The 71,453-nt window shown below is 44.2% G+C and overlaps 2 protein-coding genes across 4 annotated transcripts; both read left to right on the top strand.

Annotated features, from left to right (window-relative positions):
- The first annotated feature begins 7,453 nt into the window (after nt 1-7,453).
- On the top strand, nt 7,454-33,075 carry LOC309382150 (lysophospholipid acyltransferase 7-like). 3 transcript variants are annotated; one of them, XM_081933664.1, is made up of 9 exons: nt 7,461-7,576; nt 8,459-8,536; nt 12,323-12,403; nt 13,466-13,595; nt 22,021-22,147; nt 22,245-22,401; nt 25,015-25,375; nt 28,924-29,106; nt 30,325-33,075. In XM_081933664.1, exons 2-9 carry the CDS (start codon nt 8,530-8,532, stop codon nt 30,659-30,661), a joined length of 1,383 nt encoding a protein of 460 aa, XP_081789790.1. In that variant the 5' UTR covers nt 7,461-7,576; nt 8,459-8,529; the 3' UTR covers nt 30,662-33,075. The 3 variants fall into 3 exon arrangements, with proteins under 3 accessions (XP_081789789.1, XP_081789790.1, XP_081789791.1); XM_081933663.1 differs by lacking the exon at nt 8,459-8,536 and having other exon boundaries at nt 7,454-7,576; XM_081933665.1 differs by lacking the exon at nt 8,459-8,536 and having other exon boundaries at nt 7,522-7,587.
- Nucleotides 33,076-38,194: 5,119 nt separating this feature from the next.
- TMC4 (transmembrane channel like 4) lies at nt 38,195-70,298 on the top strand. The gene is made up of 16 exons (XM_081932853.1): nt 38,195-38,312; nt 41,636-41,855; nt 42,696-42,844; nt 42,937-43,098; nt 44,910-44,995; nt 45,344-45,489; nt 52,392-52,539; nt 54,931-55,104; nt 56,177-56,340; nt 62,685-62,811; nt 63,455-63,552; nt 64,290-64,476; nt 65,998-66,128; nt 66,735-66,890; nt 67,028-67,106; nt 68,726-70,298. Exons 1-16 carry the CDS (start codon nt 38,261-38,263, stop codon nt 68,777-68,779), a joined length of 2,133 nt encoding a protein of 710 aa, XP_081788979.1. The 5' UTR covers nt 38,195-38,260; the 3' UTR covers nt 68,780-70,298.
- The last annotated feature ends 1,155 nt before the right edge of the window (nt 70,299-71,453 follow it).

Here is a 71,453-nt window from a genome sequence, read left to right as displayed (position 1 = left end):
GTTTCCAAAACGTAAACAAATATATTAACTACCAGAAAAATGATTGCTCAGGTAATATGTTTATGTCTTAAGGAAAACTATACATGAACCTGCTTGTGTTTGCATTATTTTTGGTCCAAAGTAGTATTTTATTGGAAGGTACTTGGAAAATTTAAAAAAAAAATTGTAAAGAAACACACAAAAACACTGATCTTTTGCACAGTTACATCTTGCTGGTCCTAAATAAAGCAGCAGAAAATGTACATTGAATTTGAGAGGAATAGTCTCCTGTCCCTTACTACAAGGAGCTGGATTTCAAGTGTTCTCTTCTTCCCAAAGAGCTAACCATCCTCTGTACGGTGAAACAATCTTAAAATGTTTATACCATTTCTAGTTTCTTTCAACTATCACACTGGCTCATTCAGTAAATTGAACCTATACCGTTATGAATTGCAATTTTTGCCTTGCTCAAACCAAATCCACCCCACTCAGATCTTGTGTCGTCCTCAGCTCAGCCATCCTTTTCCTGAAAGCCATCAGAACTACTCCTTCACCAAGCTGAATTCACCTCAGGTTCTCCATCTTGCTGGTTATAGAGCAGTGATGGCTAACCTTTTTGTCATCGCATGCCAATAGCATACGTGTGTGTGCCAACACCCATAATACAATGTGCACATGTCACACACCCCGTGCGCCCCATCCCCCCTGTACATGCATGCATGCCCCCGTGTGCCCCCCCCACGAATGTGCACGTGACCCCCTGTGCCCCATCCCACAAGCATGCGCAGCAGAGACCCAAAAATCAGCTGGCCAGCGGGAGGCACACACACATGCAAGGTGGAGCTCAGTTCAGGTGACGGCTCGAGTGCCCACAGAGGGTTCCGTATGCCATCTGTGGCACATGTGCCATAGGTTCACCATCATGGTTATAGGGTGATCTCATCAGTGTCAGACCTGGAAGCCATCTTTTACTTTTGGATTTCAGGCCTGCCACACTTTCTACTGTGGGAAAAAAGGAGGAGGGATTATTCAGAGTATGGGTGATGTGTAGCTATAATAACATTCTTTCTTAGAAAATCAAGGTTGCTTTGTCCCTGCACCTGGACGCACGTGGATGGGAGGAATCTTTCTTCGTGGCAATAAAGGATTGGACCATGTGACAGACTAGTGGGTGTTGGGGGCAGGGTCTTTAATTTTCAACTGGATGGGAAAACCTGGAAGCTTTCAGATTTGGGTTTTCCCAGATGTGCCAATATGACATCTCTAATAAAATGGTACTTTGAGGAACCTAAAGCCTCTGAGTTTTCTTTCGTTGGGGGTGTTACTTAGAACCCTAATATTCAGGATATTTTGAAGGACGCTTAATGCTTTTCTTATCAAAGCTTCTGGGTTGCTTAACACATAATCTCCACACCCCAATAATATATAAATCTGCACTCAGGGGTGTGAATGGCACAGAAAACAGAAATAAAGCTCATATAATTGTAAGAGGAAATTGATTGATACATAACAATGTTTTCCAAAAAGCCCTACTTCAAACGCTTGTTCATGCTTTCATTACTGAAGCTGTTTATACTTTTCAAAACAAACATAGTAAAGTGAAATGTTTATATTTGTATGGTTTTACAATTTTACACATTTCCCTGGGTACAGCATTGAAGTATAGTTCCTAAAACAATTGTCCTACTTCCTTGTACCTCCTGCTCACTATCGGAGTGTATGAATTCAATGGAATGATACAGCGGGATTATCTGCAGCCATGGAAGAAATTTGAAAAGGCAATTTTTCTGCTTTAATTTGTGTGTGGCCGATGACAAAAAATCTCCAGCATTTTCTCTTTTCCGGCAAGATTCCTCCAGTACCAACTCTGATCTTGAATTATGCTCTTTGCAGAAAGAATCCTAGGAACTGATTGTTCTCTGGTTTTGATTAATTGTGAAATGCTCTTTTGCATGCAGGAGTGTAGAGCAATTTTTTAGTAACCTAGGGAAACTTGTTTCATTTGAATATCTGAATACTTTTATGTGGAAATGTCCTAGAATGTGGCTGTTAGCTAGTCCAAATTACAGTCACAGGAAGCCTTCGACTTACGGCCAAGGGGCAGGGCAGCTTGTTCTCCTTTCCCAATGCCATCTCCAGAGGAAGGAGAGTAGATCAGTCCATACCTTAGCCTCTCTACAGGTGTGGCTCTTGTGGAAGTGGGTGCCATTTCAGAGTGGCCAAAATTCATAGCAGCCACTCCCAAATTGGCACCAACTTTTGGGATTTAATCCCCACATTGCCTCCATTGTGTAGGAAGGCTGCGTAGTGCAGTGGCTATTCCAGAAGATCTATAGTAAAACGTACGTGACTGATAGGGAGGAGGATGTGAGACCCATTGGGATGGAAGCAGGCCCAAGGCCTTCGAGCGATCCCAAAGGGGCAGGAAGTGGGGCAAGGGATACCTTGGGATGGGGGAGAGTTTGGGAGAACTGGGCAGCCAAGTGTGAGTTGTGGATGTACCACAGTGTGGGCTTGGGCCTGTGGTAGGGATTTTAGGGATGGAATTCCTTAAGTGAAGTAATCACATGGATGCCTTGTTTAATGGCCGTCGCAATTCGTGACCATAAAGGGCAGGCTCCACTGTATTTGCAAGTTGGCTACCTGGTACGAGAAGGCTCCATTACAGTTGTAAGTCGAGGACTTCTTGGAAATGTAGAGATGGATAACAATTTAGATCAGTGATTCTTAACCGGTGGTCCATGGACCCCTGAGTGGCCATGATGTTACAGAAGATCCTGCTATGATTTAAACCCTGAGTTAGGTTTTGGTGATCTGTGGCCATAGTCATGACCATTAAAGATATTTAAAGGGGGCTGGTGGTGAAGAAAAAGAACCACTGCTTTAGATGACAGGCATCACAAGCCACATGGGGAGATGATGGGAACTGAGTGGGCTAGATGCTGAAGCAGCATGGGTGAGGTCAAGATACAAACATGGCTGAAGTCAGGATATTTCCGGATCTTAAATAATGCCTAAATGAGGGTTACACCACTCAGTTGCTGCTTCCTTCTTCAGTTCTTGCTACCCTCCCCATCTATATTTGTGAAATGAGGCCAGAGTGTTTTCTACTCTGCACTGGATAATACTAATTCTGATGATAATTCTTCATGACTGCCAACAACCACATGACACCAAGAGAACCTGCACAGGCATTTGTATTGCCACATGTTGCCTGACAAAATGTAGAGGAGACAAAAGATTTGTGTTGCTTGGACCAGAAATGCAGGCTGAGCATCCCACCCCACCCAATCAGGAGCTATCTAGGTAACACCCATCCTGTTGTCAAAATAATTAATCTCCACATATTGAGCTGCAAAAGTGACCAGAATTTTATCCCCTCAAACACTTACTTTGCATTCCCTGTAAGATAAAATGTAAAAATACCACACAGATGTATTTATCACATTTAGGCAGCAAGAAATATACAAGCATGTCCATCTGATGATTTATTGGTGGCAGCTTAAGGACTGATCGTACCATGAAGAAGACACTGAAGTCCTAATTGATGGCAACTCTGGGATAGTTCTCAGTAGGAGAAGAAACCTGTTTGTGCTATCCAACTTGCTTTTTACCTTGTATGCAATTATTGCTATCCAGTAGGTATACCAGTGGGCATCTCCATACAGTGCAGTATTTCTAGAAGGTTCAATTGGTTGTTGTTTTAATTCAGGGAATTGGGAACAGGAACATTTTACCCATCCGCAGACTATAAAAAAGCTTGAGTGGCCTTGCGCCTTTGAGAAAGAGTGTTCTGATTATGACAAGTTTTAAACTCCTTAGTAAAACTGCATAAAAGTTGTGGGTGCTTTCATCATTGGAGGTTTTTAAGGAAAACTCGACAGTCACTTGCCTGAAATGGCATAGGATCGCCTGCTGGAACAGGGGGCTGGACTAGAAGACCTCCAAGGTCCCTTCCAGTTTATTTTGATTGATTGACTGATTTTGTCAAAAGTTACTGTATATAGAAGCTAGTTGGTCAGGGCTGTGAAAATACAGGATACCTCTATATTGGCAACTCCAAATGCTACCTAAGCATTGTTCTTCTGTTGAAAGTTAAATATAGCAACCGATTTATTTACCTTTTGGCAAAGGGAGAGGCCATCCATCTCTGTTTACCGGCTGCACATTCTAACAGCAGGAAGTCCTCGTTTAACGACTGTTCACAGTTACATCAGTGAAGACAAAGTAACTTTGTGACTGTAAAGATCTTTAAAGGTTTTAAGATTTTAAGCACAGTAGTGGATTCATTTAGTGACCACTTCGCTTAATAATCGTTGCCAGTCTTAAAGGTGATGAATAAATAAGACTACCCTTACATGACAAGCATTATTTAACCATAGTGGGTAAGGGCCTGAACAATTCACCCCAGGGATTTTAATCTGAATCCACTACATGGACATACTGCTTCAACATGAATGTGTATTTGCACAATGGCTTAAATAGTTTACAAAAAATATTTTAAAATGGTGAATAATAAATCAGCAAATCTGAAGAAGGGACAGAGTACTAAAATTGTGCTTACAAGAAAGTCAACGTGATTTAACTCATACACAACATGATGTTTTTGTTTTTAATCAGTATGTATAGGACAGTGGTCGGTTCTAGACTCCGTTCCAACCGGTACAGTTGGAATTGGCCCCGCGTCATCCACATGGATGCGTACAGAGCGCAGATGCGTCTTACTGCTTCCGCGACGCTCCAGCTGCTCAGCGGAGCGCAGGCACTGTACACCCCATGCACAGAAGCGCGGAAGCCTTAAAAGACAAGTAAGGAGCTCAGGCGGATAGGTGGGCCCTCCGGGGCACTGTATCAGAACGGTATCCGGTGCTCCGGGCAGGCTCTGGTATGCCCGTACCGGGGCGTACTGCCTGCAACCCACCACTGGTACAGGAACATTTTATCTGGAATACTGCATATGTGTTTCAATGTCAGTATGTCACCAAGGTTATTTTTTCTTCAAAAGGCAAGTGGACTATTTTCTCCTTTAGGAGGAGGAAGAAAATGTTTCACTTCTCATCCAAGAAGCGGTTCTGATGACTGTGGGGATTGGTTCTGATGACTGGTCGGGATTGAAGGATAGGAACTGACAATCGAGACTGGATGGTGAGGGGATGGAAGGATAGATTCTGACAGGAAGGTGGGAAGCGGTTGGAAGGATTGCATTTCTTTCAATCATCTGGTCATTAGCATGCTCTCTGAGAGCTGTGGAAGCTACTTGGGGGTTTATCTGTGCCCTCAGGGTCACCTAAATCAGGTTGCAATTGGTTGTGGAATCTTCCTGGAACTGGCATTGTAGACTAGAGATCGGTAGTGTCTTATTTCTCCCCTTCTTTAAGGGAGGGGTGTTCAGTTCTAATTAATCTACTTAATACATTGTCTGTCCTTCTGTTCAATCACAATATATACATTTGTTCCAGTCTTGTCATCTTGTCTTATACCAATCATAAAATCTATTCCATACCTCAAAATATTCTGATTCCCCTTTATTTTCAAGAGTGAGCCTATCTGCTTCTGCACAGGCCAACACTTTTCTGATTATATCAAGCTCTGATGGTGTATTTTCTTTTTTCCAATGCTGTGCATAGGTTATGCGCGCTGCAGTCAGTATATGTATAATTAGATAGAGTGTATCTTTCTTAAACCCCTCTGGTATTATGCCTAGGAGAAAAGTTTCTGGTTTAAACATAATTTGTTCTCCCACCATTTGTTCTAACCATGATTGAATCATTTTCCAATATTTTTTTGCCTCATTGCACGTCCACCACATATGATAGAAAGTGCCTGGTGTTTTTTTACACTTCCAACAATTTGGGGCCAGATTTTTGAACATTTTGGAAAGCCGTGCTGGAGGGAGATGCCATCTGTAGAACATCTTATAAAGATTTTCTTTATACGCTGTAGCCAATGTTAGTTTCTGATTAAGTATCCAAAGTTTTTCCCACTTAGCCAATTCCACATTATAACCGAAATTTTTCGCCCAGGCGACCCAAAATATGGACTTTCTAACATAGATAGAAAGTTCATATTTATATAGACATAGATAGAAAGTCCATACAAACAAGCACTATGGCACAAATTAAGAAATATATTTTAAAAAATAAACATGTTAGTGTAAGGTTCCTGCAGTTTCCCTGAGCCACTGAAATGCCAAAAAGAGTGAGACTCGAGACAAGGCTTGTAAAAACATCAGCTTTTATTTATGGCAATAGCAAAAGCTGGGTGACAAAACTATATCCAAAACATACAAACAAATGCACATAAGGAATAACGACACCCTGGAAGAGTGGCTCACAGTATTATATACATTTTAGGTAGATAAAAACAAACTTTATCCAATCAGAGAGAAAAATTCGTTACCAAGGTGATCTTTAAAGCGTTCTTTTGTTCAAGCTCCTGTCTCTGTCTACCTTATCTACGGAGTATTCCTATAGCCTTGTGTAGTGGATGGCAGCCCACCCTTTGCCAAGTTGTTTTTCGGCAGAATGCTTTAAGGATTTATGAGCCAAGAAAACTCCCTAGTTTGGTTCCTTTATCTATAGGGCCTGATATTCCCATGTAACAATTTCTTCTATGTTTTCAAGAATGTCCCTAGCTTTGAAGCCAAGAATAGAAGCGAGACGCAGCAGTGAGAGAACATTTGCAATAATGCCATCCAGTATTAAGGTTATAATTTGCTGGGCTAGTAAACATCTAATTTCTGACAGTATACAATAATATAAGCAGAAGCCAATAACAAAGCTTAATTCTTAATAAATGATTTCTAGCAGTATATCATATCAGAAGCAAGCAGCAAATATTGGTTTAATCAGTAATTACATAAGCAATTCATAATAAAAGCAAATAGCCAATATTGATTCATATTGATTCATATACTCCTTCATTTGTATGGGTCAGATGAGATAAGAAGAAGCCGCTCCTCCAAAAAAACATCCAATTTTGCCTGGTACTGTATCAAATCATTAATTACTTCTTATTTATAGGATTATCTGGTTTATGCACCAAATTACTACATTTCCCAAAATCCTATTGGCGGCGTTTTTTAAAAAAAGGGGCCGATACGGTGGCCTTCGACGGACAGGTTCGAACGCGCTGTCTCGCTTCGTCGGGGTTGGCTTGAAAGTTAACCGGTGCAGAAGAGCGGTAACCCCGAGATAATTACTGAAAATAGCATTAATATTACAGCCGCAGCGTCCCAAGATGATGGATATAATTTGTGCCTTTAAGGATTTTTTTTTAAAAGAAAGACATTCAGTGGCCTTTCTGAGTACACAGTCTGTATGCATGCCTACACGTGTCTCTAAGCTTGCAAAAGATGACATCTAGCCCGTTCCCATTCTTTGCTTTTCCCGACTGAGTTCACGACCAGAATAGGAAAAATAGATGACACGCCCTGTGGTTGCAGTCCCTCCTTTCTCTCCTCCCATATGCTAAATAAAAGCCGCCTTGTGGGTAACGTTTAGCAGTGTTCACGCTCGCGATCCGGCAACCACCCATATAATCCACACTGCAAAGATGGGCAATGCGTGGTCAAACGTTTGGCGCCATTTGACAGAAGGTGAGCAAGATGTGGGTGTTAAAACCGAGGGGCTGGCCTTATTTGCTGACATTTTGGGTGGTGACCCTGATTGCTACTCATTCCAACCGATTGGCATAAACTAAAGGAAAATGTTACATATTTATAGCAGCAATAACATTAAGCTGGGGTCCCACACAATGGGGCAAGAACGAGAAGCAACAATTTAAGTAATTTGGATTGTGAATGTTGAGTCTAGTGCTATTTGAGGCTAGATACAGAATCTTACAAAGTAGAGCTTAGAGCTTCCCAATCTCTTTATTACTGAGTTTATAAATGCAGAAACTTTTGGAATACAGTATGTTGAATTACTTCTTAAGCTTTTTGCCACTTGAATTTAGTTTCCCCTATTTGTGACAAACTGCCAATGCACTTTCCTTCTGTCTTTTGGTTGTTTATATCTAACATTCCTTCTGTTACCCTCCCTATCTCTCCCAGGAAGAGTAATAACGCATAGAATGCTAACAAGATAATACATGTCTAAGAGCTGGGATAAATAAAATAAAAACATTTAGGGAGTTGACACCGAATAATTTTCCCTCCACCCCTACCACCTTTAACTGGGCTTTGCATAGAGGTGGGGGGGGCTGAGACTGAAAGGGAATGTTGGGTGAAGGAAGATGTCTGCTTCCAAAGTTTGTTTGAAAATTATTTATGCAACTCGTTGAAAAAATGAATAGATTAATTGCACTTTATGTTTGGTTTCCATCATCTCCATCGCATAACATTAGCTACTATCATTTTCATTTTTTATTTGTACTTACATTCTTGTTTGTCCCTTGGGCATTGATGAAAATATCAGTTTCACTTTTGCTTGTGCTTCCTGTTTCACTCCCATTTTTTTATTTTGCTATTTATTTGAAGCCTACAGGGCTCTGGCAAATCTCCAGAACTGGCTTCAGCTGAAGTTGGCAATCCTAGTGGTTTAATAAAGCATGAAAGGTGGGCATTGAAAGGAGCTGACTTGTCGATGACTTGGCATAGCTTCTAATACTATATACATGTAGTCCTAGACTTACAGCCACAATTGAGCCCAAAATCTATGTTGTTAAGTGAGACATTGGGAAAGTGAGTTTCGCCCCATTTACCTTTCTTGCCACCATTAATTGAATCACTGCAATTGTTAAATTAGTAACATGGTTGTTAAGTGAATCTGGCTTCTCCATTGACTGCTCATCAGATGTTTGCAAAAAAGCTGATCACCTTGGGACACGGCAACCGTCATAAATATGAACCAGCCAAGCATCTGAATCACGTAATCATGGGGATGCTGCGATGGTCATCAGTGTGACAAAATGGTCATAAGTCATTTTTTTTCAGTGCTGTTGTAATTTTGAATGGTCATTAAATGAACTGTTGTAAGTTGAGGACAACCTGTATTGCTTAATTTTATTCAGGGGGGGGGGTGAGGTTGGTAATGCAAATTCACTTACAGGTAGTCCTCAAGTTATAACCGTTTGTTCAAGATTACAATGGCACTGGGGAAAAAATGACTTGCAACTGACCTTGTTCTTACAGGAGCATTTCCACAATCATGTGATCAGAATTCCAGAGCTTGGCAATTGGCATGTGTTTGCGATGGGTGCAGCATTCCAGGATTATGTGATTGCCATCTGTGATCTCAGCTAGCTTCCAACAAACCAAGTCTATGGGGGAAGCCGGATTCACTTAATGACTGCATGATTCACTCAAGCATCAATGTGATTCACTTAGCAACCATGGCATAAAATTGAATATGAACTGCAAAATGTCTATATATGGGCTCATGGTTTACTTGCTGAAATTTGATGCTTGGTTAAAGGGGGTTATGTGCTGATTAGGGGCTTCAAGTTGTTTAGTACTGCTTACAGGAATTAGAAAGTGAAAGTGACTCTGCAAGAACATTTGGAAATAAAAATAGCCATGGTGAAACAGTAAAAGCATTTAGATGCCAGGTGTTTTTTGAAACCTGGCATGAGGAAAGTAGGGTGTATGTGAAGTATCTTCTGTTCAATCTGGGTTAGTTTGAAATGAATTCCTTTGGTCCGATCATTCTGTACAGGTAGTCCTCAACTTACAACAGTTCATTTACAATGGCACTAAAAAAAGTGACTTATGACCATTTCCCACACTTACAACCATTTCAGCATCTCCATGGTCATGGGATCAAAATTCAGACTCTTGGCAACTGACTCATATCCATGACAGCTGCAGTGTCCTGTGTTCATATAATCCCCTTTTGTAACCATTTGACAAGCAAAATCAATGGGAAAGCCAAATTCACTTAACAACTGTGCTGCTAACTTAACAACTGCAGTGATTCACTTAACAATTGTGGCAAGAAAAGTTATAAAATGGAGCAAAACTCATTTGAGAACTGTCTCACTTAGCAACATAAATTTTGGGCTCAGTTGTGGTCGTATGTTGAAGGCTACCTGTAATTCTCCAGCTGTTCATGAAAAAAAAAATCACCTGGGATAGTTTGAATATAGCTTGAAAGTTGCTGAGGTTGAGATACACTGGATTAATAAATAAATCAGTAATTACAGGGAGTCCGTGGCTTATGATCAGTCACTTAGCAACCGTTCAAAGTTACCATGGACACACACACACCCTCAAAAAAAACAAGGTACCTACTTATGATCCAGTTCAGAAGTTCAAATGGCCAAGATGTCTCCCTCGGTCACATGACAGCCATTTGCAGCATTCCGCAATCATTTCCCAAAAGAAAAATGGTTGACCCTTCCTGACAATGCTACCCACCTCTTCAGAATGCTTTCTATGATTCCAGCTGCAAAAGGCAGTGAGGCCATGAAATAAACGTTTTGTTCATAGACAAACCTGGAGTGTAGCCAGGGTGGGACGGCATATTTCCATAAGCTGCAGGAGGAGGCCTCAATCTTATCTGCTCTCTGTTTAAAAATCTGTTTAACATGTAAGCCTGGTAACCTTCACAAGCTCTGCGTTTGGCAGTTAGCTTTGAATTAGCTGCATTCTTTTCCTTTTTACTTGTCCGCCTTTCTTCCTGACCTTCACTCCTCATAACATTTCTAAAGCAATAATTCTGGGAATTGAAGCCCACTTATCATAAAGTTGTCAAGGTTGGAAAACCCTGCTCCACAATGTTCTCTCTAATGGATGTATATAGAGTATGTCTAGTTTAATGAAAAGAAGGACTAGGGATGACATGGTACCAGTGTTCCAATGAAGAGGGAGTGAAGCTATTCTCCAAGACACCTGAGGGTAGGACAAGAAGCCATGGGTGGAAACTAATCAAGAAGAGAAGCAACTTAGAATTGAGGAGAAATTTCCTGACAGTTAGAACAATTAATCAGTGGAAAGATTTGCCTCCAGAAGTTGTAAATTCTCCAACACTGGAACTTTTAAAGAAGATATCAGACAACCATTTGTCTGAAATGGTAGAGGGTTTCCTATCTGAGCCCAGAGTTGGACTAGAACAATGATGGCTAACTTTTTGTCCTCGCGTGCCAAAAGTGCATACCCATAATGCAATGCTCATGCGACACTCTTCCCCCTCCATGCATGCGCTCCCTACCCACCTGTGCATGTGCGCTGACCCAAACCCCTGTGACCCATTTTGGGCCTAGCAGGTCTCCCTGCAGCCTCCTGGGACCAAAAACAGGCCACGGAGGGGCGCACCACACTCCCCCTGTGTTCCCCCCCCCCACGCATGCAAGCAAGACCCCCACATGTGTGGCAGAGACCCAAATATCAGCTGGCCAGTGGGAAGCCCGCATGCATGTGCGGTGGCGCTGAGCTGGGGCGACTGCTAATGTGCCCGCAGAGAGGACCCCGCGTGCAACCTGTGGCATGCGTGTCATAGGTTCACCATCACAGGACTAGAAGATCCCCAAGGTCCCTTCCAACTGTGTTCTTCTGTTCTCCAACTCAAAGTTTAAAGTTTGGGACGTTGAAGATAATCTCAGAAGTAGATGAAGGCATCTCCTTTCTTAGAATTGTCAAGAAAATCATGGATGGAAGCATGTAGCCACCTGGAACCAAATTTAGAGTGATGGAGACATCACTAGTCTTCCTCAACTAGTTAACTCACTTTAAGAAATATCAAAATCCGTAACTCATAATTACATCTTGTGTCGCAAATTAACCACACACTGTTTCAATTTTGTTTTTGTTTTTGGGGGGGGGGGGGGCAGCATGGCTGTTTGACTCCATTGTGCATAATTGCATAAAAATAATAGCCCCTTATCCTTGCCATCAAGATCCAAATCATTGGATGCAAGACCTCCCTGATCTCCTTGCTTTCCACATCTGTATCATGTCTGTGGTCCAGAACTGCTGGATCAATTCCAGAGATAGTATTCAGCAGGTTCTGACAAGTTCTGGTGAACCAGTAGCGGCAATTTTGAGTAGTTCAGAGAACCGGTAAATACCACCTCTGACTGGCCCTGCCCCCATCTATTCTCTGCCTCCTGATTCCCAGCTGATCAGGAGGAAATGGTGATTTTGCAGTAACCTTCCCCTGGAGTGGGGAGGGAATGGAGATTTTACAGTATCCTTCCCTTGCCATGCCCACCGAGCCATGCCACGCCCACCACCAAGCCCACAGAACTAGTAGTAAAAAAAATTGAATCCCACCACTGATGACTTCCTATTTTCCACTTCACCAAAATCATCTTTAAGGCTGATGCTATGGCTTATGGTGACCTGTCTACGGTAGGACTCTCACAATTTTTGCTGTAACTAGCTTCACTCTGAATCTTTTGGCAGATACAATTTCATCTGTCGGGGTTGTTTACACAGCATTCCTGTTTGTCCCAATTCCCATTGGCTTCTTCTTCAAGAAAAGGGGTAAGTGCTAAGACTGCTGTGGTCTTCATTGGAAACTCTCCTGGGTTTGGGGCCAAAAGGACTTGCCACTAGCTTGATGATTTTCAAGGGCTGATTGGAGAGAGCCTGAAAGAGGAGTTCTCCCAAGACACAGAAGCTTAAAAGATGGGGATTTGAGATGCATCTGGTTTTGGGATGAAAAAAGAAGAATTCCAGATAAAGACTGAAATAAGTCAGAAAAATAAGAAGAATTCCAGATAAAGACTAGACTGTGGCCAGATTCATTCATATTCAGCAAAGACTTGTTTTAGCCATGGCTCGCTAATTAAACCACTGTGGGGATGTTCACACATTATGCAAAGCTTTCTTATGTCAAAGTTTTTGAGTAAGTCACCTAAAGCTAAATCATAAAGCGTGATTCACAGGCTATAATGTCTGCATTTCGTATCATTTTAGACAGAATCATTATCATTTGATATAACATGCAAGACCACCCTATTGGCCTTAATCTTGAAGTTAGTGGTAGATAGTCAGAAGTTGGTGATATTTTTTTCCATCCCAGATAATCAGATTGTTTTAAAAGGAGATACTGAAGAATGAGGATGGCCACAATCTCTCTCTATGAATTCTGCAGTCTCTAATTTTTAAAGATTATGGCTTTAATTTGGTTACCGTGGTGTCCTTGGTGCTCTTTGAGCTTGGTGGCTTTCTTGCAGACATTTCATTACCAGCGCTGATGATGTTACCTATTTTGGTAATGAATTTTCTGCAAGAAAACCACCTATCTCAGAAAGATTGTTGGTTTCTACAGTTCAACCCTGAGCTACAAACCTTTTCCTCTATCAGTACTTAGCTAGTGATTTAACACATTTCCCCTGAAAATGAATTATTGAACCATAAAGTAATCAAACTATCTGAGTTTCCCAACAAGCTAAGGCACTCAGATAAAAGGTGTTAAAATAAACTTGTTGCACAAATCTGGCTGTTAACAAGTTTCAAATTTCCACACCCACAGTCTTAAATTCTCAGACTGGTGTCCGGATATTTGGTGATGGGCATTTCTTTTCCTTTCTTTTTCTGTAGGATTGACGTTCAAGAAATATGGAGCAGCTGCTGTGGGCCTTGGACTTACAATGGCTGCTTGTGGCATCCACACCATTCATTCCTTTGTCACCATCATGGGGACATGGATTATCATCAAAATCTCACCAAAGTAAATGGATCAAAAAATCCCATCTGGTTAGGCAAATGTTGCAGGGAGCTGTATGTTTTTGGTATTTTGTATCTGAAAGTCTGAGAGGTTTTGAAGGTTTTTGGAAGTCTGAAGACAAGAGTAGTGTGCAGGGCAGCTGTAGAAAAATGAACTGAATCTCCAAAGCAAAATGAGATTTGACTTCCCAGTGCTCCTGGTTCTAAACCCTAAATTAAATTAGTAGAGGGCCTGAGACACATATAGGCAGGGATTATGGAGGAGGAAACATTAGCTCTTTAGGTCTGGCGAGTTCTTTAGATATGGGCCTATGTTGCAGGATGACTTGATGTAATGGGATGTGTGGATGACCTTGGGAGATGAAGAGAAGAAATGGTGCCTAGGAAACAATCAAAGAAGAGAGGCAGAACCCCCAGGGGCTTAGTGGTCAGGGGGAAAAAAGCTTAGGAAGCTCTCTCTTTTTTTTAATATGATTTTTTAAATGGTTTTTCTTTAACATATATGATTGCTTAATGAACAGTACATTGTCTAGGTCAATTTACTTTATACAGAATACTAATCACAATAACACTGTTTAGGTATACATGATAGTAATCCTTCAACTTTTCCCGTGGAGTTGAGGGAGGGGTCACATGAGGGTTTAACACAGCCTGATTGGTTCATTCGACTGAGAGAAAACTTCTTAACTTTCTGTCTCTCCTATTGGTCCCCAGCTTCCTCTCAGTCTTTTGGTCCAAGCACTGTGTAGTTTGGTTCTCTAGATAGGAAATTTACTTAAAAATTGCTAATTCGACTAGCTAGTGTTCCTTTGGAATTTTAATTTGATCAATTGGCTAATCTAAAATTTAAATTGGTGGCTGCGCCCAAACGGACGTTTTTTTCCTGTCCTAAGTGGTTAGGGAGAGCCCCGTGGGGCAATCTATTATCTCCCTTTCTGTGGGCCGGGTGCCCTGATCATATTCTCGGGTCAGCGGGCGTGCCGGGCGACCACTGCAGCCTCAGGAGCTTACAACACGCCTCAGTCGCCGAGGCTGAAGATCAAGCCGGTGAGAGATTTGCGGCACTGCCCAAAGAAGTGCACGAAATCAGGCCGCCCGGCTTTGCTCTGTTAGCCGGCTGCTCCATACCACGCCAGCCTCCCTACAATTGCCATGCAACTTTAAAACTACTGCGGTCCTTGGGGGCACAAGGGCAAGCCGCGACGATCTAAAGCACGAACTGCGGCCGCCCGAAGACTGTAAAACGGGCTAGAGGCTCCGGTGGCCATTTTGAGAGCCGCCACGTGTGCCAGGCCTACGCGGCCGCAGGAACATGACTGGACATTGAGTGAGCCTGAGGATTTGGAGCTCCAAAGCCCCCACGGCTGCTCCGAGCGCCGTGCCAGAGCCCAGCTGACTAGTCCAGGCCGGCTGGCACAACGACCTCAGAACTCTGCAGGCCCAGGACCAAGTGAGTTCAACAGGGGCCTATTCGGCAGACACGTGAGTGGGGCGATGGCGGCGCGCTCTGAATCAGCCCAGGCTGCTTCTATCCTGGCTCCGGAAAACAGGGAGGGCCACTCTGACCAGCCCAAGGCCAGGTCCTCTTCTTCAAAACCAATGGCTGCGCAGAGACCCTCTAGGGCCACTGAGAAGGACGAGTTGAGGCGTCAAAAGGCTTTGAAGAAGACCATTGCCAGGGCTGAGAGACAGGCCCAATCAACCAGGCCCAGATCCAGATCCAGGGCTCCCATTGAGCCCAATCCAGGTCATTCTCCCCTGCCTCGCAGGGGTTTCAGTCCCTCTTCTCCTTTGGTATCCCCTCCCAGGTCATACCGGAGTCCCAGGCGGGCAGGGTCCCCTTCCCTGCCAGATTCTCCTGATCCAGTTGAGGCAGAAGCAGCGGACCCCTTGGAAGGTTCTTCCAGGTATTTCCACATAACCAGGGGCCTGGCCCCTCAAGGCCCAGACCAGTACCAGGAAGACGTGGAGGACCTAGATCACCTCCCAGAAAGCATTAAAAGGCTTATTTCGGCAGCCATTTCCCGGCGCATTGCCCAAAGGGATAGGGCTCCTCACTACAGCAGGACCCATGCCTACCATAGGTCTCGGCCCAGGGCTCCTCCCCCTCCCTGGTTAGCGAGGGCTCCACCCGGGGAGAGGACAACCGAAATGATATGGGATTCTCGGAGCATGAGGACTCCGCCCCTCCGGATTCCCCCTCTTCCTCGAGCCTGCTTCCTCAAGCTATGTTCAAACCTTTGCTGCATAAGGCTAGGAAGACCACCAAAATTGGGACCGGGGACCCCACAGTCCCGCCTTCCAGGGATCCCGATATGGCTATGTTGTCTAACACGGCTACAAACAAGGAGGAGATTCCTGCTCCACCCTTGTTCTTAGAGATGGTGAAGAACCAATGGGCCCGTCCTTCCAACTTCTCCTCCCCGGGCAGCAACGATCGTCGCGCCTATAATGTAGATCAGGCATTCGCCCAAGCCCTTCTGTTTCCTATTATTGATATACCGATAGTGGCCCTTGTCTCCTCCTCCCCCGTGGTATCTGGGGACGCGGCAGACAAGTTGAAGCCGGAAGACAAGCAGGCGGAATTGACCCTACGCAAAAACTTCAACGCTTCCGTATGGGCGGTCAGGGCAGCAGCCGCAGCATCGTACGTTAACCGTACCACGGTAATGTGGCTCTGCCAGCTCAAGGATCGAATTCCGATCCAGGACGACCGCCTCCATCAGGACAACATGAAAATTCTGGCAGCTTCCCAGTATTCGCCCGACGCAGCCCTGGACACGGTTAAGTTCGCTTCCAGTGCCCTAGCCACATCTGTCACCTCCCACCGCCTCCTGTGGCTTCGCAGTTGGCAGATGGATAATAAAGCAAAGTGGAATTTAGTTGCGGGGCCCTATAGGGGCCCCAACCTTTTTGGGGTGGCCCTGGATCCCATCTTGGTGGAAAATAAAGATAAAAAGAAAGTGATGCCATCACTACCAAGAAGCCCAACTCCTGCCCCCATCCATATTGCAGGACTCCCTTTAGGGCCTCTGACCACGAACAGCAACAACAGTATCAGTCTTTCAGGCAGGACAGGCACTTTCCACAGTCATCAAGACCGTAGCAGATTCCAATCCCAATCCAAACAGCCCTTTCATGGGGGGAGCGGCTGCCCCTTCCGCAGAGGGAAGTGACTCGAACCCGAGTCCTCCCATTGGCAGCTGTCTGGCGCTTTATGCGGATCAGTGGGATGGGATCACCACAGAAGCCTGGGTCAGGGCCACTGTTCAGTACGGCTTGAAACTAGAGTTCCTCGCCACCACCCCTCCAGATTCTTTAGAACCTTCCCCCCCTCCAGGAATCCGGAACGCTGCCGTCTGATGGATCTCGCCGTAGGTCATCTTCTCAAGATACGGGCGGTGGAAGCAGTTCCGGTCTCGGAACGCAGGCGGGGTCTCTACTCCAACCTTTTCCTGGTTCCGAAGAGCTCGTGGGGTTGGAGGCTATTCTGGACCTCAAGCGTCTGAACCAGTTCCTGGTTTACAGACATTTCAAAATGTCTTCCCTCAAATTCATCCTCCAGGGCATCCGGCGGGGGGATTATCTGGCTTACCTCCACATTCCCATCCTTCAATCCCATCGCAAATACCTTCGGTTCTCCCACGGGGAAAATCATTATCAATACCGAGCCCTTCCCTTCGGCTTAGCCTCAGCTCCCCGCACATTTACAAAAGTCCTGGCGGCATTGGCGGCTCACCTGCGCTTGGTGCCAGTGAGACTCCAATGCTACCTGGACGACGTCTTAGTTCAAGCAGATTCCCTTCCCAGGGCGAAATCAGATCTTCGTCTCACCATCCGCTGTCTCCAGTCCCTGGGGTTCTCTATCAACTTCCCCAAGAGCCATCTATCCATATCCACGCAGATTCTTCATCTAGGGACAGTCATAAATTCAGCGACAGGGATAGTGCAGCTTTCCCCAGACCGTATGATTAGCCTCCACCAACTGGTAGCCACGGTCAGCATAAGACGGTCAGTCGTACGGGCGTCCTTTTGGTGGTGGCACGGATGCCCTCAGGAGCAGATGGCCTCTGGGCCACCTTTATGCTTCCCCCCCTTCCCCTCATCCCAGGGACCATCAAAAGATAGTGGCAGAGGGGGCCCTCGTCATCATGCTCGCCCCGTACTGGCCCAGGAGACCATGGTTTGTGGACCTAGTCCAACTATCAGTGTCCGAGCCATGGAGAATCCCTTGGAAGGAAATCGCCTTGTGCCAGGGGGTCCTGATCCACCCGGAGCCCCAGTGGTTCCACTTGACCGCCTGGCACTTGAGCAGCGCCTACTGAGGAAGACGAGACTCTCCTCCGAGGTCATAGCGACTATTGAGACATCCAGACGGCCCTCCACCACCAGGATCTATAACTCTACCTGGGCGGTGTTTGTCAAATGGTGCACTCCTCTCAGCATCAACTCCTCCAGGGCCACAGTACCAAATGTGTTAGAGTTCCTGCAGAAGGGTTTGGAGGACGGCCTGTCCCATAACACTCTGCGTCGCCAAGTGGCCACTCTGGCCATGGTTCTAGGAGGGGAGGGATCCCTCTCAGCATCAACTCCTCCAGGGCCACAGTACCAAATGTGTTAGAGTTCCTGCAGAAGGGTTTGGAGGACGGCCTGTCCCATAACACTCTGCGTCGCCAAGTGGCCACTCTGGCCATGGTTCTAGGAGGGGAGGGATCCCACACTCACTCCCACTCCCCCCTCATAAAGCATTTTCTCAAAGGGGCGGCGAGTATCAGGCTTCCATCAGTCCATAGGTTTCCAACCTGGGACCTCCCTCTGATCCTCAGGGCCCTAACGGGAGCTCTGTTCGAACCTCTCCAAACAGTTCATATACGTCTGCTCACCTTTAAGGTGGCTTTTCTGGTAGCCGTAACTTCGGCCAGACGTATATCGGAGCTGGGCACTCTCTTGTCCCGGGACAATCTCTGTCTGTTTCGTCAGGACAGGGTGGTCCTTTGCCTCGACCCGGCCTTTCTCCCAAAGGTGAACACACCTTTCCATACAGCCCAAGAAATTATTTTACCCAATTTTTGTCCTAATCCGTCACACAAGCGGGAACGTCTCTGGCACAGGTTGGACGTCCGCCGCGCGCTCCACATCTACCTCAGGCGGATGGAGGAGACTCGTAAGACAGAGGCACTTTTTGTGTCTTTCCAACCGAGGTCTCTAGGGACTAAGGTTTCCTCCTCTACTATTGGTAGGTGGCTGCGACAGGCCATGGTGATGGCTTATGAGGCAGCTGGTCAGGTTCCTCCTAAGGGTATTATGGCCCACTCCACTCATAGTGCCGCCACAACTGCGGCTTGGGCTACCAGGGTGCCATTTGAGAACATCTGTCGGGCGGCCACCTGGGCTTCCCCGACTCCTTTCATATGTCATTACCGTCTAGATGTCTACGTTTCGGCTGAAGCGTCATTTGGTCGGAGGGTCCTACAGCGAGTGGCGGTTGTCCCTCTCCCTGGGCCCCAGTCTTCCCCTCCGGGACATAGCTTAGGTATGTCCCTCCCATGACCACTCCCTCGACTCCACGGGAAAAAGAACATTGGTCTTACCTGAACGTGTCTTTTCCGTGGAGTAGAGGGAGGGGTCACATCCCGCCCTAGTTAGTTAGAAAGGGGCCGGGAGGGGGAAGGCTGGGTGGTTCCCGTGTCTTCTTGTGTTTGGTTTTCAAATGCGGACTTTCGCCATCTAGGAAACTGGGAACCAATAGGAGAGACAGAAGGTTAAGAAGTTTTCTCTCAGTCTAATGGGCCAATCAGGCTGTGTTAAACCCTTGCGTGACCCCTCCCTCTACTCCATGGAAAAGACATGTTCAGGTAAGACCAATGTTCTTTCTAAGATACCATGATGGCGAACCTATGACACATATGCCCCAAATGGCACACAGACCCATGTCGCCTGACATGTGTGGCGTCACCTGTTCCTCTTCCAGGTTTCTGGCATGCATGCGACGATCAGCTGGCCTTTGTGCAGTCTGCAGTGCTGGAAACTGGAAGAGCTGGTCTTCCGTTTTCTGGTGTCAACTTGCATGCTGGATAGCTGATTGTCGTGTGCACGTGCGCACCAGTAACCAGAAGACTAGCTGAAACTAGAAGTTCATTTTCCAGTGCATACATGCTCCCTGGGCAGCTCCTCTGCCGGGTTGCATTCCCAACGAGCGAGCGAGCGCACTCCCTAATCATCATCACTGCCCTAATACAACATTCCCATATTAAGAAATATTATGTATCTAGCCATCATCTCTTAACCTTTACTATTTAGGTGTGCAACATTTACACATACCCTGGATGGCAAACCCATAGCACGCGGAGCCATTTGTCAGGGCACGCAAGGTGTTGCTCTCTCAGCTGGCCAGCCTGCGAGCGCGCTGGACAACTGAGTTCAGCCTTTTTAAAGCCAGTTTTCGCACTCCTCAGGCTCCAGAGGCTTTATAGGAGCCTGGGGAGGGCGAAAAGAGCCGCCCCGCCCTCACCGGAGGCTTCTGGAGTGCAAAAAACTGGCCTTATGGGCACAGCGGAAGTTCAGAAACTTCCAGTTTGCTCGTAGGGTCGGTTTTAGTCCTCTGTGTGGGGGGTGGGGAGGCTCTTTTCGCCCTCCCCAGGCACCTATAAAGCCTCTGGAGCCTGGGGAGGACAAAAAAAGCATGCAAAAAGTGGCGGGAGCGGCTCTCATGGGCACTTGGGGTTCGCGCATTGCATTAAGGGTGCGGCACGCCCGCACGTGACCCCACTGCATTCCCCCCACTTATGGCACATGAGCCAAAAAAGGTTCGCTATCGCTGACATATACATAGTAATTATAATAACTTATGTGACAGTAAGCATAACATTTTCCTAATTTCTAACTCTATTTTCTAATCTTTAGTAAGACAAATCCCATATTAAGAAGTATTTTGTATCTATCCATCATCTCTTGCCCTTTTTAGTATTTTAACTCTTACTGGTTTTTTTATCAATCTCCCATGCTCTTCCCTCTAAATTTCCCCATGTCTCTTTAATTCACAGAATCAAGTGTTGCATTTCAAGGGCAATTCCTCTTGTTAATAATCCACACTACTTTGAAAAATTTCAAAAGGCTCACCAGTTATTCCCAAGCCGCCCAAAAACAAGTAGATAGAAAAGGAAAAACAAAAAATAGCCTTCCAGATGTTGTTTGCCTTTCACCTTGTTTCTCTTTTTATCAAACCTGACTTTCCTTTCTTTTTTATCAACTCTGACTTTTTTCCCCTCAAGGTCCTTTCCAACCATAAATTAATATAATATTTTCTCTGGTCAATAGATGGCATCCCAACTCTAAGTTTCAATACTAAAATGAGGCAAAAGCTCTAACAGCTGGTTCAAAGTTCAACCAAAAAGAAAAAAAAACATTTTCTTTAGATAGTTTCCAGCAGTCAAACAATATTTTCAACAAATTAAAATCACTTTTCACAGTACCAGAAATTCCAGTTAAGTCTTTCTATACTTTAAAACTTTATATTCTTTCATTAAAATTTCATTTCTCTTTTGGGTCTATACTTTTATCTCCGTATGTTAATTCACTGCTTAATGTGCTTTGGAGTCTTTCAAAAATTATTTTATTTAGGGTGGATCTCTAATAAAGAAATTGAAAATCATCTCACCCAGTTCCAATCCTCTGTTCACACACCACTCCAGCTCATTTCTTCTTCGGTTGCCCCAGCTTTGTTCTGGCCATAATGGCCATCTCTTTTGTCCGTCAATTGGGAGGGCGCCTTGGAACAAACAGGAGAGCCACCGCTCTCCCACGATCAACAAGGAATCCCTTCTTTCTCCATCATTCCTCCAGGGTGACTTTGGCCCCTTAGGGCCTCCTATTGGAGAAGAATTGGCTGGGATCCACGGAGCCCCATTGTCTCCGACTGTCTTGCCACAACACAAAACCAGAAATCTTCAGGAAGCACTCATCTTAATGGACCAAGCAGTTAAAAGTGGTGATGTTACACTTTCACACTTGCAAGATACTCTTAATATAGCCTTGCAATAAAGTAGAATTAATATCTAGTTGTGTTTCCTGTCTGGTTTATCTGGAAGGTCTGACATGACGAATTTGTGATGATGCAATAGGCACATTGATTAAAGGATCTTGGCTGGAGGAGAGGGGCAAAATCATGCTCAGTGTCCTATGGACAGTAACAAGCTTAGCGTCTAATTAAACACCTTGCTCACATCTATAAAATTATAAGACAGCATTAAGTAGCAGAGGAGAGGGAATTATTGGGTATTCCTAAAGTTGTTTTTGTATGGCACACATGCTCACATTTGCAAACCGGTAGGGAAGGTAAGTGAATCCACCGCTGAACAGAGGCATTTATATGTTTGAAATTATAATGTGGATGATTTCTTAACCATTACATGTTCTCTCTTCTAAAATAGGTATTCCCACTCTCTGACATTAGGATGGACGTTTTTGTACCTGTTATTTTTCCACAAATTTACCTCCTTCAAGTTTCCTCAGACAACACATTTGACCAAATCTGTGCAACTTTTGCTTACCCTCAAGGTAGCTGGCACTAAACTGTGGTTGGTTATGGGTAGGGAGAGTTCTTGGATTAAGAGGAAGTAAGCCCTTCCTCCGGTGTTTTAATTGATGTCTCCAGATGGTGAGCATAGCCAATGAGGTGCAAGAATTCATTCAGGTGAAGGAACAGGAAGTGACATCAGGTGTCAAATCTCCGACGATTGGCGTAATTTCTGAAATACCTGGACTGCCGGAGATACTGTGCTACAGTTACTGCTATGTGGGACTTATGACAGGTAAGTGAATTACCTAATAGAAAGTGAACTATGTCTACAGGTACAAATTCCTGTGATGCATTTTGCTTTTGACAGCCTTTTGAGTGGTGGGTTTATGAACATTTTAAAATGTTGGTACTTTTTCACTACATATATACTGTATAAGCATCAATATATGAGGGGCTATCAAAAGAACAATTATTTAGTGGAACAACTTGCCTTCAGAAGTTGTAGATGCACATTCCCTGGAGATTGTTAGGAAGAGATTGGACAGGCATTTGTCCAGAATGGTCTAGTCCCGTGATGGCTAGCCTATGGCACGCAGGCCATAGGTGGAATGCAGAACCCTCCCTGTAGGCACGCAAACGGTCGCCCATCTCAGCTTCAACGTGCATGCGCATGCACCTCCCGCCCGCCAGCTGATTTTCAGGTCTCTGCCACGCATGCGCAGGGGGCATGTGCGACATGCATGCACATGCACAGGGTGCGGGGGGGTTGTGCACACATGGGCGTGTGGGAGCACTGTGGGGCAGCCCCCCACGGTCCATTTTTGCTCCCAGGAGGCTTCATGGAATCCTACAAGGCCCGAAATGGGGCACAGGGGATCACGCGCACATGTGCGGAGCGGCAGGGGGAGCACGGAGGAGTCACATGCACAGGGGGCAGGGGACATGGGGGGGTGTCGCACACATATTGCATTATGGGTGTGGGTGCGTGGGTGGGCCCGCGTGCTATCACAAGCTTTTGGCATGCAACAACAAAAAGGTTAGCCATCTCTAGTCTAGGCCTAAGGTCTTCTGCTTAAGCAGGGGGTTGGATTAGGCCGCCAAGGTCCCTTCCAACTCTATTATTCTATTTTTCTGTTATCAATAAGAGAAGATCCTGGGCTGAAGAGTTATTCTTTGTAACAAGACTTCACTTTAAAGGAAAAGGTAGCAATCAGAGCAAATTAAAAAGAATAATGCTCACTCCAGTTTGCCCTCTTGTCTGCTTTTTATGTCAGCTGCCTGATGATTTTGGTGTTGTGCCTGTGTAAGCGTGGGCTCTATTACAGTCCTTCTCAACTTATGACCATAATTTAAACCATTATGATCATCATTGGGGTCATAAGTTGAGGCATAACAAGATCCAAATTTTTGACATTTTTTGGAGCAGTTGTTAGGTGGATGCCACACCATTAAGCAACGGCTGCATACACCCAAACCCAGTTACATGATTCACTTGGCAACTTGCTTGCCTTTTCAACTGGATGTTGCAAACTGCAGAAAAGGTCAGTTAGTTGCCAAGTGCCCAATCAGAATCATGTAGCTTAATGTTCGTATGTAATCATTATAACTTCGAAAATGGGTTGTAAGTAGCTTTGAAAAGTCAGTTATAACTTCAAATGGTAGTTAAATGACAGTAAATCAAGCACTACCTGTATTTTTACAGAAGGTAGTTGGACATTACCTTGCTTATCACAGAAAAAAAAGACTATGCTTTCTACTAGTCCAGCAGCCCCCAACATTTTGGGCACCAGGGACCAGTTCCGTGGAGAAAGGTTTTTCCTCAGACCAGAGGGGGCGTGGTTTCATATGCTCCCTACATAACGGGGATGGGGCTTCACATTTTGAGCGACCAGGTTTCTGGCATGTCGTGGTCTGGCGCCTATCCATGTACCGGGAGTTGGAGACCCTTGTATTAGTCTGTAAGTCTTTTGTTAATTTTACACCTTTGTAGCTTTTTTTTTTTTTTTGGCTTTGTGAAAATTGCATAGAAAAAAGTTAGGATAGCAGAGATTATGTTTCTGTTGCCAAATCCTTTGGAAAAACAGAGTTGTGCAATTAGAATATCCTGCCATTCTTACCCAATCATACACAACCTTAACAGAGTCTTTCCAAAATAAAATATGTTGGATGCTGGATTTCCCTTAATGCCAACCAAGATACTGGCTCTGAATTAAGGGAATTGATGTTGTGGGAAAAGCTACAATATTCCGGATTAGCTGAACAACCGTGCTTCGCTAGGAAACTATGTGATTGGGCTTAATAAATCAACGCTTACAGCTTGAAAATTAATGAGTAGTTATGATCTGCCTCTCCTCTCCCCTTCTCTCCTTCAGGCTTGCCCCACAGAGGCCTCTCCTCTCCTATTCCTCTTGTCTCCCTCAGACTGGCCCCATTGATGAGTCACACGCTGGCCACACCCAAGTAGCAGTTGGAATCGAGTTATTTTCAGGTTGGGAGGGGGAGTAGAATGTCTAATTCTTTAGCATCAGAACGTGTTAATAATAATAATATAAGAAATACTAATGATCTGATGGTCATTTCGAACAATCCTTTCTTAGCGAGCACCTAGAAGCCAAGAGGAACATACGTGCCAAATTTCAAGTTTGTAGGCTTTACAGTTCTGGAGATTTCGTGATGTCACGTGAGTGGCGCTTCGCTTTTATATATATAGATTATTAAAATGTGCATATTATTTTACACCAGGGGTGGACAATTATGGCAACTTGATGACCTGTGGACTTCGTCTCCCAGAATTCCTGAGCTGGCAAATCGTAATTTATTTATTGCCCACCCCTTTCTTAGAGAGATATCTCTCATTGGTCTTGTTTTGTTTTCTTGCTTTCTCTTCTGTGTTCTTAAAATCCAGGGTTATTTTATCGCTATCGTACATATCATGACTGGTTGAATCAGCCCAATCCTTCTGAAATTCCTACATGGAGGCCACTGCTTTACAGATTGATGATGATGCCTGTCTTTGCAACTACATTTTTGGCTGTCTCCTACATCTGCCCCCCTGAATATGTGGAAAATGCTGCCTTCTATGAAAAAGGGATCTGTTTCCGTCTTTTCTACATGATGCCAGTTTCCTTTGTGTTCCGCATGCGTAACTACGTGACCTGGTATGGCGCAGAGAGCGCCTGCATCACTGCTGGCCTTGGAGCATATCCAACTTGTGCCAATTCACAATCAGGCAGAGGACCGACTGTGGAATACAAATCTCTAATCCAGTGAGTTCTCTTCCTTGTCTAAAAAAAAAATCCTTTTCTGCTACAGGTAGTCCTCCTTGCAAACCATTCATTTACTGACTCTTCAAAGTTATTACAGGCCTGGAAAAAAAGTGACTCATGACCATTTTTCACACTTATGACCATTGCACCACAACCAAGGTCATGTGATCGAAATTTGGGCACTTAGCAACTGGCACATGTTTGTGACCATTGCCCTATCCCAGAGTCACATGTCATTTTGTAATCTTCCCAGCCAGCTTTCCAACAAGCAAAGTTAATGGGAGAAGCTAGATTCACTTAATGACCATGTGATTCATGTAACAACTGCAGTGATTTGCTTAGCAACTGTGGCAAACGTGGTAAAATGGGTCGAAATTCACTTATCAACTGGCTTGTTTGGTAATAGGAGGTTTTGGGTTCAGTTGTGGTCGTCAATGTTCCCTCTAAGGTACGCGGCTGCGCGGCCACGCACGTGGCAAGAAAACACCGCACAGCAGTTTTCAACTGCCGCGCAGTGATTTCTACTGCCACAGGCTCCGGAAACTGGGGAAGTCCTTTGCAGGCAGCTACAACGGGCTGCCCGCAAAGGACTTCCCCGGACTTGCTTTGAGGAGCACGGGGCGACTGAGGGTAGTTTTGAAGCCCCAAAGCCCCCGCCGCCACCAGAAGAACTGCTGCCACCTCCTCCTCCTCTAACAGCACTGCCGGATTTGGCGCCCAGTGCTGCGGCTGACTTGAAGCCGACAAAGCTCCAGCCGGCATCCCCCGTGTGGCAGCAGCGGCTCCCCTCCGCTCGGAGCACCTGAGCTCAGCGCCGCGTTACCCCTGCCCCCTTCTCCTCCGCCATGCTTTTGAGGAGTCATGAGGCTGCAGGAGCCAGTAGGAAGGCGGGGGGGGGGAGCAGGGGGAAAAAAAGCCTCATGGCTCCTCAAAAGCACGGAGGAGGAGGGGGCAGGGATAACGCGGCGCTGAGCTCAAGTGCAAATCTGGTGGTGCTGTTGGAGGAGGAGGAGGTAGCAGCTCGTCGGCATCTTCAGCAGCAGCCCTGCCCCCAGTGAAAAAAGCCGAAGATGGAGCAGATCCACGCAGATGACGTCGCTGCAACATGACTGGTGGAGGAATTCTGGGAGTTGAAGTCCACAAGTCTTAAAGCTGTCAGGTTTGAAGACCTCTGCGTTTTTTTTCTAAAGGGTTAGGGGTGGAAGGGTCTTGTAACTTGACAGCTTTAAGACTTCCATGCTTCAAATGCCAGAGTTCCTGAGCCAACAGGACTGGAGGAGGAATTCTGGGAATTGAAGTCCACAAGTCTTAAAAGCTGTCAAGTTTGAACACCCCTGGGGGTTTTTTTTCTAAAGGGTTAGGGGTGCAAAGGTCTTGTAACTTGACAGCTTTAAGACTTGCACACTTCAAATGCCAGAGTTTCTGAGCCAACGTGACTGGAGGAGGAATTCTGGGAGTTGAAGTCCACAAGTCTTAAAGCTGTCAGGTTTGAAGACCCCTGGGGTTTTTTTCCCTAAAGGTCTTGTAACTTGACAGCTTTAAGACTTGCACACTTCAAATGCCAGAGTTTCTGAGCCAACATGATTGGAGGAGGAATTCTGGGAGTTGAAGTCCACAAGTCTTAAAGCTGTCAGGTTTGAAGACCCCTGGAGGTTTTTTCCCTAAAGGATTAGGGGTGCAAGGATCTTGTAACTTGACAGCTTTAAGACTTGCATGCTTCAGTGGCAGAGTTCCTGAGCCAACATGACTGGAGGAGGAATTCTGGGAGTTGAAGTCCACAAGTCTTAAAGCTGTCAAGTTTGAACAGCCCTGGAGTTTTTTTTCTAAAGGGTTAGGGGTGCAAGGGTCTTGTAACTTGACAGCTTTAAGACTTGTGTGCTTCAAATGCCAGAGTTTCTGAGCCAACATTTTGGTTGCTAAGCAGGAGCGTTGTTAAGTGATACTGATATTATATAACACTTTGAATTAAGCGGGTACCTTGAAGAAACGTAACTTTGAGTTTCAAATAATACTGATTTCGTTGTTGTCTTAGGTGACATCTGTGAAAAAAATTCAGGTGCTCAGGCATGAAAATGTGCCGCTCAAACACTATACTTTTCTGCTCACATTGAAAAAAAATTAGAGGGGACATTGGTGGTCGTAGGTCGAGAACTAACCGTACAGACAGTCCTTGACTTACTTACAACCATTCGTTAGCGACTATTTAAAGTTACAATAGCACTGAAAACGATGACTTATAACTGGTCCTTGCACTTAGGATCATTACAGCATCCCCACAGTCACGTGATCAAAATTTGGCAATCAGCTGATGATTGCAGTGTTTCAGGATCATGTGATCGCCATTTGCAACTTCTCAGGGAGCTTCTCACAAGCAAAGTCAAGGGGAAAGTTGATTTGTTAACAACAGTGTGATTCACTTAACAGTTGCAGTGATTCGGTTAACAACTGTGGCAAAAAAGGTTGCAAAATCGGATGGGACTCATTTAAACACCTGCCTTACTTAGCAACAGAAATTCGGCCAATCGTGGTTGCAGGTGGAGGACTGTGCGAATAGAGTAGACTAAAGATACGTTCTGACAACTGTGGCACAAAAGAATGAACGTTATTTTGCTGTCTGCCATCTGCTGATTTCTGTTCTGCCTGATACTAAAACCAGTGAATGGTGGGGCCCTAATGTATTTTCCTTAACTAGTCCTGGTGGATTTTGTGCAGGCAGGAAAAACATCTACCCATCACTCTTCTTAATTTGGGCTGGGGCTGGATATGAGTTTTGACAGGTGGTTACATCCAGGGGATTTGTCACTGGTCAGAACTTGATCTGCCTTGGGGGCAATGTTGAAAGAAGACAGAAAATACCACATGAATATGTGGATCAGATAAACGCAGCCTGAGCTCTCGGATGGGTCTGAGACTGAGTCATGAGGGGATGTCATTATGCTTTAGATGCCTAAGACATTGTCACAGAGCTCTTGGGGGTGGGGATGTGTGAATGAACCCTAAATTTAGAAAACATTATTTATATTCGTGGTTTAGGCACCAGGTTACAAGCCAGGAGACTGCGAATTCTCACCTTAGGCATGAAATCTGGCTGGGGGTCTTTGGGCCAGTTACTAGGAGATGGTGAATTCTACTGCCATTTAGGCTTGGACACCAACTGGGGGGCTGGGGGCCAGTCCCTCTCTCAGCCCAATTCACCTCACAGTATTGTTATATGGTGAAAATAGGAGGGAGGGAGGAATATTAGATATATTTGCCAGCTTGAGTAATTTATAAAAAATAATAAAGGCAGGATATAAATGAACAAATTCCTATTTTATGAAAACGTTGATCCCTTCTTGGTTCAGAGGACTATAAAACCACATTTTATATAGAGGTCTGCATCCTTTTCCCAACCAGGTGGTGAACTATTTAAATCAAATGACTATTTTTTTAAATTTATGTACTAACTCAGAGAGTCTTTCTGGTCCTGCGTAGAATGCATGCCGCCAGTCAGTTTCAGAGTGAAAAACCTACATAAAGGATTTTCTTTCTCTTTTTTTAACAAGCAGATCAGCTGATGGGGAAGCACCCAGTGTTGCCTATGATTATCAGACAATCAAAAACATTGATCCATATGGTACAGAATTTTGTACCAAGGTGAAGGAAGGCATTCTCTGTTGGAACATGACTGTCCAATGGTGGTTATACCAATACACCTACAAAAATGTGCCTTTTCTCCCCCGTTTCATAAGGTGAGTCACGTGAAATTGGATTAAAATAAAAGAACACTTTGGACAAATGAGAGCTGGAAGTGAGGTATGATGTAAAGTGGGTTGATATGGTACTGTTTTATGGAGAATATGGAAAAAATAATTCTAGACTGGTATTTTTCAGATTTGACACCTTTAACATGTGTGGACTTCAACTTCCAGAATTCCCCATCCAGCAAAGCTGGCTGGGGAATTGCAGGAGTTGAAGTCCATCTATCTTAAAAGTTGTCAAGTTTGAGAAACAATGTTCTAGACAGTGATTTGTTGTTTTGAAGTCAAGCAAAGAAGGCTCTTCAATGATGCAGATCTGAAGGGGAAAAGGGATGCAGGATTGTAGGACTAATTGGGTCTGATATGAATGTGCAAATGAGAATTGTGGGAAGCAGCAATAAAAAATGTAGCACAAAAAGATGAGGATTGGTTTCAGTTGTGAAACCAATTATGAATTAAGGGGATCAAAATGAGGTAGTTGACAAATATTATAAAGTAGAGGGCACTGGTTAATATGGACTATGCATGGAAAAAGTGGGTAATTAGATAAATTTTGGAAGGGACATAAGCAGCAACTCGTAACTGAAAAAAGGGTAACTGAAAAATGGGTAAATCAGAAAACCAAATTGAGCCTAAGAGAACTCAAAGAGTGCTTTGGGCTTGAATGAAAGTTGCATAAATAATCATTTCCCAACATTGTGTCTTCTACTTAGGTGTTAGGTATGAAAGACCAGAGCTACATGTTAAGTTTCAGTTACGCTGATTTATTCAGTTACGCTGATTTATTGTTCATGCAATCATGCAATCACCCAGCAATCTGATCAACTAACAAATAGCACTATTTTGATGCTAGATAAGGGTTAACGAAATTCAAGCTGAGTTCGACTTAGTCCATCTGTGGGAATGTAGAGACTCTTGTCTATTTCCTCTTTTGACACCTCCCACAGGCTCTGCCACTCCTTCTCCTATATTAATGTTCAATTTCCATATCTTTAAAGTCAAACTGAAGAGTTTTGGAGCGTTAACTGGAGGCTTCTAGGTGATGAAGTCCAACAGATTAGTAGGTTGGGAAAGACGGAGCTAGATTTAACAACAGCCATGACAGTGTTAGAAATGATCATGGGACATGGGAAAGATTCTGGGATAAATTGATGCTTGAATTGGCATGAGAAAAAGATTGTAGGACTGACAAGACCTTTTTCTTCTTAGGTCTTCCTGGACTATGGCTATCTCGGCCTACTGGCATGGATTCCGCCCTGGCTACCACCTCAGTTTCCATACCATCCCATTATGCCTAGCAGCTGAGAAGGCCATGGAGGATGGGTTACTGAGGCATCTCTCCCACTCTGGCCGTGCCTGTGCTGACTGGGCACACTGGTTCCTGAAGATGAGGGCTTATGACTATGTGTGTGTGGGTTTCCTCTTGCGTAGCTTTGAGGGTACTAACCGCTATTGGAGATCAGTGTATTATTGTGTTCATGTGGGGGCTTTCAGTTTCCTTGTATTTGGGACAGCAATGGGAGCCCTCCCCAAAGGGCAAAGATGACAAGAAGCGTGAATGAGAAGGCAGTATTCTTTTGTCTTAAATAATCAGTGGGGAAAGCTAATCTATTGTGTATAGGTTCAAAATGGCCTCAATATTTACATATTCAGATTGTGCCTTAAAGCATTTCAGCTTAAGCTCGTGGTGCCTTTAATAATGGAAGGTCAAAATAAATGAAGTATTAAATACAATATTAAGATGCAGATAGTCCTCAACTTACAATCATTCATTTAATGACCATTTGAAATTATGTTAGCACTGAAAAAAAGTGATTTTCAGCCTGTTCTTGCGCTTATTGGGGGTTCCCTCAGTCACATGATCAAATTTTTGGGAAAGCGGGATTCTTTTTAATGACTGCATGCATGATTCATTTCACAACCATGGCAAAAATGGTCATAAAATCAGGCACAACTCACTTAATGACCATCTCACTTAGCAAATGAAATTCCCGCCTTAATTCTAGCAATAGCACTTAGACTTATATACCGCTTCACAGCCCTCTCTAAGAGTCAGCACATTACCCCCAGCAATCTGGCTCCTCATTTTACCCACCTCGAAAGGATGGAAGGATGAGTCAACTTTGTAATTGTAAGTCAAGGGCTGCCTATAGTGGTAAACCTTTATATAAAACAGTATTTTTCAGCAAAGGTGCCCCCACCTGGTTACAGATTTACTATATAGGTTTTATATATAGATTTATTCAATATAACTTTAATACATAAAATTTATATATGGCTCTTTGATGGCCAGATATTCTCCTAGGTTCATTGCACAATTTGGGGGTCCTAGTAAGAATTTTGATTCCTTGTTGAAGAACATGGGCTGGGTGTTTCTAGAAGGGTCCTTTATCCTATGCACCAATTGAAGTTGTTTCTGAGTTGTGGGGTTTGGGATGCTGCTCATCATTACTAACGCCTCAGATAATTCTTGTTTGGATTGTTGCAACATACATGGAACTGACCCTGAAGGTTACTCAGAAGCTAAAGCCTTTCCAGAATTTAGTAGTATGGGTAAAGTATGTGTACATCGAAATAGGCCCATGCCATCCATGACTGCATAAGTCACATTTGTTACACATGGCTTCTGGGTACAATGCAAGACGCCAGATATTTGTGGCATCTGTCTGCAGTCTTCTCTGCCATCCTAAAGGTCCAGCAAGACTGGCACACTCTGGGCCCCATAAATGACATTTTTTGGAACCTAGGAGGTAGGTGCTTTTTCTGCCATTGTTTGCTCTATAAAATACCTCTCCAAGACTTATTCTTCCTCCAAGCAATGGAATGGAATGGTACCTCAACTTTTTATAATTACATGAGGCCTACAGTCATCTTTTCAAACCTTTTAACAGCTGTCCAATTTGCTTGGCAAATAGGTAGCCCTATAAATGAGTGAGTGCATAGAATATAACTTACACCCATTCATTTAATGACAATTTTAAATTACATCAGTAAATAAGTGAATGAAAGGGCCATCTGATATAAAATATTTTTATATAAATTCTGTTTCATTTTCATTGTGACAACAATGGCAAAATCCAGTTATTTTTTCTATTTATATTACATCTATAGATAGTGACTCTGTTTAAGTTCCTTGTTGATGGGGGGCGGGGGGGGAGGTGTGAGCTATAGCTTCATCTGCAGGCAACCATGAGGAATATTCTGTGGCAGATAAAATTGCTTAGATTTGCTCAGAATTGGTTTCTGATTGGGCAATTCCATCAGCTGTTTATTAATTCCATGTGTGCCACCCTCCCCCTCACGGGAAGTGACCCTTAATTGAGTCCATGCAGTAAAATGTGTCTTCTTGAGTGAGAGGAATGGTTCCACCAGCTTGAATGTTCTGGTGGCACAACCTACCTCAGGAAGCCATTATTAGATCCAATAGTCCGGGGCAATTTTAATCTAATCTCCAATATTTTTTTATGTTTTTGTTTTTATTGCTGTTGATTTTACACTGTTTTAGAACCATCATAGAATTGCGTGAACTTATAAAGTTTATATTAAGAACTGCATTAAACTGGTTATAATGGATGTGGGAAGTTTCCATGAAAAATGAGGGATTTTTAATTCACTTTAAATGGACACTTTATACAATTTGAATTTATGCATAAAACTTATTGGTACAGAAGAATATTCTCCAAGGCAAGAAAATTATACACCTTTATTGCAATCATTTATTGGAAAGATATTTTAGATGTTTAAATTAAATGTTAAAGACAGCAATATCTCAAGATAAATGGAATTGTATATGGGAAAAGCCATTCCTTCTCTTTTATAGCTTTTCAGAAAAAAAAATCCTTGAAATGTTTCTTGATTGTTACTGCCATCTCACTTACAATTTCACACATAATTAAAACAAGTGCACAGGGCTATTTATTTGGGGATATGAGGTTTCTAGAAAATGCATTAATTACTAATAAAAATATAGAAAACATCTGAGACTTTTGTCATTATTTTCTGGTAAGAATACAAATATGTAGAAAACCACATGTATTTTATTAATAGCAATTGGATTTGTAATAAAATATCCTGGTGGGTTTAGCAGGAGCACTTAAGGAAAAATGGTATGATAAGGTAAATTATGATCTTTTTGTCACAACAAAAATTACCATATATATTGAAAGCAATGGAAGAAAAAATTTGGAAGATTTTTTTTTTGTATGGTATGATTTTATAAAATATTTTAATGATTAAAATGATAATAAACCACCTACTTGTATGCCCTATTATGAGAAACAGTAGAAGAAAATAATGTTTATACTGTATATGTTCTTGTTTTGTGTGATATTGAGTCATACTTGATGAATGATGAAATCAATGTTCAAAATCTGTTAGGGTCTCAAAAGCTCCTAAATTATTTTTGGTCAAAGAGCATTCTGAGAAGCAATGGAAACTGCTACAGCAAAAAAGATATACCACAAAAATACTTGTTTACTAACGAGGTGGTAAGATAGAAATACTACATATTTACATATGTTCAGATTTATAATATAAATACAGATACATACATTGGTTGGAAATTGACAAAGGTGGATTTTAGTTTGCAAACCAAAAAAATTATTCAGATAATGTCCTTAATTATAGATTTATATAGTTGCTCATCTCACCCTTGTCACTCTTGGAGGCTACAAAAAAAAAACCATTAAAAACATTATAAAATTGGCAATATTAAGTAGCCTAAAAGATTATCTTTCAATTAAACCCCATACATGTGGGGTTCTATTAACAACCTGGCCTGAAGGGACAGCTTGTCTACAACTTTTGTTAAAGAGTTATTTTTGATGCTCTTTTTAAATAACATTTATTTGTTGAACATTTTAGTAAATATACTGCAGTAAAAACTAATACAAACTAAACTAGAAGGAAAAGGAAAATAAAAATTCAGAAGATGCAGGGAAAATTAAAAAAGAAAGAAAGAAAAGAGAAACAAAGACAGCGTGCATAGTCCTCAACTTATGACCATAATTGAATGCAGAATTATAATTGTAAATCATTAAGTTCATTAAGCAGACAACCGCATTGAGAAGGGTAGTCTCTTGTTCCTCACTACCTGAATTTCAGATGACTTTATTTTGAAGAGCTAACCATCATCTATAAAGTAAAACAATCTTACATCTATAAACCAATCCTTATTTCCTTCAGCTATCTCACTTCCCAGCCTCATTCAATAAATCAATACTTATCGAATCAATATTCATTGCAGTTTTGGTCTTGCTCAGACCAAACCCACCTTGTTCGGATCTTTCATCCTAACAATAATAGAGATTTTCTAGTCTCAGACCCTGCTCAAATAGGAGACTTTATGCAATTCTGGACAAATGGTTTTTCTCCACAACTTCTGGAAGAAAGGTGTTTACACTGATAAATTCTCACTAACACAAAATTTCTCCTAGATTGGATCTCTCTTTAAAACATTTTCACCTATTATTTCTTGTCCTGCCCTCGGGGGCTTTGGAGAATAAGTCAACCCGCTCTTCTCCATGGCAGCCCCTCAAATATTGGAAGACTAATCTTAAATCACCCCTAGTTCAGGGGTGGCTTGCTTCCGGAGTGGCTGCTGGTTCGCTTCGCACATACCAGGCACATGTGTGCAGTTGTCTGTAAATTGTTCTGTGCATGCGCAGAACATGAAAAAATGACTAAAAACAAGCTGGCAATGGCATGGGTGACCAGGAAACTGGTTCGGGGGCATGGCCAGCCTGCCATCACTACTGGTTTGACGACCCAGTCCCAATTTCCACTACCAGTTTGCCCAGACCAGTGTGAACCGGTAGCAACCCACCTCTGCCCTAGTCCTTCGCTTCATTAGATTCAATATACCTAATTCCTGCAACTCTTCATTGTATGTTTTAACCTCCAGTTCCTTAATCACCTTTGTTGCTCTTTTCGGCACTCATTCTAGAGTATCAACATATTTTTCATATCATGGTGACCAAAACTGGATGCAGTATTCCAAGTGTGGTCTTACCAAGGCTTTATAAAATGGAAGTAACATGTCACGTGATCTTGATTCTATCCCTCGGTTGATGTAGCCTAGAACTTAATTAGCTTTTTTGTGTGTGCTCAGGTCAAACTTCTCCTGGAAGCTGGCAGAACCACTTGTTTACGAAGATGGAGCGGCTGCTCCATGGCCTCAAGGGCGTCATCCCCTATTTTGGTGACGTCCTTGTGTCCGCGTCCAGCCATTCCGAGCTTATGGCCAGACTGCGTGACGTCCTGCAGCAGTTCCAGGACGCCGGGCTAAAAGTCAAGCAAGGTAAATGCCAAGTCGCTGTACCCCAGGTTGAATTCCTGGGGTACCTCGTGGACGCTACCGGCCTGCATCCGACGACAGCCAAGACCAAGGCCATCCTAGATGCTCCCACCCCAGCCAACAGAACTGAACTCCAAGCCTTCCTAGGCCTACTCAATTTCTATGCCCTTTTCCTGCCACACAAAGCCTCTGTGGCTGAACCTCTGCACCACCTCCTCCACAAAAACACCCCGTGGGTCTGGGGCCGCAGAGAATCCGCTGCCTATAAAGCCGTGAAATAACTGCTGGTGTCCAACGCTGTCCTCTCCCAATACAACGAACATTTGTCTCTCCTACTAGCCTGCGACGCTTCGCAATATGGGGTGGGGGCAGTCCTCTGCCACCAACTGCCGAATGGCAATGAAGTGCCTGTTGCGTTTTTCTCTTGGACCTTGTCACCGGCCGAGAGGAACTACGCTCAAATTGACAAGGCAATTGTGGCCGGTGTCAAGCGTTTCCACCATTACATCTATGGCCGCAGGTTCCAGATTATCACCGACCACAAACCGCTACTAGGGTTGCTGGCTGGCGACAAGCAAGCTCCTCAGGTGCTCTCCCCTTGCATGACCCAATGGACGATGTTCCTCGCCGCCTATGACTACACCCTCCTGCACCACCCAGGGAAGCAGATCACCCATGCAGATGCCCTCAGTAGATGCCCGCTCCCAGATGTCTTAGAAGACCCAGTGCCAGCCTCGTCTGTTCTCTTAATAGACGACTTCAACCTGCCGGTCACGGCGGCTGACATCGCCCGGCAGACCGCAACGGACAAGGTAATCTCCCGTGTCATAGATTGGGTGAAACGGGGTTGGCCTAGGGACACTGTAGGACCTGAATTTCTCCCCTATAAAACACGGTCACAGGAGCTCTCTGTTCAGAGCGGCTGCCTGTTGTGGGGCCACCGGGTCATAGTCCCTCCACCCCTCAAGGCTGCTGTTTTAACCAAACTACACTGCGGCCATCCCGGGATCGTCCGCATGAAAGCCCTAGCGCGCAGTTACCTGTGGTAGCCCAAGTTAGACAAGGACATTGCCACCCATGTCTCGGGTTGCCCCCAATGCCAAGGCTCCCATGCCTCGTCCCCCAGAGCCATGCCCCTGGAGTGGGAGTGCCCTAGCTCGCCCTGGTCCCGAATCCATGTGGATTTCACTGGGCCCCTGCAAGGACAGGTCTTCCTTATCATAGTGGACGCATTCTCCAAATGGTTGGAAATTGTCAGAATGCCGTCCACCACCTCCAACGCCCTCATTGTGGCCCTGCGGCGGCTTTTCGCCACACACGGACTTCCGGACATGCTGGTGTCCGACAATGGGCCCCAGCTTACGTCCGCCACTTTCGAGGGGTTCCTGGCTACCCTGGGGGTCCAACACGCCTTGACATCCCCGTTCCACCCGGCAAGTAATGACCTGGCGGAACGCATGATGCGCTCCTCCAAAGAAGCCCTCACAAAGATGGGGCCGGCGGACTGGCAGGAGCGCATAGATGCCTTCTTGTTGGCCCATCACTCCACACCCTGCCCAACCACTAACCTCAGCCCCGCAGAATTATTGATGGGAAGGTGCTTTAGGACGTCCCTAGACCGGTTGCACCCTAATTACTCCACGGCCAAGCCCCTGGACTCCACTGGGGGAGCCTGGCCTTTTGCCCCAGGGGAAGCTGTCTATGTGCGGAACTATAATGGCTATCCATTGTGGCTGCCGGGCGTTGTAGCTGACCAAACCGGGCCCTGTTCTTACAGGGTGAAGTTGGACGACAGCCGAGATTGGAGGCCAACCTATGCACCAGCCTGACCAGGTTCCACAGGAAGCCGAGCCTGAGAGCGCATGCACAGGCCTTGCAGACGGGCCTCCAGCCAACCCCGAGTTGCAAAACGGCGGCTTACCTGGGGAGCCAGTCCGACCCCTATTGTTCCCAGGTCCAGCGTTGCGGTCATCTTGCGAGTCGGGGTCCTCGGAGAGATGTCCATCCCGTCCAGAAGGTGACGTCGAGCCACAGCATTCAGGCCGGGCTAGGCGGCGCCCGGCCTACTTACATGACTACGCTTGCGTGAATGTGGTGGGAAGGAGTGTTACGTTCTGAGCATGCTCACCACGTTCATGTATGAGCGGGAGAACGTCGACAGCTGATTGGCTGCTGTCTGACAGCTCCTAGTATAAAAGGGAGCTGTCAGATGGAAAGCCCAGCTGAGCCTATTATGGAGCCGGTTGCTCTCTGTTGCTCTCTTGTTAATATTCAGGAATAAACTTGTTAGCCTTTATTCCTGCCTCCGCCTCAGTTATTCGGCAACCACCCACAGTTCTCAGTACAAAACACTGATTTTATTTGATTCTCCATCTGGCTGGTCATAGGGTGAGTGTGACCCCCTCTCCATCAGGATACATGTTATATTTTGAAGGATGCTTTTGTTATCAAAGTCCCACAACCCAACAAGTCTTCAATTTGGACTCAAGAATGTGAATGGCACAGAAAACAGAAAGAAAGTTCATCTATTCATAAGGGGGAATGGCTAGATTGATACTGTATACCACGTATATTAATTGAATTTCCAAAACGCTCTACTTCAAATGTTTGTTCATACTTTCATTTCTGAATATGCTGTGCTTTTCAAAATAAGTGCATTAAAGTGAAAGCTTAATACCTATGCATGTTTGCAGTATTCTAAGATATTGGTTGCTTGGTTACAACGTTGGGGCACATTACCTGGAAGAATCATTAATCCATGCCCAGTTTTGTATTCTACTTCCTTGTTCCTTGTTCAGTCTAATCACAACAAGAATTGCACTGAATAATATGGCTGAATAATTTGCAGACATGAAAGAAGATTTCAGGGAAAGCAGTTTAAGGAGCCAAGAAGAGGAAACAGGTACTTTGGCTACGTACTTTTGCTGTTTCGATCTTGGAATGGCGAACCAAAAATCTCCAGCATTTTCTTTTTCTTTAGCAAAATTCCTCCACCTACCACACTGCCTTCTCTGATCTTGAATTATTGCACTGTCTGCAGACAGAATACTAAGACTCAATTGTTCTCTGATTTTGATTATATGTGGGGAGTTCTGCTGCAAATATTGTTTCGGAGCAACTTTTTATTAATCATACTTGGGAAAGTTTGACCTATTGGATATCTGAACCCTCTAATCTGGATATTTTCTAGAATCTATAGCACACCCAAGCACATTATAATAACCAAAGTGCTAATTTCTATAACTCCACACTTAACTTGCAATAGAAGGGAGCAAATATAGGATGGTAAAGCACAAAGGCAAAAGTCAAGACACAAAATCTTTCAAGGTCTCAGAATAATTTTTTGATGGGTTGGTATTTTATTTTGGTTTTTTTGCACTCTATTTTAGGTGTACATTACAGATTATTATTTTTTGTTATTAAGAAATGGAATGAAACAGTGCTGCCTACTTCTGGCACTTGCTGTACAGTATTATAATTTGATGCCATGGTTAGAAGAGGTTCTGGAAATTACAGAAAAAATATTCTGCATTATTCAATAATATTGAATTAGGCTAATATTGAATTAAGTTGCCAGTTCTGCTTAGAGGAATCAAAATGGCAGGAAGAAACAAAAAGAAGAATAGCACTTAGAGAAACAAAAATGGTGATGGCGTTACGACCTTTTCCAGTAGATTCAATGTGGCACCTAGAGAAAGAAGAATAAGATATATCTGTGAAATATTTATTTTCTTTCAAATAAGATGGATTACTTCCCTCTATTCAATGTAGCTTCCTTTGAGATGAATTTCCTTGATTGGGTCATTCTGTGACAGTGACTGTGTAATTATGAAGAAGGTTTTAACAAGCTTTAGGCCCTTTCTGATCTGCTTAGATTGATCTCCCAAGTGAAATGCATTTTAAAATGGAAATTAAGTGCTTCTCTGTGACTTGTGTTTGCCTAATATTTTGGATCAACGAATGTGTTTGGAACTAACAGAGAATTTTGTTGGTGTTCTTACAAATAAAACAACCCCAATCTTCAAAACACAGGGAAGGGATATTATGTATGCGCAAGACAGAAACCAGTCACCTGCAACTACAGGTAGTCCTTGACTTACAACAGCTTGTTTAGTGACCGTTTGAAGTTACAATGTTGCAGAAAATTAAGGGATTCAAACTCCAGAACCAAAAGAAGTAGTCTTTATTTGCGCAGTTTCAGAGCAAGATAGCCAAAGCAGACATCTAAACATCTGAACAAAGACTTATAGAGAAGTCAGTTCTTATATGTTCTTCAAAAGCAGTAAAATACAGAAATTAGCTTTGGTTGGTTACATGAGTCATAGCCCCTGTTACTATGCTAAAGAAGCTAAATATCTTGCCCTCCTTTCGTAGATCGAGGTCACAGGTGACTTGCAAAGAAGCATCTAAGTTACAGGCAGTATGTTTGTGGTTAGCCCTACGCTTAATTCATATATGTGAACTTTAGCTGAACTTGAGACAGGTGTGAATTTGAGGTTTGACATTTAAATTTCCCGTTCTTCTACAAGTCTTAAAAGTTATTCCTTCTTTCTGTCTTGCCACATTTCATGTCTTGTCTCACTTTATGTCGAGTTTCATTTAATGTCCTGCCTCAACATCACTGAAAAAAGTGACGTGACCATTTTCCACACTTATGACCGTTGCAGCATCCCCATGGTCACATGATTTACATTCAGATGCTTGACAAGTGACTCGCATTTATAACGGTAGCAGAGGTGGGTTCCTACTGGTTCCGACAGAGTCGGCCGAATAGGTAGTAACTCAGCCTGCCATGTCCCCGAACCGGTTCTATCAGGGCCACCATCTTTTTTGGGGTTTTTTTTTACTACTGCGCATGCAAAGCACGTCCCTGAGCGAACTGGCAGTAGCATAAGCCGGAATCCACCCCTGAACGATAACAGTATCCTGGAGACATGTGATCCCCTTTTGTGACCTTCTGGCAAACAAAATCAATGAGGAAATCAGATTCACTTAACAATTGTGTTACTAATTTAGCATCTTAACAAATGTAGCAAAAAAAGTTGTAAAATAGGGTAAATACTCACTTAACAAATTTCACACTTAGCAACACAAATTTTGGCCTCAGTTATGATGGTGAGAACTACCTGTAGTTTGCTTTTTAAGAACGGACCTTGAGGGTGTTTTTGTAAATAAAAATAGGGAATGGCAATTTGTTTTAGTCTAGGCCACCTTTCTATTTAATTTTTTGAAAGTGAAATAACCTTTTACAAATACTAATTTATTATTCATAGCCGCCATGTTGCCTCCTATTATAATTGTATATATTTATATAAAAATGCACCAGTCTAACTAACCAACAGTTTTGGAGCCCTTGAACTTCTGAATAGGTGACAATCAGCATTCTGTTATGTTTCAATTTGCTCTATGTTGAATCAATCCACGAACTTAAGAGATCAGATTGTTTTATAAATTTTGGAGGCTGACGGGAAATTTATCACAGTCTCAAGATTTCTTCGATGATAGGATAGGCTGCAAACAAATCACTCAACAAATGTAACTAAATAAGACTTTATAGAACTTGCAGTAGACTTTCACAGACAAAAATGCCAAAGGGCAGAGATCAGTAGGCAATATAATCACATTTTCCTAATATAAAGTTCTGTGTATACTGTCATGCCAAATAGTGGATCTACTATACCTCATGGCCTTCTTCATAGTTCTTTATTCACCTGAACAGGAAAATATCCTCAAAGTCCTGAATTCCTATTATCTAGATTATGATGAGGACAAGTGTCCTTGATATTGGATTCAAGATTCGCTGAATGAGCGGGCTTCTTTGTTATGGCAACATTAAAGTTATAGGTCAGTTAGTTACCTGAAATTGATGACATGCCAACAAGTTTTCTCAACCTTATCAACTATAAGATGGGTGGACTGCAACTCCCAGAATTCCCCAATCAGCATAGCATAGCTGGCTGGGGGATTCTGGAAGTTGTAGTCCATACATCTTAATATTGCCAAGGTTGAGAAACACTGCATACAACAATTGAAAAGGGCCTCACTTAGCATGGAGAATGCCCTCTATTAACCATAAAGATAAACGTTGGTTCTGCCTGTTTTGTAAACTTCTGTAGCTGCATGCTTAATTAATCTAAATTTGAACAAATAGTTGTATATATTCAGCTCTTTGAATGCATATGGACTGCTCAGAATGACTTGCTCTGGATTGATGTCTATTGGCAGAGATGGATGGGGGCCAGCAGGTCTCCCCATCACTCCTTCTCCAGCTACCAAGCAATCAGACGCTACGTTTTCGTGGTAAAAAAGCAGCAGCTTGGGAAGAGGCTTGGAAGGGGGCTTTGGAGCCCACAGAGGACACCCATGAAGTGTTGCTTGAAGAAGGGGAAGACAGCCAGCTTCTGAAGGAGATGCCTCTCTGCCTGGAGGAGAAACGCAAGCTCAGGTACCAAAGCTCTTGATTCTTGCCGAGACTCTTGAGGAGGAGAACATTGAAAAGTGTGTAATTAAAATGACATTCCCAGCTCTGTGTCCTCGGAGAACACGGTGAATGCTAATTATGGGAATTGCGACTGAAGGCCACCCTCTCAAGAGAAACATCTTAATTGGGCTCCATCTTTTCTGAAGACTCTTGTGGAACAGAACAAAGATAGCTGGGAATCCAGAACATTTGGGAAGAGATCCAGTGATAGCGTCCTAGTGGGTTGTGATGTGGGAAGGCACAGATGTTTCTAAGTGAAACACAGCCCTATTGAATAATATCTTGATCGAAGTGATTAGGAGCCCTACTTTCAGAGGTGGTATTCAGCAGGTTCTGATCAGTTCTGGAGAACCAGTAGTGGACATTTTCAGTAATTCAGAGAACCGGTAAATACCACCTCTGACTGGCCCTGCCCCCATCTATTATCTGCCTCCCGAGTCCCAGCTGATTGGGAGGAAATGGGGATTTTGCAGTAACCTTCCCCTGGAGTGGGGAGGGAATGGAGATTTTGCGGTATCCTTTCCCTGCCACGTCCACCAAGCCACGCCCACCAAACCTAACCACACCCACCAAGCCCTGCCCACAGAACCACTAGTAAAAAAAATAGAATCCCACCACTGCCTACTTTGAATATTTCTCTTAAGTGTGGATTAGATTTTCCCATGTTGATGAAGGGTTTTATAAAACCTGAGGGATTGGACATAATGGGCAGAGGGGTGAAGAGGAAAGTATTGCTACACACTTCAATTCATGTATTTAATTGCAGTTATGTTAGTTTCTCATTTAACCACATTTTGCTTTAAGAATGCTGCAGAAACAGGCAGTCAAGAAGCTCAGCGGTTGGCAACTTTGGCGCATAGAGAAGTCGAAGACGCTGCGCCATCTTCAGAGTCAGACAAGCACAGCCATCTCCTCAGCTAGGTTGTGGCGAGGCACTCTGCAACACATCGAAGGTACAGGCAAGGCCCTTAAGGACTATTTTGGAGAGAACAATAGCTTAGGCGTTTGAGCTTGCCTTGTGACTATTTGTATTCTGTCTCCAAAGGCCATTTTGGAACAGGGATCCAATCCTTTTTCAACTTCTTGTGTTTCTTGGTCCTGATGAATTTTGTGGCTTCCTTGCTGGTGGTAGGATTTGTGATTGCTCCAAATGCTGCCTTTGAAGCTCTACAACTCAACTGGACAAGTCAAGCGAATAGTAGTTTGGGTGAGTGAATGACCCATGACATATGTGTTCCATACTTATGTGTCCTGAGCAATCAATATAAAATGTATTTGATTTATTCCTATGTGCCAATGCAATCAAGAATGGCCTTGGATGGTCCACAATATCAAACATGCCCCATACTAGGCCCACTGCTTGTCAACATTTTTTAAAAATGATATAGTCAAAGCTGAGGCAGGATTGGTTCCCCTAGGAAATGCACTCAAGGTTCAAAAGAATCTTGAAAGCCTTGAGCATCAAGCCTTTTCTAACAAAACTCAGTTCGGTGGCAAGAATTATAGGTCCTGCATTTAGATAGGAAAAATAAGATGTACAGGTATAGGGTAAGTTGTATGGATCCGGGTGTCCTAGACCACAGATTAAACATGAGCCAGCAGCTGCCAAAAATTATGGGATGTGATAGTTCCGCTTTATGCCGCACTGGTCATTATTGAATGGTTGAATCACTTCCTGTGATCTCAAAAACTATGCTTCTGTTGATGCAGCTCACAGTGCTGAAAAAGCACAGAAAAATAACAAAAATAGTGAGGGTCTTAGAGATTGAATTCTCAGACGACCTTCTAAAATAATTGAGTAAGATTGGTCTAAAGAAAGACATGTAAAATCTTCCAGTACTTGAAGTGCTATCATAGGGAAGAAGGTATAGATATATGCTATGTACTGCTTGAAGCTAGTACAAGAACTAATGGGTGGAAGCTTTACAAAGAGTAACTCAAACTTGAAATATGGTGGAATTGCCTAACCATGACAGTTATTAAGCAGTATAACAGCCTATTTCTTGGAGTCCATCACTGGAAGTTTTCAAACAAAGATTAAACACCCCATTTGCCTGGGATGATATGAGGATTCCTTCTTTGGGTTGGATCAGAAGACATTCAAGGTATTTTTTAAATCCTATGGTTCTATTATGCCTTGAGATAGAGGCAGAAATTCAATAGGTGTAACAGACCACTTTGCCTTTAAAAATGCCAGCCAGAGTTGCTGGCAAAATGTCAGAAATCTGTTGTTAAGATCAAGGTCACTAAACTCTGAAGCCCAATGCTGCTCAAAAAAGGACAATCAGTATATAAGGCATAGCTTTAATTACACTGTATTTCAAGGAGGGAGAATCCGACTGAATTTCTACTTGCCATTTGGACTCTTGTCAATAAAATGTGTTTGTGATGCTGGCAGGGAAGACCTATAGAGCAGTTATACACAGGGTGCTCTTGTATAAGTAATAAGAAATGTAGATTTACTCCATTTGGAAGTAAATAAACACAATTTTAAGGAACAGCACACAAATGTTTAAAACATCCATCTTTCAATCAATCAGTCAATAAAAACATTAGTTACTACCTTTTGAAGCAAATTGGATAATCACCCCCTGCTTTTCAAAGAGCTGGGATGGGGTTGTAAGATGATTTGAAATAGGAAATGAAGTGCACTGCCATCTAAAGGAGTAATTACCATAAAACCATTAAGGTCAAAGACTAAATTACCTAAGTGACATGACTAAAAGGCTTGTTAGAAGAATAGGTTGCAAATGTACTGTGAAGGAGAAGGTACATGAGTGTTTTGGAAAAAGCTACTTCAGCAACCAAGATCATGCATTTCCCACTTAAAGGTAGTAAGGTAGATCATTTTTTTCCCGGGAATGGTGCTAAGAGCATCTGGTATTTTGTACATATTTTATCTTTTTTTTTTTTCTGAGAAAGAGTATGACCCACTCTTACAAAAATCAGAAGCCTGAATGCGACCCTTGAGCCCCATCCATGCTGGAAAGCTAATTCTTGCTCCCTAATTCCTTCCAGTGAATGTACTATGTCAAAAATACAATCCCGTCCCTCAAGGCTTGGTCAGCTACTTTTTCTACATTATGGATCTTCTGTCAGGCAAGGTAAGAAATTATACCCTCAAGGATGTATTCCCAATATCTTGGGAAGTAGCTACAGTGACCACCATGTGTAATGCAGAGGTGGTATTCAGCCGGTTCTGACCAGTTCTGGAGAACTGGTAGCGGAAATTTTGAGTAGTTTGGAGAACCAGTAAATGCAGCCTCTGACTGGCCCCGCCTCATCTATTCTCTGCCTCCCAAGTCCGTTTATCGGGAGGAAATTGGGATTTTGCAGTATCCTTCCCCTGCCATGTCCACTAAGCCATGCCCATCAAGTCACGCCCACAGAACTGGTAGTAAAACAATTTGAATACCACCATTGCTGTGATGTGAATGTTTATTTCTCTCCAGGGATTCATAGAACAAACCTACCTGTTCTACGGCTATTATCCAAATATGGCTGTCAGCTTTGTCAACTTTGCCTATGACATTCCTCTCGCTTATCTCCTCACAACGCTATTCTACTTGCTGTTCTGCCTGGCCTGGATTGTTCGCAGGTGAGCACCACTGTGGAATCAAAACACAAGTCTCCAAGTGAGCAATCAAGGCTCAGTACAGATAGTCTTCGACTTTCAACCACAACTGAGCCCAAAATTTTTGTTCTTGAGTGAGATGTTTGTTAAGTGGGTTTTGTCTCATTTTATGACCTTTCTTGCTATTGTTGTTAAGTGAATCACCACAGTTAGTAACCTGGTTGTTAAGTAAGTCTGGCTTTCCCATTGAGTTTGCTTGTGAGGAGTTCGCAAAAGGTGATTGCATGACCTTGGGACACAACAACGGTCGTAAATATGAACCAATTTTCAAGCATCTGAATTTTGATCCCATGATCCTGGGGATGTTGCAAAGGTCGCAACTGTGAAAAATGGCCATGTCACATTCTTCAGTGCCACTGTAATGTTGAATGGTCTTAAATGAACTATTGTAAGTCAAGGACTACCTGAACAGTATTAATTAAACAATGTGTATTGGAGGGATTCACTCACAAGAATGAGAGCCAGGTTAGTCTACTGGTTAAGGCTCCATGTTAGAAAGTGGGAAACCATGAGTTCAAGTCCCAGCTCAGCTATACATGTCAGCTGGATGACTTGCGTTAGTTACTCTCTCTCAGCCCAATCCACCTCACAGGGTTGTTGTTGTGGGGAAAATAGGAAGAGGAAGGCGTGTTGGGTATGTTTGCCATCTTGAATTACCGTATTTTTCAGAGTATAAGATGTACCTTTTTCCCCTAAAAAAGAGGCTGAAAATCTGAGTGTGTCTTATACACTGAATACAGTATTTTTGGCCTACTGAAACCCCGCCCCCTTTGCAAAAATGGGCGTGCAGAGGGTTTGGGAGGCCTGCAAAGTGCTCCCGGGAGCTGGGGAGGGCAAAAACAAGCGAAAAACAGGCCATTTTTTTCTCGTTCCCCACCCCCCGGCCCCTAGGAGCACTCTACAAGCCTCCCAAAACCTATGCATGCCCTGTTTTGTGCAAAAAATGAGGCGTGCAGAGGTTTTAGGAGGCCTGCAGAGTGCAAAACCCTTTTTTTTTAGTTTACCTCTTCAAAATCTTGGTGAGTCTTATACTCCAGTGCACCTTATAAACTGAAAAATATGGTATTTGTATAAATAATAAAGGCAGGAGAAAAATAAATGAAAAAATATTGACAAACAAAGGGATACACTCATATTTATACATCTCAGAAAGGTGTGAAAGACTAACACATAAGCAACAGATGATGTAAGCATACATACCTATAGCTAAGGGATCTCAAGTTACTACAGGTAGTCCTCAACTTATGACCATAATTGAATGTTTGCTACTAAGTAAGGCAGTTATTAAGTGTGTTTTGCCCCATTTTACAACCTTTCTTGCTACAGTTGCTCAGTGAATCACTGCAGTTAATTTAGCAACGTGGTTGTTAAACAAATCTGCCTTTGACTTTGCTTTTCAGAAGTTAGCAAAAAGGGGATCACATGACCTCGGGACGTTGCAAGTCATAAATATGAACCAGTTGCCAAGCATCCAAATTTTGATCTCGTGATCATGGGGATGCTACAACGGTTGTGTGAAAAATGGTCATAAGTCACTTTTTTCAGTGCCATTGTAACTTCAAACTGAACAAGTGGTTGTAAGTCAAATACTACCTATATAGTTAATGGACCTCAGGTCACTTCAGGGGTGAAATTCAGCAGGTTCTGACATGTTCTGAAGAACCGGTAGCGGAAATTTTGAGTAGTTTGGCGAACCGGCAAATGCCACCTCTGGCTGACCCCAGAGTAGGGTGGGAATGGAGATTTTGCAGTATCCTTCCCCTGCCACGCCCACCAAGTCACGCCCACTGTTAGATATTAACACTAGCTACCATAGTTTCCATTCTGGTCCTCTGTTCCGGCGGGAACAGAGGTATAATCTGATTGGCTAAGAGGTCTGACAGCTCCCTATAAAAGGGGAGCTGTCAGACTGAACAGTTGCTGTACACACTTGTCTGTCTGAATAAAGAGCTGTTGTTGCGTTAAGCCAGTGTTTGCCTTCTCATTGCCTGATCTAACACTGGTGACAAGGGTGGGATCGAGAGGCAGATGGGTGAAGAAACGAACAACGAGACATCCAGCAAGTAAATCCAGCCCGGAGCTTCGGCGCGGCGTCAAGTGACCATTTTGAGCGGCAAATTCGAATCGCCTCATCCAAGAATGGCCATGCATGCCCCGCCAACTCCGTATGACCTGGTGGCTGAACACTGGGAATTGTATATGTTAAGGTTCGAATGCTTCCTCGAGGCAAACGACCTTATGGGGATTCCTGGCTCCCGCAAGAAGAACTTCTTCCTGGGTTACTGCGGCCGAGAGGTCTTCAAAACAGTGAAGGACTTATCGGAGCCAACTCCGATCCAAGCGGTTCCTTGGGCAGCATTACAACAGACTCTAAAAACTCACTACGCGCCCAAACCATCGAGGCATGTTCGCCGCCATGAATTCAACGTGCGGAACCAACAGTAGGGAGAATCCATAAACCAATATGTTGCAGCCCTGCGAAAGGCAGCAACATATTGCGATTTCCATGACCTGGATGACCAAATTTTAGACCGCTTAATCTGCGGCGTGTGGGACATTAATCTGCAGAGATGTCTGCTAGCCAGATCAAATATGTCTCTGCAGATCGCACTTGACAAAGCCAGAGCATCCGAATCTGCAGACAAGTCTACGGAAGCGTTACAGCGCCAACACAACGTGCCACAAACCACGCAGAAGCAAACGTGCATACATCACGAGGCCGTTGAACAAGAACCTTCTGACAGTGAAGATGATGACAGCTACCGCATGCGCAGTAGCCGCACAAAACCAGTGTGAAAATTCAACTCGCGCCTGCTGCCCTGCGCAAGCTGCGGAGGGGACCATACCCGGCCTATCTGTTGGTTTCGGGACGCGACCTGTTAGCGTTACGACAAGAAGGGGCACATTGCCAAAGTGTGCCGGAGCGAATTCCCTGCCACAGCTTGCCAGCCAAAACCGCCAACAGAGGCCCAACCCAGGGGCCTGGCGGAAAACTCAAGGGCGCCCAGAGAGTAAAGTAACCTATCAAACCACGATAGGGCAAGTCCGCACTAGGCGGCCAAAAAAGCTGAAAGTCACAGTCCTCATTGAGGACGCTCCCTGCAAGCTTGATGTCGACACTGGATCGTCCCTAACGATCATTTCCTGGTCGACCCTGAAGCAAGCCATCCCGAGCCTGAAAAGATGGCACCTTCGCACCCCAGACATCACTTGCATGACTACCAGGGGAACCGAGTCCCCATCATGGGCCAAGGCACTTTCCGAGTGCAGTTCAAAGACATCAGCGCCAAACTTCCCGTGACTGTGGCCAGCGCACCGCTACAGAGCCTCCTGGGGCTCGATTGGTTTGAAGCCCTGGTGTTGGAAGTCACGGGAATCAACTCCGTAAAAGACCGTGGCGCCGAGGCGATTTTTAAGGAGTTCGAGGACGTCTTCGGCTCTGGTCTCAGTAAGTATGTGGGGACGCCAATCTCTTTTAACTTGGACCCCAACATAGTGCCTATCAGGCTCAAACCCAGGAGAGTACTTTTCGCTCTCTGCCCTAAAATCGATAGGGAAATTGACAAGCTGGTGAATCAGGGGATCCTAGAGCCGGTCGACCATGCACGCTGGGAGACCCCTATAGTGACCCCGGTCAAGCCAGATGGGTCAGTCCGCATCTGTGCGGACTATAAATGCACATTAAACAACGCGCTACAGCAAAGCGCCTATCCTGTGCCTATTGTACAGCACCTACTACATTCGTTAGGCCCAGGATTTTTTTTTGCTAAATTAGATATGGCGCAGGCATACCAGCAATTGCCTGTAGATGGCGCCACAGCGGAGGCTCAAACCATCACGACGCACAGGGGTGCATTCAAATGCCACCGCCTGCAATTCGGAGTTAGTATCGCCCCTGGATTGTTCCAAAGCGTCATGGAACGGCTTTTGCAGGGGATACCAGGAGTCGTCCCCTATTTTGACGACATTTTGGTATCGGCTGCAAACGAGGCGCAACTTTTAAAAAGAGTTAGTGCTGTTTTGACCAGAATTCGCGAAAAAGGCCTCCGGCTCAAAAAAGAAAAATGCTAAATTAATGTGCCCAGGGTAGAATTTCTGGGGTACATGATTGATGGCTCTGGGATCCACCCGACATCCCAAAAAGTAAAAGCTATCCAGGAAGCCCCCACACCTCGCAATCAGGCCGAGTTGCAGGCGTTCCTCAGGCTCCTTAACTTCTACAGCATCTTTCTCAAACAGAAAGCCACCGTCGCTGAGCCCTTGCATCGTCTCCTGTCCAAGAACGGCACATGGTCCTGGGGCTGAGCTGAGGCTGCCGCATTTGCCGCGGTGAAAGGCCTTCTGACTGCTGACTCCCTGCTGGTCCAGTACAGCCAAACTTTGCCGCTGGTGTTAACGTGCGACACATCCCTCTTTGGCGTTGGTGCTGTCCTCAGCCACCGCATGCCCAATGGCACGGAAACCCCTATTGCTTTCTACTCACGAACCTTGTCTTCCACTGAAAAGAACTACAGCCAAATGGACCAAGAGGTTTTGGCTGCAGTAGCGGGAGTCAAGAGGTTCCACGAGTACCTTTATGGCCGAGACTTCAAACTTGTGACAGACCACAAACCATTGTTAGGGCTACTGGCTGGGGACCGACCTACCCCGGTATCTTTGTCTCCGCGCATGACCAGGTGGACTGTTTTCCTGGCTGCCCTGGTTCCACATTGGGACATGCTGACGCTTTGAGCTGCTGTCCCCTACCTGAACTGCTGGCCGACCCCACTCCCAAGACACCGGTCCTACTTATTGACTGCCTGGACTCTGGACCTGTCTTGTCCAATGACATTGCCCGTTTTTCTGCTAAAGACTCTACTATTAAGCAGATTTTGAACTGGGCGTGGAGGAGGTGGCCCAAGGGGCCTGTTGGGGCCGAATTTAAAATGTTTTTTACTAAACGTGATGAGTTGTCGGTAATCAAGGGCTGTTTACTGTGGGGGGACCGGGTGGTCGTTCTGAGCAAACTGCGAAAGGCAGTATTGGAGGCATTACATGTGGGGCATCCTGGCATTGTCAGGATGAAATCCTTGGCTAGGAGCTATGTCTGGTGGCCTAACATGGACTGGGAGATAGAAGAGTGGGTGGCTACCTGCACTCCGTGCCAGGAATCCAGACAGGTCCCCGAGAGGCGCCCACTAAGGAGTGGGAGCGCCCTTAGGCATCCTGGTCTAGGGTGCACATTGACTTTGCAGGGCCCGTTCATGGCCAAACGTTCCTCATAGTTGTGGACGCATATTCGAAATGGTTAGAGGTAGCCCTGATGACCTCTACTAAGACATAGGCGATCATCAAGGTGCTACGGAGACTTTTCTCCATGCACGGCCTGCCCGATATCTTGGTCTCAGACAATAGGCCCCAATTTACGGCCATGCAATTCGAGACCTACTTAGCTAGCCAGGGAATTCGGCATGCCCTGGTCGTGCCATTCCACCCGGCTGCCAATGGTCAGGCGGAGAGAATGGTGCGATCGGCTAAAGAGGCCCTCACCAGAATGGGCCCAGGTGATTGGCAAACACAGGTTGATCACTATTTACTAATCCAACATATTATGCCAAGCGCCACCACCGGGAGAAGTCCCTCTGAGCTTCTCATGGGTCGCCGACTAAGGTCCCACTTAGACCAGCTACACCCAAACTACTCTGCCACATCGCCCCCAGAGTCCACAAGCAAGATTCGAAACTTTAGCGTAGGCGATTCAGTATATGCCCACAACTACGCCAGGGGAACTCTGTGGATTCCTGCTATGGTAATAGGCATAACCAGGCCTCGCTCTTATTTATTAGAGCTAGAGGATGGTAGAAATTGGAGGAGGCATATTTACCAACTCTGTGGTCGCCTCTCCCACTCCAATCTTAGAGCACCAGATGAAATTCCAAAACAAAGCAGCCAAGGCCCTACCCAAAAGGAGCAGACATTCACTCCTTCCACAGCCAGCTCAAACCCGAAGGTACCGGAAAACTTGTTGCAGGCCCAATGCGAGCTCCAAGTGAGCAAAGCCAGGGAACTCCAGCCGTGGCCTGGGGTAAGTTCCAGCAGGTTTCACAGAGCGGAGCTGGAGAACAGACAGGTCCGTCCGACCTGCCTGAAGAACCGGTTCCAAATGAACTGCGCAGGTCTGGTAGAGCGAAACAAAGATCCGCCTACCTCAAAGACTATGTGACCAATAGGAACATTCCAAACAAGAGGGGAGTGGTGTTAGATATTAACACTAGCTACCATAGTTTCCACTCTGGTCCTCTGTTCTGGCGGGAACAGAGGTTTAATCTGATTGGCTAAGAGGTCTGACAGCTCCCTATAAAAGGGGAGCTGTCAGACCGAACAGTTGCTGGATTGTACATACTTGTCTGTCTGAATAAAGAGCTGTTGTTGCGTTAAGCCAGTGTCTGCCTTCTCATTGCCCGATCTAACACCCACAGAACTGGTAGTAAAAAAAATTGTATTTCACCACTAGGTCACTTCCTTTTTTTTTCTTTTCCCTCAGAAGCCAAAGGCAATAATAAAATAATAAAACGGAGCAAAGATCTTCCCTAAACCAAGAGCAGGGGGCAGCTTTGGGATTGTCAGATATCAGAAAAGAAAAAATCTCCCATTTGTAGGTTGAGATAGGGAACAAACCTAATCTATGAGAATTATTCTAGTATGATCAACAGGCTGCAGCCTTATATATCTCTCTCTATTGCTTATGCCTCTTTATGTCAACTTGATTTAGTGCATTCCATTCATCTGAGAACTGTTTTCCCTGCCCACAATAAGCAGCCTTCCCGATGGATCCACCTCTCAGGAAACTCCTGTTTACATTTTTCTTGTCTTCCATCCATCTTCAGGTCAGTCCTCTGCCTCAAACAAAGCCTGGTTAGTGAAGACACATCCCTTGCATCCTACAGCAACAAAGTATTTGCTGGCTGGGATTTCAGCCTGATGCAAGATAACATGGTGCAATTAAAGCATAAAAGCATCCGCTACGAGCTACGGGTAAGGACAGATGCTAAAACCAGATATCTGATGGCATGTGAAGCAGCCCTTTTAATGTGTCATGCTCCAGAAGGGTAGGGCTGACCATTTCCCCACAGGAAGGAAGAAAAAGGAGAGCTACAATTTATCCTGAACTAATGTGGCTTCCAGTAGAACATTTCCTCCCCTTAGACCCAAATTCTAGTGGGAATTATTTTTCCAAACATTTATTCATAGTCTAAAGGCTGTCATTTCAACCTCTGCAACACAATGTTCTTTCACCTTTTTTCTGTTGCTATAAGCCAGGGGTGTCCAAACTTGGGAACTTTAAGACTTGTGGACTTGAACTCCCAGAATTCCCCAGCCAGCCTGGGGAATTCTGGGAGTTGAAGTCCACAAGTCTTAAAGTTCCCAAGTTTGGACACCCCTGCTATAAGCAAAACAGATAATGGGATACATGTAGTCCTCAACTTACAATCATTTGTTTAGTGATCTTCAAAGTTATAATGGCACTTTAAAAAGTGACTTATGATTGCTTTTCACACTTACGATTATCACAGCATCCCCATGCACTCCCAGAATCCCCATGGTCACATGATCAAAATTTGGAGGCCTGCAACTGGCATGTATTTATGACAGTTGCAGTATTCTGGGTCATGTGATCCCCATTTGTAACCCTCCCGGACTGGCTTCTGACAAGCAAAGTCAATGGAGGAAGCCAGATTCACTTAACAACTGCCTGACTCACCTAAAAACTGCAGTGATTGACTTAACAACTGTGGTAGAAAAGGTTGCAAAATGGGGCACAACTCACTTAACAACTGTCTTGCTTAACAACTGATACGTTGGGCTCAATTGTGGCCTTAAGTCAAGGACTATCAGTAACCTAAATTTCTCTCGTAAAGACCTATGGCTCTAAGAAACTGCAGAAATGAGAAATTCAAAGGTTGGGGCTTTATCCCCAGTTCTACAACTGGATGTGGAGAAAACAAACTTTTAGATTATTTTCAACAATTAGTGCAATTGTTTGTCCCCCACCCCACCCCCAAATAGATGTAACCTTACAATTTACATGATAGGTAGAATCTTTTTCTTTTGTTATTGTTCAAGGGTAATGGATTTCTGATTTGTCAAGAACGTGTAAAAGGATAAGCTAGAGCAGCGATGGCGAACCTTTTTTGGCTCACGTGCCATAAGTGGGGGGAGCACAGGGGGGTCGTGTGCAGGCGTGCCGCACCCATAATGCAATGCACGAACCCCCCCCCCCAGTGCGCATGCATGCACTACAGGCGCGAACCCCCATTTTTTGCATGCTTTTTTTGCCCTCCCCATGTTCCAGAGGCTTTATAGGAGCCTGGGGAAGGCAAAAACAGCCTCCCCTGCCCCCCCACCCCGGAAGCCCTCCAGAGGCTTCAGGGAAGCCTCCAGAGCAATCAAAATGAACCTCCGAGCAAACCGGAAGTGACTTCCGGTTTGCTCGGAGGGTTGTTCTCAGCGCTCCGAAGGCTTGAGGGACCTTCAGGACACTTCCCTGAAGCCTCCGGAGCAGTCAAAACGAACCTCCGAGCAAACCAGAAGTCCGTTCCTGAACTTCCGGTTTGCCCGTAGGGGCGGTTTTTTGCGCTCTGGAGGCTTCAGGGAAGCTCATGAAGCCTCCAGAGAGCCTCTGGGGGGGGGCGGGGGGGCTCTTTTCGCCCTCCCCAGGCTCCTATAAAGGGGTGAACTCATGTGTGCTGGCCAGCTGACAGGGCAGTGCCTCGCGTGCCCTGACAAATGGCTCCGTGTGCCACCTGTGGCACGCATGCCATAGGTTCGCCATCACTGAGCTAGAGCATTGCTAACTGAATTTTAATTTATCACATGGTTGCTCTGATACTATAGAATAATACAATTAAGACACTATTAAAAAATATATAATCCCAGTTTTTAGGTTGTTGGGAAAACTACAATTGACTGTATTCCCACATGGTTTTAAAAACAACCGTTGCCAAGGTCACAAAACAGCATATGCTCATACAAATGGCATTGTGCAATGTGCAAATAGAACCCCTCAATGAGGGTTTGGGCGAAGCTAATTTTGTGGAATCCTTGGAGTTTGGTTGTTTGCTTGCAGATGTTTCATTACCCAGCTAGGTAACATCTTCAGTGCTAGTGAGTGTAGGGTTTGCTCCTTTTTTATATACAATAGCATGCCCTGCCAGTTTTGCGGAGGGTGTTGTTTTCTCCTTGGTAGTTTCTTGAGAGGGTATTTTTTTGTGCTTGATTGTTGTCTGGTGTCTATCTTTGCTTATCTGAGTTTAGGCTGCTGGATGTGTTTTGCATGTGTTTAGTCTTTCAAGATTATCATTTAAAGCTGCTTTGATTGTTCTGAGCTGCTTCAGATGCTTCTCTTCTCTTCCTCTCCTCTTCCAGATGGACCTGGAAGAAGCCAGCTTCCGCAAGCACCAAGCAGAGTTGACCACATCACAGCGAGTTGGCCTTTATGTCCTGAGAAGTCTGATCAATATCTTGGTTTTAGTGCTTTTGGGAGTCTCCTTTTACTGTATCTACCTGGCCGTGAGCTATTCCCAGGAGACGTTGGGAAAAGTAAGTACGTGGGCCCTCAGTTAGCCGTCAAGAGGTTGTGCTTCCCCCAATACTTAAGGCCTCACCGCTTTGTGACCAGTCCCCCATATTGTGGTGGAAGTATTTAGGTTATCCCAAAAGCAGTTCTGGTCAGGTTTGGCAGCAATTGTGGTGCTGAAAATCCAAGGAGAGGCCATATGGACCAAGGACATGACTTTGCCAGTTGCATGGAAGTTCCATCAAGCAGGGCCTTACAAGTTAAAGTAAAGGAGCATAGTGCATCATGTGGTTAGAACGCTGGACTGACGATCTGCATGCCTGTATTTGAGACCTGAGTACTGCTGTGTGATGGTGTGAGCACCTGTCATTTGCTCCAGCTCCTGCCAATCTAGCAGCTGAAATTGTGCAAACACAAGCAGATAAATAGGTACCGCTTTGGTGGGCTCATTCATGGGGACATGAAAGGAAGCCTCCAACTGAGCATCCTCCGGACAACAGCGATGTCACTGGCTGATCGTTTCACACCAGAAGCGCCTCAATGCTTTGAACATAACAAGAAGTTAAAGTTGAGCCTGTAGAGATTGTCCTTGACTTACAACCACATTGTAACAACCAGAATTTCCATTGCTAAGCAAGGTGGTTGTTAAGTGAGTTATGCCCATTTTAAAATCTTTTTTTTTTGTCGTTGAATTACTGCAGCTGTTAAGTGAATCATGGGGTCATTAAGCAAATTTGGCTTCCCTCATAAACATTGCTTGTTGGAAGCCTGCTGGGAAGGTCACAAATGATGATTGCGTGACTCCCAGATGCTGCAATCATTAATACATGCCAGTTGCCAAGTGCCTAAATTTTGATCATGTGACCATGGGGATGCTACAGTGGTGCAAGTGCAAGGGCCGGTCATAAGTCACTTTTTTCAGTGCTGTTGTAATTTCAAATGGTCCCTAAACAGATGGTTGTAAGTCAAGGACTACCTGTAAGAAGACAATTCTCTATCTCGTAAGCCTTATTTGCAAAGAAAGCTCCTGTTGAATCGCGTTATTTCTTTCCATAACATTCATCGCCAAATAAATTCCTCTATCTTTTGATACAGGCAGACTCTTCTGACAACAGTCTGTTCTTGCTGGGACTGCTGGTGGCTTATCTTCCCTCCGCTGTCATCACGGCCGCCAATCTCCTTGTCCCGATGATCTTTCAGTTCCTTGTGCCACTCGAGAAATACCCACTCAGCTTTGAAATCAAAATCACACTTCTGAGGTACAAAAAACAAACAACATCTGGGTATGTTTGCAATAGAGCAGGGGTTTCCAAACATGGTAGCTTTAAGACTGCCAGAATCTCAGAATTGGAAGTCCACAAGTCTTAAAGTTGCTGCTATCGAGGGTGGGGAATAAGACTGGTGCTTTCTTTTCATTTTTAACGGGCCCACTGTCCACTGCCCAGAGAAAGAAAAGCTATTGATGCTTGCTTTCATAGCAAAGATGAGAAGGATAAAGAAATAGGGAATTCCAGTAATCAGGGGCCAAAAGGAAAAAGGTGCTGAAATCTGGAAAGAGATTTCTTAAACTGACTTCATTTTTAGCCAATGTATGTGCAGAAGCAGGCTTTTTTCTCACCGAGACAGAGATGGCACTTTGTTTTGAGTAAGAGGCAGGATTAGACAGATCCATCATATTCTAAGAAGTTCCAGAATGGAATTATTTTTCATCGTACCATTATCAATTCCCCTTTGGAAGTTGTTGAACACCTAACATCAATTCTTTACCTCGAAGTGAAGGGCTAATAGTTTTCTAGGTGCTAATGAACACAAATCTAAGCATCCTTCACCAGTACAGTTATTTTGAGGTGCGCTGATTATAAATAGACCAGACTAGATTAAGTATATGGCAGTCCATCGGCTTCAGAGAAGATAACACGTGTAGTTATTCTATGGTCACTGAGGTTGGTCTGCAATCCCTGTCCAGAAGCCTGGAATCGAACACTATGGGGCACTGGAAGCCCATTGTTGTTGTAACTGTGATTGTTATTCTTTTATTTTCTATTTATTTATTATTTACAGACTAGCTGATAACCCGGCATTGCCCGGGTATTTATTTATAGAAGGGAAATGTCTGGACCAAATGTAATTTCTAATATTGGATTTTCCCCCTTACCAGAAGGAGCCCCCTTGTGTAGTTCTGTGAAGCCATTACCATGGCAACTCCACTGCACTGTACAGTAGAAGCCATTTTATGACAGTACAGTATAATTCATTTTAAGGCACAACAGGTTGTATCTTAACAGAACACACACTCAAGGAGTGTTAGGGATGTCTTACCCTTACAGTATTTTTTCCAGAGATTAAGTCATCTGTGTACCAAATTTGGTTGAAATTGCTCAAGGCATTCCAGAGTTATGGTGGAACATACACATACACAGCCATTTTTACATATATAGATAGTGTGATGCTAAGTAAACAGTTGCTTTTTAGAGTAATGTGATCTACTTTGCATCTTTTTTGTTTTGGAGGACCCCGAACTGAGAGCACATCTAATCAATATTTTCTACTTTGAACATTGTGAAGAGTCTGAGAACTGAATCCAGGGATGTGATGTGTTTTGTTGACATCTTCCTTTGGTTGCTCTAATTTGTACCTTTTGATGCAGGTTGAGGTGCAAATTTTAAACCACGTCTATTTCCATATCTTTCTCCAACAGCATATCCTTTGTGGATATCTACAGATCCAACTGCTCTTAAGAGACCAAGAGCTGCTCACATGATTTTCTTCCCCCTTCTATCTTGTTATTAGGCAACCTGACTGTTAGATTCGGGCAACGAGAGAACAGACTCCAGACGATAGTGACAACAACAGCTCTTTATTAGTAGTGGTAGTGATCCAGCTTTTTTGGGGGTCGAGTAGCTCCCCTTTTATAGGGATCTGGTACACCTCCCGTCCAATCAGAACAACCCCTTGTTCCCGCCCTAGTGGCGGACCTGAGTGGAGACTTACAGCGGTTTATGCTAATATCTAACACCCCTCCCCTCTTAGATGGAGTGTTCCGGTTATTGACAAAGTCCTGTAAGTATGCCGGTTTCTGCCTTACTTGGGTGGACCGTCGAAGTTCGGGTTGAGTTGGAGCGGGCGTGAGACCGGCGTGTTCCTCTTGTTCCGTTTCGCTGGCAGGGGATGGTAGGTTCCCCTCGCTCGGAGGTTGTTCCGCTCTATTGCTGATCTCAGGTTCCACCCCAGGCTCCGTGGTGCTGTAGTCCTCTGTGCTCGGATATTCGGGTTGTTGTATTGGCTGATTTTCCGACGGAATGAAGTCTTCATTTGCTGATCGTAGGTTGGAGTGCGTTAGGCGACCTCGAAGTTGGTCTATGTGCCTCTTCCAGTTTCTACCGTCCTCTAGTTCCAACAAGTATGATCGCGGACCCGTGATACCAATTACCTTTGCCGGAATCCACAGCGTCCCCCCTGCATAGTTGTGGGCGTATACTGAATCCCCTATGCTAAAGTTCCGAATTTTGCTTGTGGAGTCTGGGGGCGATGTGGCAGAGTAGTTTGGGTGAAGCCGGTCCAGGTGAGACCGTAAGCGGCGACCCATGAGGAGTTCAGCGGGGCTCCTTCCCGTCGTGGCACTAGGGGTAATATGTTGGATTAGTAAGTAATGGTCGATTCGTGTTTGCCAATCACCTGGGCCCATCCTAGTGAGGGCCTCTTTTGCAGATCGCACCATTCTCTCCACCTGTCCGTTCGATGCCGGATGGAATGGCGCGACGAGGGCATGCCGAATTCCCTGACTCGCTAAGTATGTTTCGAATTGCATGGCCGTGAATTGGGGCCCGTTGTCAGAAACCAGGAGGTCGGGCAGGCCGTGAGTGGCGAAAAGCCGCCGTAGTACCTTAATGACTGCCTCTGCCGTGATTGAAGCCATCAGGACTACTTCCAATCATTTGGAGTATGCATCCACAACTATTAGAAACGTTTGCCCTTAGACTGGCCCTGCGAAATCAATGTGTATTCGCGACCAGGGTGCTTTCGGTTTGTCCCAATCCGTAGCGGGCGCTTCAGGGGGGGCTGGTCTGGACTCTTGGCACGGATCACAAGTGGCTACCCATTCCTCTATCTCCTTGTCCATGTTTGGCCACCAAACGTAACTCCTAGCTAACGCTTTCATCCTTACGATCCCTGGATGCCCAACATGTAAAGCCTCTAATACATTTCTCCGCAGTGCGTATGGTACAACAACTCGATCCCCCCACAATAAACAACCTTGTAAAACCGACAGTTCATCGCGCTTAGACCAAAACAGTTTGAATTCGGGTCCCACATTCCCTTTGGGCCACCCCCTCCATACCCAAGTTTGTACTTGTCTGATTACGTTGTCCTTAGCAGAAAACCTAGCAACGTCCACAGAAGAAACTGGCCCTGAGTCCAAACAGTCAATCAAGAGAACCGGTATTTCGGGAGTGGGGTCTGTTAACAGTTCTGGTAGTGGGCAACGGCTGAGTGCGTCTGCGTGCCCTAATGTGGAACCCGGTCGATGTATCAACTTGTAGGAATACGCAGCCAGGAAAACAGTCCACCTGGTCATGCGCGGGGAGAGTGAGACCGGTGTGGGGCGGTTTCCCGCCAAAAGACCCAACAATGGTTTGTGGTCTGTGATAAGTTCGAAATCGCGGCTGTAGAGATACTCGTGGAAACGTTTGACTCCAGCCACAGCGGCTAACGCTTCCCTGTCCATTTGGCTGTAGTTTCGTTCTGCCGATGACAAAGTCCTTGAGTAGAACGCGATGGGTGCTTCGTTACCGTTTGGCATTCTGTGGCTGAGTACTGCGCCGACGCCGAAAGGTGATGCATCGCAGGTCAATACCAGTGGTAGAGTTTGGCTGTATTGGATGAGTAGAGAGTCGGTCGTGAGCAGACGCTTGACTGCGGCGAAGGCGGCCGCCTCGGAGCGTCCCCAGGTCCATTTCGCGTTCTTGGCTAGGAGTCTGTGTAACGGCTCAGCGACGGTAGCTTTCTGTCTTAGAAAAACACTGTAGAAGTTAAGAAGTCCGAGGAATGCCTGCAACTCGGTCTGATTTCGTGGTGGTGGGGCGTCCTGGATCGCCTTAATTTTCTTCGATGTTGGGTGTATACCCAGTCCATCGATTCTATACCCCAGGAATTCTACGCTAGGCACGTTAATTTGGCATTTTTCCTTTTTTAGGCAGAGACCCTTTTCTCTGATTCTGGCCAAAACAGTTCTAACACGTTTTAATAGTTGCTCCTTGTTTGCAGCCGACACCAAGATATCGTCAAATTATGGAACGACTCCTGGTATGCCCTGCAAAAGCCGTTCCATGACGCTTTGGAACAGACCTGGAGCGATGCTTACGCCGAATTGTAACCGGTTGCATTTGAAAGCACCCCTGTGCGTCACTATAGTTTGGGCCTCCGCCGTGGCGCTATCAACAGGCAGCTGCTGATACGCTTGTGCCATGTCTAACTTCGCAAATATTTTTCCTGGTCCCAATAAGTGCAATAGGTGTTGGACTACGGGCACAGGATACGCGCTCTGTTGTAGGGCGACATTAATTGTGCATTTATAGTCCGCGCAGATGCGGACTGACCCGTCTGGCTTAACTGGGGTCACGATGGGGGTTTCCCAGCGCGCGTGATCCACCGGTTCAAGGATCCCTTGCTCTACGAGCTTATCGATTTCTTTGTCAATCTTGGGACGGAGTGCAAAAGGCACTCTTCTAGGTTTGAGTCGGATTGGCGCCACTTTTGGATCTAGATTGAATGATATTGGCTTTCCCACGTACTTACCAAGGCCGGGGCTGAACACATCCTCGAACTCCTTAAAGATTTCCTCAGCGCTGTTGTTCTCCATGGTGTTGATTCTGGTGACTTCTAGCCCCAGGGCTTCGAACCAATCCAGTCCCAGGAGGCTCTGTAAGGGTGCGCTGGCGATGGTCACGGGCAGCTGGGCTATGATATCTTTGAACTGGACCCGAAACGTGCCTTGACCCACGATGGGGACCCTGTTCCCCTGGTAGTCTCGTAGCAGGATGTCTGGTGTTCGCAGTTGGCGCTTCTTAAGGCTCGGAATTGCCTTTTTCATGGTTGACCACAAGATGATCGTCAGGGATGATCCCGTGTCGACTTCAAGCTCGCAAGGGGAGTCCTCCAGGAGGACAGTGATTTTCAGCTTTTTAGGCCGCTTTGTGCGGACCTGACCTATCGTTGTGAGATAGGTTCTCATGGGTTCTCTCTGGGGATACTCTCTCTCAGTTTCCTGGGAATACTCTCTCTCGGCTCTCTGTGAATACGCCCTTTCAGCTCTTTGGGGATACTCTCTCTCGGCTGACTCCCTCGGTTCTCTCTCTGGCGCCCTTTGTTTTTTCGCCAAGCCCCTGGGTTGGGCTTCTGTCGGCGGTACATAGAAGGCTGCCATTGTGTGGCAGGGACTTCGCTCCGGCACACTCGTGCGATGTGCCCAAGTTTGTCGCAATGTGAGCAAACAATGTTTCTGAAATGGCAGGTAGACCGGGGGTGGTTCCCTCCGCAACTTGCGCATGGTGGCAAACGGAATTCGGATTTTCCTGCCGGTCTCGTGTGACTGCTCCGCATGCGATGACTGTCTTCGTATTCGCTGTCCTCGGTCTCTTGATCGGCGGCCTCATAATGCACTCTGGATTGCCTGGCTCCGGTCTGGATCGCGGTGTACCCGCGTTGTATTGTTTCGGAAGATCTGTCCGCTGATTCAGAAGCTCTCGCCTCGACTAGCGCAATTTGTAGGTTTAGGTTGGATTTGGCCAACAATCGTTTTTGTAACGAAATGTCTTTTAACCCGCAAATGAGGCGTGCCAGGATTTGCTCGTCCAGGTCCCTGAACTCGCAATGTGTTGCTGCTTTTCGAAGTGCTGCAACGTACTGGTTTATGGATTCTCCCACCTTCTGGTTCCTCATGTTGAATTCCTGGCGGCGAACGTGGCAGGAAGGTTTTGGCGCGTAATGCATTTGCAGCGTCTGTTGTAGCGCCGTCCATGTTACCGCCTGGATGGGGGTTGGCTCAGAGAGATCCCTGGCCGTTTCGAAGACCTCTCGACCACAGTAGCTCAGGAACATATTCTTTTTCCGGGAGTCCGGTACTCCCGTGAGATCGTTTGCCTCGAGGAAGCATTCGAATCTCAGCATGTAGGATTCCCAATGCTCGGCGATTGGGTCATATGGAGTTGGTGGAGCGTGCATCGACATCTTGTCTGCGTTTGAATTTGCCGCGCTGAGATGGCTGCCGGGATTTCCGCCGAATCCCGGGGCTGGATTGGATCCGTAGATTCTAGAGGTAGCTTCTTCGTCCTATCTGTCTCTCGATCCCACCTTCGTCGCCAATGTTAGATTCGGGCAACAAGAGAACAGACTCCAGATGATAGTGACAACAACAGCTCTTTATTAGTAGTGGTAGTGATCCAGCTTTTTTGGGGGTCGAGTAGCTCCCCTTTTATAGGGATCTGGTACACCTCCCGTCCAATCAGAACAACCCCTTGTTCCCGCCCTGAGTGGCGGACCTGAGTGGAGACTTACAGTGGTTTATGCTAATATCTAACACTGACATGTCCATCTCTTTTGGCAGGAATGTCGTCTTGCGTTTTGCTAGCCTAATTGTGGTTCTCGTTACACTCTGGGGACAGATCACCTGTAATGGAGACCCACAGAACTCCAAGTGCCGCAACTGTGGTTATAATAATCATCTTCACCCGGTAAGGGAAATAGTGGTTTTATGTGGGAGGTAAAAATTTCTTAAATTCCCAGTCAAAACAAGTTATGCTACTATTTAATATTTTCCTCAAAAGATTTCGTGTGGGAAAAAAGATTGGAAAGATTATCTATGTGGAGGGATCACAAAAAGTAGAATAGTGTCATTCTAGAGTCCTATTTCCTAAAATTCGGAAAATGAAACACAGCAGTTGCATTCTTGAAGCCAGATCTAGACATATTTGTAATACAGCTATTGTAATTAGGTTAAATTACACGTTTAAACATATTTAGGTATGACTAATTTGAGCCCCATTGATTTCAGTGACTCATGGACTTCAGCAACGTTACTTTACATACCACAAAGTCCAGGCCAAACAAATCTAATCTTAACCTTAACTCTAATTCTAAACCTGTCCCATAAATTAATCCTAATCCTAACCCTAACGCCAAAATGAATGAACAGATGTAACTCAGATTCCTTCATTCTCCTAACAAAAACTAAATTTAAATTTGAAATTAATTCCTGGGTTATTTGAAAGAGTTGTAGTTCTCTAGAATACAGGCAAATGAGAAATGCCAAGTTTTTATGAGCAATTTGGTATAGGAAGAAACTGAAAAAAAAACCTTATCTCTCTCTCTCTCCAGTGCTGGGAGACCTCAGTGGGGCAGGAAATGTACAAACTGATGATCTTTGACTTGGTGATCACACTGCTTGTGATATTGTTGGTGGAGTTTCCCAGAAAGTAAGCCTTTTAAGTTTTGTCATGTCTATTGATGGTGGAGAGGGGATGATTACAGATAATCCTCAACATGACCAACATGCATGGTCATTTAACAGTTGTTTGAAGTTACCAAAGACCTCTGGAGGGCTATTTATGACCTGATTCTGAAAACCCAACAACTGGAAACCCTGCCATGCAGTCACATGACTACATTTTGGGTGCTCGGCAACCAGTCTGCATTTAAGGCTGTTTACAGTGTCCCATGTCCCGTGACTACGTTTTATGACTCTCTTGCCAAATATCTACATTTGCTTTCGGTTTTCAACAAAACTGCCCCATGACTGCAACCTTCGCTTAGAGATCTAAACAGAAAAGGCAATAAAATTGTGTTAATCGTAAGTGACTGCTTTACAACCTTCATGACTTGTAACCATAACAGGCAGACTCCATTACGGTCAGAATTAAGAGAATCACCTGTAGTTTGGTTACTTTCCTTAATCCAAAAGTGGGAACCTGCAAACAGTAGTAAATACCACTATATCGCTGAGCGCCTAACATGTGGTCATGTGATTGATGGATGGGGAGTGACCATTAGAACTGGGTCATAACTCCCTTGTTCCAGGTAGGTCGTAAATTGAGGATTACCTGTATAAAAGAATAAGTAAATGGCTGGAACAACATGTGTCTAAGTTGGGACTTCACATAAAAGTCAGGGGCCACCAGCAAAATCCAAAATCTCCCTTTCTTTTGTTTTCTAGGATTCTGGTGACTTACTGGCCATCCTGCCTCTTGCTCAAATGGTGGGGAGAACAGGAGTTCATGGTTCCTGACAACATTTTGAACCTGGTATATGGGCAGACCTTGTGCTGGACAGGAGCCCTTTTTTGTCCTCTTCTGCCAGTGCTCAACACCATCAAATATATTGCCATCTTTTACATGAAAAAGGTGATTCAACAATAGCTCCGAAACGCAATTGCAAGGTGGAGCAGAGAAGGAGCAATGGAAATTCGGATCTTGGTTAATTACTGTGAGAAAATCCAGAATAGTGGCTTTCAACTCGTTTACTGTCTTCAAGGAAACCTTTGTATTTGGACAGGGATCTGGGCAGGGGTGGGCTACTGGGGTTTTGCAGGGGTTCGGGAGAACCTCTAGCTAAGATTCTGTGAAGTTTGGAAAACCCCCAAATCCCACTCCTGGCTGGCTCTGCCCACCCCGCCCTCCCAGGAGTCCCCAGGGGGCCCATTTTGGATGCTGGTAAGTGCAGGGTGCGTGCGGAAGCTCGGAGAGGGCAAAAAACAGGCCTCCTGGAAGTTCGGGAAATGGGCCTATTTCCAGCCCCCAGAGCCTGGGGAGGCTGTTTTCGCCCTCCCAGAGGCTCGAAAAAAGCCTCCGGAGCCTGGGGAGGGCAAAAACGCCCCCATTCCCAAGCATAGTGCAGGCGGCTTACCAGGTCACGCCCACCATGCCAGGCCCACCCAGCAAATGGGCAGAGAACCCCTTGCTAAAAAATTTGAAGCCCATTCCTAGATCTGGGGCAAGTGTTGATGGGATTGCTGGATTGAAATCTGAAAAATATTATAGTGGGCTGTGAGAATAGCTTTGAGGACTAGAAGGAGGAGGAGCCATAGCCAAGACTATAGTCAGATAAGAGATATCTGAGTCTGGGTCAGAAGGATAAAGGCAGGGGGAGGAGAGGCACATTCAGACATGCAAGATTCTGTTACAGTAACCTTATAATAAAAGTAGAATTAGCATTCATAATCTTGGTGTCCTTGCCTGGTCTACCATGAAGGGCTGGTGTCAATTTAGTTAGTCTGAATGTACCTCTCTCCTCCCTGCCTTCATCCTATGCTCTCATCCTCAATTCTTGGAGTTGAGGTGTACACGTCTTCAAGCTGAAAAGACTGAGAAACACTGGCATAAACCAATGTCCAGAAATAGCCAAAAATAACAGAATACCAAGGTGCAGCACCCTTACTCCAATGATCTACCTCATGGGCACTTTGAAAAAAATAACTTAAAAGGAAAACAAGAAGAACAACAATTTTAAAAAAAAAAAACCTTGAAAGAATGACCTTTCAATTTTGCAAGAATTAAAATTAATTGTACACTCTTTTGAGCATACCTTTCTAAAAAAATTAAAAAGTAATTTTGATCTGGTCTCGATATTATTATTATTTTTAAACAAAATTTTATTGGTTTTTAATTGGTCTCAATATTATTGAAGTAGTGCATAAAAAGACAGCAGTTGCTTCTAAGAAATTGAGAACATTTTCAACAAAAAATGGACACGATCCAAGTGTCTACAGCAATGTTTTCCAATCTCAGCATCTTTAAAATGTATGGACTTAAACTCCCAGAATTCCCCAGCCTTGGAAGGTGAAGTCCACACATTGTAAAGTTGCCAAATTCGAGAAACACTGTTCTATAGCTTTGATTGATTTTCCCCCCCCTCCATTCTTCTAGCTCACCCTTTATGCTAACTGCCGTCCAGCCGAACGCACGTTTCGTGCTTCAAGCGCCAACTCTTTTTTCCTTTTAATTCTACTCCTGGGACTCACGATATCCTGTGTTCCAGCCCTATATAGCATCTTCGTGTAAGTATTAGAGTGCCCTACAACCTTAACAGGGAGCTAACTCCATTAAACATTTTTTGTTGATTTTTACTTTGGCATCTTAACAGCTGTGTTCCACAGTTCCCAACATTCCCAACACCTGTAAAAGTAGAATATTAAAAGTGTTGCTAAGCCAATGTTGCTTAACTATAGTTTACACAATAAACCCAATTTGGCTACCTGTAGGCAAAGAGTAAGCAAGCTATGGTTTACACACTGATGGCCAACGAGTCGTAGTGGTGCAGTGGTTAGAATGCAGTATGGCAGGCTAATTCTACCGACTGCCAGCAATTCAATTCTCTCTGGCTCTCGGTTGATTCAGCCTTTCCTCCTTCCGAGGTCAGGAAAGTGGGAACCCAGATTGTTGTGGGCAATATGCTGACTCTGTAAACTGCTTAGAGAGGGCTGTAAAGCACTCTGGAGTGGTATATACATTCTAAGTGCTCTTACTATTGCTATTGATTCAAAAGCAAGCAGACTATGTTATGCTTTGATGAGTGAGCAAGAGTATCACATTTAAGCAAATAAAATGTGTTTTTAATTCCCTTCCCTGCTAGCTACCATCTCACTCCCAATTTTCCCCCTCAGGCTGCCTCCTTCAAAAGCATGTGGCCCGTTCCGTGATCAATCCACCATGTGGAATGTGGTCACCCAGGCTGTGTCAAAGTTACCTGCTGGTGCCCAAGACTTCTTGAGATTTGTGGGCTCAGTTGCCTTTTCTGCACCCTTGTTTCTGCTTCTGAGGTGAGGAATTGCATTTTCTAAAGAGGTCTGGTGAATGGGACACAGGAAGAAAAGGAATCTCACATCCTAAGGATTGTAGCATCTGGTGTAATATCATAATTATTTTTCCCTCTCTCTGTTTCTTTCATTTCTTCAAGTGTCTTCATGTTCTACCTCAAGGCCCTGGCCAACTCATACAGTTCCAGGATCAAAGGTCTCAAAGGACAGCTCCGTCTGGTGAGTAGTCAATTAAAAGCAATCCAAAAATGGGTATGAGGTGGTGAAAAATTGACTCCAGGACTGGATAGCTCAGGATGGGCAATGGGCATGCAGAAAAGATGGGGAGAGGGCAATGATATATTAATTACGGTTCTGCATATGCAAGTTAATTCTTTTCTATGATAATAATTATTGGAAAGGACTTCAAAGATTATCCAGCAGAAATTTGTGTTTAAAGCTTCTAAGATTAGTATTCATTATGCCACAGCTTAAAAACTTCTAATATTAACTCTGTGCAGGAGAAGATAGTGCAGGTTTAGTTTCTATTTTGTGAGATAGTGGAAGTCAATCAAAGGAAACAATATTAGCTAGCTAGGGAAATTACTTATCTTTTTAAAGCCATGCTTCCAGAATTAAACTCATTTGAAGTATTGGTACTGCTTTATAAAGCCTTAGTAAGGCCGCACCTGGAATATTGCATCCAATTTCGGTCACATAGAAAAAAGGTGTTGAGACTTTGGAAAAAGTGCAGAGAAGAGCAACTAAGATGATTAAAGGCCCAGAGACCAAAACATGAATAATGGTTGCAGGATTTGGATTTGGCTAGTCTAGAGAAAAGGATGACTTTTATGGGTGACATGATAGTATTTCAGTATTTGAAGGGCTGTGAAAAAGAAGAGGGGGTCAACTTATTTTCCAAAGCACCAGAGGACAGGACAAGAAAAAATGGATGTGAACCAGTCAAGGAGAGAAGCAACCTAGAACTAAGAAGAAATTTCCTAACATTGAGAACAATAAACCTGTGGAACAACGTGCCCTCAGAAATTGTGGGTGCTTCATCCCTGGAGGTTTTTAAGAAGAGACTGGACAGTCATTTGTCTGAAATGGTATGGGGTCTCCTGCTTGAACAGGGGGCTGGAAGACCTCCAAGGTGGCTTCCAACACTATTCTATTCAAAGCTTCCTGTACTTTTAAAATATTTTTTTTAAAAAAATGAAATGGTGGGATGGAGGAAAGAATGCTAAATTCATACATGATACTGCATTGGGATTTCTAAAATTGTTTGCTGAATTAGTTAAAATGATCTGGTTTGTGCAGCATGCTAATCTACAAAGCTTTGATTTATTCTGTTTTCTCTTTTTTGCTTTTAAGTCAGTACTGACCCTTGGATAGGTCCCTGCAGTTTTCTTGGCACGATCTCAGAAGTGATTTACCATTGTTTCTTTCCTAGGATTGAGAGAATGACTGGGTCAAGGTCACCCAGCTGACTTTGTGGCTAAAGTGGGACTAGAACTCACAGTCTTTAGTTTCTAGTAGTCTTAACAGTTTCCAGCCTAATGCTTTATCCACTACACTGGCTTCATAAGGAGTTGAACAGCTCATAGCAGGAAGCTGGCAGAGCAGTAACAACCCCAAATGCTCATCTTCAGCCTTAGCCAATCTTGTCCCTCTCCCCAAGGGCTGTGGGCGATGTCCAACTCAAACCCATGAGGGGGTCTCAGAAAGGGGACGCTCCCACCCACCCCCAACCTTAGGCTCATCCAGATCTTTGTGCTTATGTATGACAGCTCAGTTGCCTCATCCACTATCAAATTGTGAGAGAGACTTCATGGCTTTCAACGTTCTCTTTTTCTCAGGAGGGCCAGGATAAGTTCTTCCTCGTGAAACGGATTTCAGAACTGAGCCAGTGAAAGAAAAGAAAAATCTACACAAGAATACACTTTTTTCATCTTATTCAGCAATACTTCCAAGATATCACCACATGCTAAATGCGCAGAGCATGTAAGTTTAATAAATAAATAAATTTTATGTTATGGTTTTCAAATTGCACTGCAGCAATGTACTATGGTGGCTTCCAAGATCCTCTGAAAATTGTTGTTCAGTTATCATTTTTAATAAAACAGAAGGGAAAATGATTAAATAAGGAGAAATTATATTATATATACGCTTAGCTTTAATGAACTAGCAGCTGGTTGACTTTGTCTGGACTCACAAGCGAGACTGGGCCAAATCAGCTGAATAATTAGAAAGGAGATCACAGGGGCAGCAGGCATTCTCAAACTCTGGAATACTGGAAGCCTTAAAGTGATCTTTTGAGTGACTCAAGTAGAATTAATAATTTCATCAGGAATTAGGCTGAGCAAAAAAACTGTCTCTGATTGAAAGATGCCATATACAATATTCTCACACATAATCCGATTTATGGATAAACCGACCCTCAAATTTTTAAACAAATACTATGAAAAGTGCGCCACCTGTAGATAAGCGAATCCTTAGAATTTTTGTTTGTTTTAATGTTCACAATTACCTAACTTATTCATGGATGGGCTTATACTTGAGTCTTTTAAAAATGTATTACCATATAAATTGAAATTTGGTGGTAAACAACTGAGTACTGAATAAATTATTCTTTAAATTTTTGCCAATCCATAAAATTGGAAAGCTCCTGCTATGTGCAGACATAAATTGTGATTGCATACATGGTTATGAAAAAAAAATCCAACAAATTTATAGTCAGATATCTACATTGAATTAGGGTTTTCCTGTTGTTCTAATTTAACCGTTCACTATTTGGCTTTGGACAAATGATATTTTTAACTTTCGTATTCCCCAACAATAATGAATGGACAATTATAGACTTGTTTGTGATACCATATAGATTAAAGATTACTACTAGACTAAATCAAGCTAGAATTAATCTAATGCAGGTAGTGCTCGACAACTACAACCGAGACCAGAATTTCTGTTGTGAAGCAAGGCAGTTGTTAAGTGAATCACACTCAATTTTATGACCCTTTTGCCATAGTTGTTAAGCAAATCACTTGCAGTTGTTAAAATTATATGGTTGCTAGGCAACCCTACTCACTTTGCTTGCTGGAAGCCAGCTGGGAAGGTTGCAAATGGGGATCACATGACCTTGGGATGCTGCAGTTGTCATAGATACATCTGAATTGCCAACTGCACTAATTTTGATCATGTGACCGTGGGAATGCTGTGATGATTGTAAGAGGAGTACTGGTTGTAGGTAATTTTTTCCAGTGTTGTTGTAACTTCGAAAGGTCACTAAATGAATGATTGTAAATCGAGCACCATCTGTAAGGAGTCAGTGTTGATTAGATGTAGAGGGAAGAATGCTTAGCTAAATAAGCCATCGATCTGAATTAGCTGCATTTCTTTCTTATGCTTAAACATAAACTTTAAATATTTAAAATTGACCCAAGTACTATAGTACATAATTTAAATAATATTTCAGTGTAAACTTTTAAAGTCATGTTATTATATAGCATGAGGTTGATTGGTTGAAATAAACAAATATTAAATAAATAAATATTTCTACTACAGTACTGCAAAACACTATACATCCAGCAATAGATTTCAAGCTACAGTATTCCCTTTTGATATAGTAGCCATAAATCCCTAAATTTTGAGCTACAAAATTGCAGATGACTATTAGGCAACAGCAAACAGATACAGAAAGCCAAATCTTTGCTCAATCTTGCAGCTGTCAGGATTGTATTTACTTTGTGTATAACAGCGATCAACACAACCTTCTGCTTGTTAACACTAGAAAAATGGTAAAAACAGAACATAAAACCTATAAATTCAACAGAACGATACCCTTGATGATACAGGTCCATCATTCTCCATATGGTCTCTGGAAGAGGTGTTTTCCTCAATTTCAGGGATTCTCAAGAGGGATGCTATTGTATAAAATAAGGGGTAGAACATAAAAGCAAAATTTATAAGCTCCCAAAGGGGGACCACTAACAATTTGTTGCTCAGAAGCATGCACTAGATGGGTCAATTTCACTAGGAGAAAGCAGTAGTGAAACTCTAAACTGCCTCTGGAAATGTATTGGTGACCAATTCAGGACCTGGGCACAGATGTTCTATGGTTTATGAGTTTTTGAAAGATTTTTTTCACCTTTATTTCTTTATAAGTAACTCAAGGCAGTGAACATACCTAATCCCCCTTCCTGTTCCTATTTTCCACACAACAATCCTCTGAGGTGAGTTGGGCTGACAGAGTGACTGGCTCAAGGAAACCTAGATGGCTTTTCATGACCAGAACTAGAACTTACCGTCTCCTGATTTCTAGGTGAGCGCCTTAAGCACTACACCAAACTGGCTTTTGCCATTAAGGCAATGTTTCCCAACCATAGTAATTTTAAGATATGTAGACTCCAACTCGCAAATTCAATTCTGGGAATGGAAGTCCATTCATCTTTAAATGGCTAGGGTATTCTGGGAGCTGAAGTTCAAAAATGGCTAAGGTTGGGAAAGACTGCATTTAAAAGGACTGCTGCATGCGGTGTGATTTTCTAAGGCAGTCCCTACAGAGTGCATTGCAGTAGTCTAGAGGTC

Source organism: Natrix helvetica (assembly GCF_964273705.1).
Source record: "Natrix helvetica genome assembly, chromosome: Z".
Lineage (NCBI taxonomy): Eukaryota > Metazoa > Chordata > Lepidosauria > Squamata > Natricidae > Natrix > Natrix helvetica.
Note: the sequence above shows the minus strand (reverse complement) of the source record. Positions and strands in the feature narration are given on the sequence as shown.

Coding starts and splice junctions, on each gene's coding strand:
- LOC309382150 (XM_081933663.1), top strand. CDS start 7,534: ATGGGCAATGCGTGGTCAAACGTTTGGCGCCATTTGACAGAAG. Junction 22,148..22,244: donor AACTTTTGCTTACCCTCAAG/GTAGCTGGCACT, acceptor TGATGTCTCCAG/ATGGTGAGCATAGCCAATGA. Junction 29,107..30,324: donor TTTCTCCCCCGTTTCATAAG/GTGAGTCACGTG, acceptor TTTTCTTCTTAG/GTCTTCCTGGACTATGGCTA.
- TMC4 (XM_081932853.1), top strand. CDS start 38,261: ATGAAAGAAGATTTCAGGGAAAGCAGTTTAAGGAGCCAAGAAGAGGAA. Junction 66,129..66,734: donor GCCCTATATAGCATCTTCGT/GTAAGTATTAGA, acceptor TTTCCCCCTCAG/GCTGCCTCCTTCAAAAGCAT. Junction 66,891..67,027: donor CCCTTGTTTCTGCTTCTGAG/GTGAGGAATTGC, acceptor CATTTCTTCAAG/TGTCTTCATGTTCTACCTCA.